This window comes from Dreissena polymorpha, chromosome 1, assembly GCF_020536995.1.
Source record: "Dreissena polymorpha isolate Duluth1 chromosome 1, UMN_Dpol_1.0, whole genome shotgun sequence".
In the NCBI taxonomy this organism is placed as follows: domain Eukaryota; kingdom Metazoa; phylum Mollusca; class Bivalvia; order Myida; family Dreissenidae; genus Dreissena; species Dreissena polymorpha.
This window is the reverse complement of record NC_068355.1, coordinates 162,022,299-162,094,387: the sequence shown is the minus strand read 5'-3', so window position 1 is coordinate 162,094,387 and position 72,089 is coordinate 162,022,299. Positions and strand designations below refer to the sequence as shown.

The following is a 72,089-nucleotide window of genomic DNA, read 5'->3' as shown; positions in this document are numbered from 1 at the left end:
AGCATACTTTGTTATCTAAAAGGCTGCTAAATCTGATATACAATGATAATGTGAATTTTCTCTCACATGATGTTCATCAGTCATATTATATAAAAACTCACAGCAGTAGTAAACGCATCTTTCATTTGTCTTTGACACTTTGATTTTGACATGGCCTGGATTTAAATATGTGACTGGACTTTACCAGCACTCTTGTAACAGAGCTAAAGTTTAAATGTACCATTGAAGATCACCTAAATCCAGATTTGCTATTATAGACGTGTGGAAAGTTTTAAGGGTGTGACAAGTAAGCAAAAATTGGTCATTACCCAGAGGCCACAACTGATCTATGACTGTATTGAAACAAGAAAAATCAGTGCCTGATTTAGATTTCCTTAGATAGTTCAATAAAAACTAATTTCATAAGCCTGGTAACAGTTTAACGGTAATGCTACCAATGTGTCACACCAGGGCCTTGAATTTGAAATCTAGGACATGCATGGTCATTTCTTCATGAAATCAGGACACACAATTGTATTTTAAGTCCTTAATTGACCTGGCTATAGTTCTCAGATTATTATAAGCTCAATCAATATATTTATATCATTATTTATGCTTTGTGTATTGTAAACATATACACAATCATGCAGTTACATGATAGCAATAAATAATATCAAAGCTACCCATACTATAAAGGTCATTGACAAAGCCTATGGTCAAAATGTGAACACATTGAGTGTAATCGCCCTCTCGTGCCAGCAAAAAACACGTTGACAGGTTGTCATTTTTGACAGTTCTACTTTCACTTTCATTTTGTGATATCAAACTATTAACAATTATATGGCTGAGAAAAATATCGCCATTGCTTTTTATGCCCCCGGTAGGGTGGCCTATATCAGTTGAACTGTCAGTCAGTCAGTCAGTGTGTCAGTCTGTCCGTCCGTCCGAAAACTTTAATGGACATAACTTTTTTAATATTGAACAAGTGTCTGTCTGTATGTCCAAAACTTTAACATTGGCCATAACTTTTTTCAATATTGGCGTGCATGCGTATCTCATAGAGCTGCACATATTGATTGGTAAAAGGTCATGGTCATCCTTTAAGGTCAAGGTCAAATTTTGCAATATTTAAGATAGCAACTCCATATTCGGCATGCATGTGTGTCATGGAGCTGCACATTTTGAGTGGTGAAAGGTCAAGGTCATCCTTCAAGGTCAAAGGTAAAATATATGGCTTCAAAGCTGCGCAGCAGGGGGCATTGTGTTTCACAAACACAGCTCTTGTTTAATATATTTTCTGCACATTTCTTCAAAAAACGTACATCAATACACGATTTTCTCCGTTAATTCAATCATTCCTGACAGACTTGTGAACATATTTCGCTTACATTTTGACGCGCGTAGGTAGGACCGCATTACCGCTTCCGAAATGTGTATTCATACTATTGCCTTCGAGGAACTTATCTGATGTTTGACGGAAAGGGCCGAAAATGTGCGAGTGTGGGTCAAGTTCCCCACAGGTACTTCTTTCCCGTTCACCTAATTTTTTTTCCGTACCTAAAATTTTTCGTACCCAATTTTTTGTTCGTACCCAATTTTTTTTTCATCCCCAATTTTTTGTTCGTACCGAAATTTTTTTGTCCCAATTTTTTGGTTCCCAAATATTTTTTCGTACCCAAATTTGTTTTCATACCCACATTTTTTTCGCCAAATTTTTTTTACCAAATTTTTTTTCGTACCAACATACACAATTGTGGTGATTGACTTTGTGGTGATGTAGATAAACTTAACTTGATGCTTTTATATCCATCCTCTCAAAAGCATCGTCACACCAGTACTGTCAGTACTTTGATCTATAATGCTATTCGTTATCAACATAATATTTGTACATTTCAACTTTACACTAATGATTAAAATAGCAATTACACTAGTAATTACACTAGTAATTCAACAAGACGAAAGCAATAAGCACTAAGCATGTTGCAAGTCATAACGCAACATGAAGTTAATCCAATGCGACATGACAATTTGTAATGTGAAATTTATATAAAGCGGAGAACCAAAAATATCGGGAATATTAAACTCAAAGCTATATATCGACTTATTAAATCACTGGCTATTTCTGTCGAAATGCCCCGTCTCTGCGAGTCTGTGAAAAAGCCAAAAGCCGGCTGGTATTGTTTACACAAGCAAATCGAAGTATGGTTAATAAGTTTGTTGGTCAGTACTTTTGTACATCCGTCTTTACCTGTCAGCCACAACTGAAACGCTGAAGATTTACACAGATGGGTTAATTGAAATCAAACGATATTTTGTCGATCTTATGCAGTTATTTAATTTCTTAGGATTTCGATATACTGACAATGACGCGGTGGCCGCACAGGCATTACAGTTTCAGTACGCAACTGTATCTCTTACTATTGCATGAGTTCGTCGGGATGGAGTAAGTTGCGTAACAACTGAAACGTATTAGATTGATTGGTGGATGGATAATTGAGTGGATGGATATTGATTGATAAATTGCTTGATTTGTTTTAGACTTTGTAAGCCTCATGTGGCTCACTGGCTAACAACCTGAAATCACCGTAGGTTAAGCGTACGCTTTAATCTTAAGCAGACCGCGGATTTGACTGACTTTGATGGACGTTAGTCTATCGTACGTAAGGTACTTTTCATACCACTTAATATTTTGACCAACACACGCATATGGAACAATAAGCGCAAGTGTTATCGAAACAAGTTAGCAGAGAACATTAATTGTTATAAACAATAATATGAACATTTGTATGCTCCGCTAAAAAAATTCATTGAACCATTATAGTCGCTGCTTTAGTCGTCCGTCCGCAGTGGTTGATACACGTGATTCTCACCTAGGCAACCCAGGCTGAATATCCACTCACTGAGCATGCGAGATTGGTTGGTGGTCGACATACCTCCCACAAAGCACAAAACCGCATCAAAACAGAAAGTAATTTAGTCAAAACTGAATAGCTAAAAATATCAGCTATAATTCATATGAATCCCAACTTTCGTGTGTCTAGTTCGTTAGTTAGGTATTGCTTGGACACACTCCGGATCCTCACATAATGCAGTCTCAGGCGCTGAAGAACCTCAAAAACTAGGTCATAAACTTGTTCATCAACAACTGGTCAGAATACACTAAATCTTCATGATGAAAGCACAGAACACGCACATAAAAACAAACACCACGCATACGCGAGCACACATATAAACGCACACATATACGCTAACGCACACATGCGCACACGCGTGTATCGTGGTCGTACGTCAAAGTACCGTATGTTTTGCAAGTTGCAAATAAATAATATTATTTATTTATTAACTAGTCTACACGAATACATCTCTTCACGAAGGTTATTATCAGCAAAACTAGTTTGGACGCAAATATTGTTTCGACAAAAGTAGTCCACACCCCGTAAATTATCATACACACGCCAGAGTTGTCTCCCTGTATAATAATTTGCGCTAGAATGCAAAATTTCTTATTCGTTCCCTGTAATGTTATAACGCATTTTTTGCATTGAAAGATTGAATAAATCAACAAGAAGATAGGATTAACATACATCGAGTAAACATTATAACGAACTATGCAAGCCATGTTAAAGAACTGATGGAAAAAAACTCGTCCCGTGTTTTCTTTCCTATGACTTTTGCAAAATGAAATTTAAAGTACTAATTCGATTGTAACATTTCAACACGTAAAGTACAGAGAGAATTTACATTACATTTTACTTTTTTACATAAGAAGAAGAACTAATAAATTATACAAAGGAGTATACACATGTCATTAAGACCCATGGATTCATTATAAACACTGTCACTCAAACGTATCATTTCAATTAATATCATAAATAGAAAAATGCAATTATAAATAGCAACATGGAAAATGAATTGCATGAAATACAATGCCATAAAGCATAATGCGAGAACTGGCGGATAAACCCTTCCATACAAACTATACCAGACGAGAAGTCCTTGGTCGTATCCACTACTTCATTTAGGACCAGGCACCACCTTGAGTAACAAACCTTAATGTTTGTAAAATGAAACAGAGCACTACAAACATACATTATATTGCTTTATTTTTTCCTTTGTTTTAAAACGCACGTGTTTGAAATTGTGTGTACTTTTTAATGTACTAGTAATGTATATGTACGAGCGTTGTTTACTTGCAGTGTGCCCATTAATAAGTTATTAATTTATCGATTCATAATTATTAAATAAGCCGAATATTCTGTTAAAGATAAATACTTCACAGGTATATGTTACAATACTTCACAGGTATATGTTACAATACTTCACAGGTATATGTTACACATACTTCATACTTCACAGGTATATGTTACACATACTTCATACTTCACAGGTATATGTTACACATACTTCACAGGTATATGTTACACATACTTCATACTGTTGTGTTGCTACTGTAAACAATACATAACGTAGATCTATATCTTACTCTATTATTATACATAACAATAGCACATAATGTGTAACTCACTTCAAAGTAATTATGGCCCTTGAACGGAAAACATTCTAACTAATATACCCACATATTCGTATATAAGTTATTTTTTTAATAATGTACGAAGCACATTGGTAAATGCTATTGTATGAGCATGGTTGATACACTTGGCCGCGAATATATTTAGTATGTTCATTATAATATTCTACCACAGTTATGATAATAAAGTTTCATTTTGATTGAAAGCGCAAATGCACGAATCTCGTGCGCTTGCAATCATGTTTGTTAACTCTAAATGTAGAGTTGAAAAGTTCACTACGCATGTTAATAAGGTAGAAAGATAAAACACATATCAAAAACGACATCGGCGCTTACCAAGATTTGATTTGTCCAAAGCAAAAACCATTAGCACGTTATAATGACAGATTCATTAACTGTATCTTATGTATGGTTATTTTGTATTATCTATTACCAGAGTACTTGTACAGAGAGACACAAAAAGACCCAATACGTAGACGCACTGATGTGTATTAAATAATAAGTTAAAACTAGAAAACTGTTCAGGACAGCCAGGCAGGATCAACGGTTTTCAAAGAGGTTTACACAGGGGCTGGAAAGAATGTAAACACCGTCAAGAACTTTATTTTAGCAAATATCTCAAGTTATTAAAATACATAAGTAAAACACTTAAGTGTATACAATACCGTTTCCGTTTGTCTTGCATTTTGTGCCGCTATCGTAAGATTTATGAATAAATTATTGATTACGTCTAAAATCGTTGCCAAAATTTCACTTTGCGTGCAGGTTAACCGTCAACATTAAGGCGTTTCACATAGACATTTTAGCCAAAAACACAGGCTTATTAAATAAAGTAATTCTGATGTATGTCGCATTGTAATAGGAGGCCTTAACAACTGTATTTTATGCACACGTTGAAATTATTAGGACAAAAATGTTTTAAAAAGTTTTTTGAAGAAAGGCATCACATACCGGTCTGTTTACATCCATTAACGTTAAAGTGTGAACCCCAAAAGGTTACGTGATCCTGCAACCTGATAGCTGTAGTAATCGCTAGCTTTAGCATGGCTGCTTATGTCTGAGCGACCTCTTTTTTGAAAAGGCATTAATAAACGATCAAATGTTGATACTTTCGATGATTTTCCTTCTTTATTAACCCGCATGTTAGAAGCAATAGAAAAGACAATTTTGTATTATTTCTAAAGCAAAACGCGTAACCTCCCTTTAACATAACTATGTCCCTTGAAAATTAAACTCTTATTATTTTATTACAAGTTTTCGTAGTAAATCTTTAATATAACACATTATGAGAAAAACGTTTATATTTCGTTGTGCGGGCAAATTTTACATTCAATAGATTGAATATAAATGTTTTCTAGAAATTCTTATTATGCTACATGTACACTTGCATATAAAGTTATAACATGTACGCGCAATAGCCGAACCTCGAGTTAATGCGTATAATTTTAAAAACTCTACTTGTAGAGTTCAACATTAAATGAATCAATACAATTAATAAGAAATCGCTAAAACCGACGATATTTTTTTATGTAAGGTTATGGAGATTACGCTATTGTTTTCATGGCTGGAATACAACATACCTAACAATGGTAAAACTTGGACATTTCGTTACTTCGATTGATTTTCAGAAATGAGATTTTTGTACTTACATTTTAGTTTGCATTTCAGTAATAATAATGTGGTTTGGCAATCTAAAAGGATCGTATTTGTATGGGTAAAAGTTGAAAATCTCTGAAAAACAGACAATTTGGCTGGGGGTCCTGGGAGCCGCTGGTTCAGCTCCACAAATTTAGCCAATTAGATACTATTTCAAGTAAAGTAAAAGTACTTGTCATGCTGCTTTAGAATACTACCCAATGATACCAAAATCACACACATTTTGAAACTTACTGATATTTTTTTAACAAAAATTGAAATTCCTTTTCTGTGGGAATGTCCTCTTTTGTCCTGATGTTTTCTTAAGTCTTTACATGCAGGTGTATTAAACTGAGTTTATAGAAAGAAATGAGTTAAGGCATGAACTATTATAGTATATGTTCTTGAATGTTCCCTTAATTAGTAGACTGACTTATCCCATTACTCGTTTTAAATATATATGTCTAGTCCAATTGGAAAGCATCAACAAGGGACAAAAATAAATTGCAAACATGCATTCTCTTTGAATAGGCCTAGTTGAACGCTATGAAAAAATATCCGTTGTTACTACGTTATTAAACGTTTCAAAATACAAATGTGTTTAGAGAAATGAGTTCAGGTATTAAATTTAAACAACCTCTTTATTGCAAAATTGTCTCCGTTGGTTACCACTACTATAATTGTATTATTGGCCCAAGCATCAGCAGAGGGTGAATGGTGATTCTACAAATTGGTAAAATAACAATTTCATTCATGACAATCGAATTAATAGGTTGTAACACAAAACTTTTCCTTTTGACAAATTAATTCTCAATTCCAATGCAGTAGAAATATATATATATGCATGTTGGAAGGGAATCAAACTTGTTTTACACATGCAGAAACGCGTGAAACAAGTTTGATTACATTCCATCTTCCTAGTTCAGTACCAGGCGCTGAATCCGTCTTTTTCCGTTTATTAGTATTTTTTTTCTGTGTCATTTTTATCAAATTCGACAGTCGCTTAGCTTTTTCAGCCTTTAAAATGTTTACAGATTTTTCGCGTGTTTGTCTCTGTTTTGCATCCTCATGTTCCTTCCTTTTCTTTCAAGTAACCCTGAAAAATAGCATATGCACAAATGCAGCTTTTGGTCATACTGTTTGTTACTTTAACTTCTAACTTTTTTCCTTTTAAACGCCGTCTTTACTATAGCCACAACCTCATTATGTTTCACTGTTCATTTTGTACGATCTTTTTCCACAATGTCATCCATCATATTGCCTGTGGATGCAATCAATTGCCCAGAAAATACAGTAAGAAGCGATGTCACAGGTTTTTTTCAGGAAAGGAAATTCTTTATCGAATTGTGTAAGTCCGAAAACTTTAGACCAATACCCACTATCAATTATGTAAGTCTTATTGAAATTATTGAAATTTTGTCCAATTTTTTGTATGTCTCTATCAACCAAGAACTGTCTATCAAAATAGTGTCCCAGCTCTTCTCCAGTGAATATGTTGGGATAATATAGTGCCAGTATTCATTGCTGAAGAAGTATAACTATGATTGGCCATTCCAGGATCAAGTAGTGAAAGGCGCCTTATTGTCTTATAATCCAGTGGCATTTTCCATTTGCTGTGCTGCCTTGATATAACCACTCCTCAAGTCTGAATACAATGCAGACACTCAGTGCGTGCAGGACTTATCCATTTTAGCTTTGCTTTCAGTGTATTCAAATGGTCCCACAGAAGGATCTTTATCTGTTTTATGAAGAGTCGTGCCTCTAACATCCAGTTGTGTAAGGGCAGTCACACTGTCAGGAATAGTTTCTGCTTTGATGAATATACCCAAAACTTCTGAGGTAAGATCCACCATACGCCTTTTCAGAGTATGTTTTAAGGGTTCTTCCGATTGAAACGATTTCACAAAGCCTTGGGATGTGCTTAATAGGCCTCTGAAATGATTTATCTTTGTGATGGTCTCCCTCCTGTGCTGGAAAAGCAGCTCCAGAATACGATCTTTTCGCTCAGTGCTTGTAACATATTTCTGCTCTTTTACTTGTGATTATAGAAGTAAGATTATAGCTGCCTGTGCTTCATCTGATACAGCATGTCCTTGAAAAACCTGACCGATCATTGTTCTGAAAAAATGTTAAGCATAAATTAAAATAGAGCCTTTAAAACAAAATGTTACTAACAAAAACCATGTCTCTATTGCATCAACTTCTCTGATCTGAATATATTTCACTTAATTGTGTAGATAATTTTATAAGTATTCTTCTCATTTGTTTAATGGAATTAATCATAATGACTTGAATTTTATTGGTAGGTAAATCATATCAAACGGATCTTAGGTAAACCATGACCTTTATCAGGCACATAAATGAAATATCATCTTTTTAAACCTGGAGCATTTAACGCTGTTGTAATGCTATCCAAATAACCCAGGACATCATGACAGGAAGCCATTTCATCCTTAAATTTCTTGTCTTTGGTATGAGATACCAGAGAAAATACATGTAACCTCCTAACCCGAAATGAATCCTTTACCACTGACCAATTATGACGGGAATCCAAGTTTACACACACATTTTATTATGAATAAAACAATTATGAAGAGACAGATAGCAATAGAAGGTTAATGCTACACAGATAGTAGAAAGAATGATATACATAAAGCAAAACATCTAAATACCCACCTTGAGTTTATTGTATCAACTAAAACAAAAGCAATTTGTATATTTTAAGGTAAGGTTGTAAGGAGTTATCCACCCAACCACTGGTTGTATAGTTATCAATACAATCATGTATATTTTTTAAAGTGATATTATGGGCAAATTTCACTGATGAATAGAGCTGAAAAGAATTAACAGGTCAAAAGAATAAGTTAAAATGTGGTAACTGACCAATTATCTACAACTCATCTTGCTACCAGTTGTTTATAAAAAATATAAATCATTTTCGATATTTTACACGACTCACCCAGTCCTCTATGCCAAAATGACCCGTAAAACAAAATTGTGTCTTTGTGTCGTATAAACGAATCTGCCTGAAAACTATATTTAGACTCACATCGTATATCGAATCATTCCTGTCGTCAGTTGTCAAAACGTGAGTACGGTTGATATTCAAATGGATTAATTTTTCTATCTCCGGGATATTGTTTTAGTATGTTGATGCTACATTAACAAATATAAGTGTATATGAAGTGAAAGCACTAAAAATAAACAACGGTTACGATACCTATGTACTGTTAGATGCCCATAATACCACTTTATATAAATACTCCATATATATTTTGTTTAGTAACCCTTGTAAAAAGAATCTGACACGATTAAATAATCATCAAATAACACAGATCTATTATGTTTGACAAATACATTAATTACCTCGTTGCCCCGTTCGTCCTCTGTCAAGAAGCCATAGAAGTAGACAGTGAGGACATCTACACATTCAATGAGTCGTGTCGCCACATCCAACATCTGAAGGAATCTACTGGGTATTGGACGAATCAAATGTCTTGGTACCTTGATGTTCATTAATGACTGGATTTTACCAAATATCTCCTGTACCTTTGGGGACTCTTCAATGTCATAGGAAACATCAGAAGCAAACACTGGTTATTCACTGTCAACACAACTCAGCAGTGTTGAAGCCACATTATTGACCATGTGTACAGTAACTCCACTAATATCCAACACATTTGGGTTTTTCCGTCGAATTAACGTCTCAACGCCACCTTTGTTTCCCCTTCATTGTGGAAAAATTGTCAATCAATACAATTGCTACTTGGCCCAACCAATATTGAGATGCGCTGGCCAAGTTCTGTTTCCTGGATCCAAAAATGTGTCAATTCGACTTATCCACTTTCCTCATCATAATACTGGGAAATAACATGTACAATCTTGTCATGGTTAATATTGTTGGCCTCGTCTCCGTTTAGTGACACTCTTTTTTTTCTTGCGTGTGTCCTTAATTTCATTCCTAAAGGCTTTGGCAACACCATGAGTATTAATGTAGGTAGCAGTTGTTTTTGAGATAGTGGTCTTATCTAATGCCTGCTCGTCTTCTTCTAGGCTGTTTTGCGTATTCCAAAGGAGCCAATTAATGTGGCAGATAATGTTCACTAAAAATGCGCGTAAAATGACCGTCTTGGATACAATAAATATGTGCTTCTTTCGTTTTTAAAACATCCAAGACATCTCTACGTTTTTTATTGTTATTTAGGCCCCTACAGTTGTATGAGATTAATTTCAGATTATCCATTTTTATACAGAGGACAAAAGTGCTTTAACATATGAATCATAAAACAGGTATTCTGGTACAATATATAAAATACAATAATCATAACTTTTTTTCTTCTGCATGTTAAGACACAAACAATTCAGCAAATTAAACACAAACATACACTATATTTACAAAAGAACAACATGTACAAAAGGAGGCTTAATGAAATATGAATGATTGTGGTTACAATCAAACATAGGGACTTATTTACATCAAAATACATAATTTTGCAACAAACGTAGAATTCTTAACGTGTTATTGTTTTGGTGGTGTATTCCTTTTGGTGAACATAAGAAAAAAGGAAAGAGCGACAGAGAAACCGAAAGTCTTCATGATTCACACAAAAAGTCAACAACAAAAAAATAACTGCAACATATTTTGGTGGTCAGTTTATTCTGCATGCTTTTTAGAAGTTTATTATTTTAATATTTAATACATTTTGCAATAATTTTTTAATGAATGCTTAAATTATCTTAACATATTTTTTTCATAAAATCTACATCTTTACATGTGTTTTACAACACAAACAAATGTGTTTAACGTATAATTATAGCAAGGCCCCTGGTGGAATAAGAATTTACATTAACGTTCATATTTCAAAACATTACGAAATAATTTTTGACAAGGGAAGTTTAATTTATCTAGACATGTTTTTTTTACAAAATCTACACATACACATGCTTATTACAAAAAAAACAAAACATATGTGTTAATCATGTAATTAAATCAAGGTACATAACATTCCTGGTAAATAAAGGATTGTCTTCAATTTTTATAATGAAAACTTATTTTATCTAAACATATTTTTTTATAACATCTACATCTACTCATGCTTTTTACAACAAAAGATTATGTGTTAATCATATAATTAAAGCAAGGTGCAGAACATCCCTGATTAATGAATGATCGTCTTCAATGTTCATGGGTTGCAGATATCAATTGTATTCATTTATATATAGACATAACTAAATTACGAAAGCGTATTTAAGCAGGCGAATGTTCGCGCATATTTAGAAGACATATACAGGAACAATATGCAAATTATGTTTTTACAATAAAAATTGTAACGACATGATTTATTTTCAATATAAAAAATATTGACAGCGTTGCAGCAAAAATGTAGATTGCACTCATGGTGGGCAAAAAGATTAAGTGTGCAAGGACATGAGAGTCCTATTAATTGACCTGCATAGGTCTATACTGGGAAGTCAATGATTTAGTCTATACGAACTGAGTTGTGAGATAGCAATAAGCTGGGTATAGGTGTATTATACTACTGTGTTGATTTTAAGATATAGTTTAAACAACAACTGATTAACTGTTATTACATTCTGTGATAGATTATTTAAATGGTCGAATATTGAAAAATCCTTAGTAATGATACTGTAATTCATATAAACATACACGCAGCTTAAAAAATTGTCAAGCAAATATAGAGGGCATATGCACATGTTTGGAGTTGATACATTGTTAGAATAACAGTATTGTCAATGTTTAATTTTGTCAGTACTGCAAAGACAGCTGCGAGATAATGTACCTTAATGTACCACAAATAATGCAACGGCAGTTCATTTTGAATAAATGGCCTATAATGTACATATAGGAAAAAACAAATATTCATCCTAAATATACTATAGTATAGGATAGAACTAAACAGATAATTTAAATTATGTACCACAAATTATGCAACAACAGTTAATTTTGAACAAATCACCTATTATGAACGTATAGGTAAAAACAAATATTCATCCTAAATATATTATAGTATAGGATAGAACTACAAAGATGATTTAACAAAATCTCCTCATATATAATGGGTCTAGTTACATTGAACAAAATAATATCATAGTATCATTAATTTATGGGTTTTTTAAGTAGATTTACAAGCAAATAAGTACTAATTAAATTTGATAAATACAACCATGCTTCCATGCTATTGCATCACCTGTGTATAAATTTATGATTTGTTGTGCTACTCAGGAAATAAAACTACCATACACTTAAAAAATTTGATAAGGACTATGATATTTTTAAGGTATAGATATATATAGATTTATGGGTATATTTTAAAATAGAAGGCAAAAATCTATAGTCAGTTTTTAGAGGTTTACCGATTATTATATAGTTTGTATCTTTGTTTACGTTTGCAAGTTTTCACTTTATCAACATATTTTTTTATGGATTGTAGTTTTCTAATTTATTTTTTTTAAATAAGTTTTATGATTATTACAAGGAATGTGTTTAAGTGTTAGAACAGTTATTTATAATTTGCGAGGAAAAAAACAACACACACACATACAAGCCGGTTCAACATATAATACACGCATTAATTTGTAATTTAAAAATGTATCAATTGTGCAAAGATAACTTGTGTTTATTTAGATGGGAGTGGAAGTATAAATACTATAGCAATATGTCTAGAAATGAACGCGATCATCGTAATATATCGTGATTATCGACACACTGGATACAAAGTTTAATCATTTACGTTCTTCTTTCCCACTCATTGTTTACTAAGTGGCCGTAGAACCAAAGAATATATGCTTCACGTATGTCATTTATGCACAAGAAGAAAGGTAACTGGTAGATATTTGATACATTAACGTTAAAAACGAATAAATTAAGCTACACGTCATTGTCGAGTAGCATTGCCCTTTTTTGAGATTCGTTCTATTGAATAATGTAATAAAAAAACTTGCCTGTTACGCAATGTATTTGGTATTTCAACCAGACCTTGTCACATGTAAGATTTTAAGTTCCTGGATGGTTATCCAGTCTATACAAATAACAAACCATTGATTGTCAAAACAGTTTAAAGGGACACTAACATTTTAAACGGCACTTAAACGACAACTGCTAAAACAATGTTAATTAAGAAAGCGTAATGATATGTAATAACGAAAACAACTTGCTAGATATTCTTAAAAACTAGTTCATGCATTCTAAGATAATAAATCACTTTATAATATGTGGCTTGTTTGCTCTTTTAAGATTACATGTTGACACCATTACTTTGTTTATTCAATATATCCATTTGTTGGACAGGGTTATTGACCAAGCTTGGTAGAGCAACTTGCTGAAGCGATGAACACTGTTTTAATGCCCGCGGATCGAAAGATCGGGGGTATATTGTTTTTGGCCTGTCTGTCATTGTATGTGTGCGTGTGTGTGTGTGTGCCCCAAAACTTTAACCAAAACTTTAACCTTGGTCATAACTTTTGCAATATTCAAGATAGCAACTTTTTATTTGACATGCATGTGTATTTCGTGGAGCTGCACATTTTGAGTGGTGAAAGGTCAAGTTCATCCTTCAAGGTCAAAGGTCAAAAAAACAAATTCAAAAACTTTAACCAAAACTTTAACCTTCTTCATAACCTTTTGCAATATTGAAGATAGCAACTTGATATTTGGCATGCATGTGTATCTCATGGAGCTGCAAATTTTGAGTGGTTAAAGGTCAAGGTCAAGGTCATCCTTCAAGGTCAAAGGTCAAATTTATGGCTTAAAAGCGGCACAATAGGGGGCATTGTGTTTCTGACAAACACATCTCTGGTTTCTTGTTATGTCTCCTTATTTACTACTTCGATACCCACTGATGATCGCGTTCTCTTGAACAAAAGACATGAACGTACCTATAAATATCATGTTAAATTTATTTAATGCATATGTATCGTCAATATTAAACTATAACTGTGAGGTTTGGGGATTTTTCAAAGCGGAAAACATTGAGCGCGTCCATCGCAAAATTTGTAAAATAATTTTAAATGTAAAGATGTCAACAAACTCATGATCGTTATATGCCGAGGTTGGTAAATTCCCCTGTATTTAGACAGATATGCCAGAATCGTTAAATATTTTTTGAAATTATATACTGTAAAGCAGGGTAATTGTATTCTAAAGCAAATTGTTATATCACAGAGATTATACATTGAACGCAAACATAACACAAACAAATGGTCATCAAAAGTACGGGACATTCTTAATCAAACCGGTTTTAACGACGTATGGCTATTCTCCGAATCTGTGAACTTTAATCAATTTATCCCGATACTTTAAAACAGACTACGAGACCAGTATATCACTAACTGGAATATAAGTGTAACATTATCTAGTTCAATGATTTTAAGGAATTGAAACCAGTTTTCGAAAGATCGGCTTATCTTGATATTGTTGAAAATAAAAACATAGGAACATTATTGCTAAATTACGTGTGTCGTCTCACAAAATATTTATTGAAACGGGTAGACACCAGAACGTTGTTAGCGATCAACGTAAATGTGTTTTATGCAATCTTAATGATATCGAGGATGAATATCCCTTTGTTCTTAAATGTCTTTACTATGCAGATCTTAGGAAAACGTTAATTCCAAAGTATTATAGATTTCGCCCATATATGTTTAAGTGTATCGAACTACTTAATAGTTCAAAGAAAAAAGTGTTAAGACAACTAGCCATGTTTTGTTTAAAAGGCTTTGAAATGCGAGAAAATGCCTTGTATATGTAGGATAAATTATATTTCACAAATACAATAAGCTTGATATAATGTTATACGTGTTGCAAATATTAAACTACATTTTTACATTATGTATTAACCTCATCCATGTGACATTCTCACTAAAACATGTATTTTATTCATTTTTTAAATTGATATTTCTTCGAAATGATGTATGGTTTGTATTTAATTGAAACGCATGCTGTTATTGCATATTTATGTTTATGACGATGAGCTATATATGTGCTCGAAGTCGAAAAAAACTATTCTGTTCTTTTCTGTGTTTTGTTTTTAGCTGACTTTGTTCCTTTCAATTTTTAATTTTTTGAAAATATAATATTTGATTAACTTAATGAATATGTTTTAGTGAAGTGCATATATGCAAACCCAAATATAATAAATGAGTGTAGTAGGACAACATTTTTTCCCTGCCACTATCCCTTTTTACGATTTACATGAGTCGTCTTTCATAGGTAAACGATACTATCTAAACATATGGGAATATAAGGGGATTTCTAAATTTCAAAATATTACATTACCATAAGTGATCGTCATGATTTGACATAACAATCAAAATGGGGAATACAATTTCATTAGTAAAAAATGTGAGATTATGACAATTTGATTGTTTTAATTAATTAGTCAAATATACATAGTTGGAATTAATTTGAATAGTTATTCACTACATTTTCTCACGAATTAGTAAACACGCTTGCGCAAATTTTTAATATTTTATAGATCTGTGCTTAACAATTTGTTGTTTCTTTTCAGAAATCAATACCAAGATACATTAAGAAGAGGAAATTTTACTACAATGACGTAAGTTTTTATATTATTGTAAAACATAGCCAATCAGTTGTCAAAAAAGTATATTTGGCAGCGAATGCATTTTTAACCGTCATTACTTAGACATAAACTTTTATGTTGGTCGGACATTCATTATTATTTTTTTACTCATTAAACTACATGTACATTGAATGTTTGTGCCTTAAAGGGGCTTGTTCACTAATTATTTATATTTTCGAAAGATTTCATAAAATGTGTTTACTAGAAAATGTATAATTGAATAGTATTGTTTAATTATAATAGAACTAAACATGTTTCGTTCATCGGGATTATTACCCAGGACCTCAGTAACCTGAAGCTAATGCGTTACCCCTGCGCTACGCTGGCTTTGGTTGCATTACCTAAACGAAATGCGTAATAAACGCAAGCCTTATTTTTTTACTAGTTTCGAATGACTATTCACCATTTTACCAGCGTAGTAGGAACCATTGGTATAGAAATACGTTTAAGTTAAATCGTGTAATAAAATGGACTGATAAACCTGCATCATTTCAGGCAAATATAAACTCTTTCGAAGTAGCAAATTTTATGAATTCCACGTGACTTAAGATGACAAATCGACCGCGGCTTTCGTAAAGTCATACGCCGCTTTATAATATGCAATCAAAGTATTTGGACGCAATACAAGCTCGATTTGGACACTGTGATCGACAGTGCGAACATATCCAACCAGGTGCAGCCGTCCTTTTAGACAAAACCTATAACTTACAACACAATGTCATATATCCAACCTATAACTTACAACGCAATGTCATATATCCATCGTTACATATAATGCGCACAAGTGCATTACCACTCTTTATTGTGTGCACATAAGATAAAGACGTATTCGTAAGCGCGAGTCATTATTTTCCTCATTGAAGCAGTATGCTATTGTCAACCGTTGTGCGTTTTTGTGATCGAAAGATTATGAAGCGGATGTTTTTTGCTATTTTTTACTGTGCATTCTTACCAGAGCGCATAAACGTATCACGCTAAGCAATAAGCGTTTAAAGGCGAGTTTAAGTTATTGTACTAAGTAAATTACATTCACGAAAAAATCGGCTGTGCCTTGTGTAAATATGTGTATGACGTTTGTAAATAGCAGACGGAAGTTTGAAGTTCCCAAAAGAATGTTAATGTGAGCGAAATGTCGTCTTTTTACTCAACCTCTGCGCTACACATAACTCTCTACCTGTATTAACCATTCTTGCCCTTATGTTATGTGCCGTATATTAACGGCTTTACCTGCGTTATACGAAAATGAGTATAAGGTCATATGTAATCGCGCAATCAGGTCAGGAGCTTCCCTGTTTCTTAAAACTTACGTAAACTTACGTAAGGTGCCTTGGTCTCATAATAAGACATTGTAGCTCCTGGCGAAACAGTGAAAATAAATTAAACCTATTTAAGCATGACTCAGTTCACTTTATGTAATAATATAACTAATTTAAAATAAGCCGTTGGCAAATTATCAAAGCCATGTTCTTTGTTTTGGATAACTTAATTTCGTCCATTAACACAAACAACGCAAACCTCACTGACTCTTGCGCGAGAATTTTTATTGAAGCTTAAAATGGTATGTTAGGAGTCCAAAGTGTCAAAAAAATTCAGTCGTTCTAGCTCGGAGTTTATGAGTAAACATAGGTAGACCGTGATAATGCGAAAGTATAGTGTTTATCATGATTACACAAATAGTTCATTTTCGAAGTTTTGCCGCTTTCACAGGGCACATTTAGTTCAGCAACGTGTCCCGACTCGTTACCATGCCAATCTTTTGTTCAAAACATGTTAACATCAGAAATGTGAGGTAACTGATGCTGAAGCATCGCCTCTTTCCCACGTAAGATAATTTTATAATAGCAAAACAGGTCAAACATTTGCACTTTTGCAAAAATAACCCTAGATCGCTCAGCTGTGTAAAGTGCGTAGCCAGTTTTGAAGCCAGTGGCATGATTTGAACATTTTTTGTAAATGACGACGATATGATGTCATATTCATATTACCAACGTTTATAGGAGTTGTGTGTGTTAGTTTGTAGGGTATTCAGATTTCTGCAAACTATTTAGGCCAATATGACCCTAAGGGCAGTTTTTCAATAGAAATACCTTATTACTTTTCAAGTATTCCTCTGTGCATCGTTGCTTCATAGCAAATATTTTAAAATGATATAATTAAAGAAGTCTTAAAAAAAATATATGACCCGTGGGGTGTGGCCATTATTAAATCTAAGGGCCCAAACGGTACATGACAATTATACGATGTCACACACAAAATACTAAACCTCTGACCTTTTCAGTTTCACAACAGGAGGTATTGTAAGTATTTTTGCTGTATACCTCTATACAAATACTGTCACCACGAGGCTGGAGCAGTGAAAAGTGTTCTTGACCTTGTGGTTGCAGTGAAGAACACTGTTTAAAGTCTTAACATGAAAACAAATAACAATTAGGGCGGGGCTAGGTTGGACCGCAGGAGCACTAATTGATTTTTTTGTAGAGAGGCACCATACTATATTGCATGCAAAAACTCAAGTCGCAGTGCCTTTCGGTTTCAGAAAAGAAGATTTAAAAACTGTTAATTAGATAACAATTCGGACAACAAATTAACCCCAGGCAGGGCCAATTTTTAGGGGATATGCTTTGAACACACTTGGTAGAGGATCACCATACGAAGTTACAAAATTTTTATTGAATCCCTGGCCATTTCGGTTTAAGAGACTATACTTTTTTAAATTAGGTAATATATTACTCAAAATGAATCACTTGACCCCCGAGGCGTAGCCAGTTTTTACCCAATGATCACATAAATTTAACAAACTTCTTACGATATTATATTCCAAAGGTTAAAAAATCTACCTTTCGGTATTTAAGAAGATTTTTCAAGATTATTTACTATATCAGTTTGAAACATTCAATTGAATCTGTGGGGGCAAGTGTTAACTACACTTTTTTATTTTCTTTTATTTATTACCGGTTAAGGTAGCGCACCTCTAATGGGTACATATCCAAATATAATCTAATTAATTATTTTTTTAATCAGCATCATTTCACTGATCTACATGCAAATTTGTAGGTAGGCTTTCCATGCTTTTTAAAAAAATATACCGATTTTTTCAAAACCACCCCCACGCTCGGCTTTTGTCCAGTTTATTTTCACCCCTGGGGTATATAAAAGTTCCATAATTCATTCAAATTTCCAAATATGGGCATGCAGTTGGTGTGTACAGATGCTGTAAAGGTGTTTAAAGTTTAAACAAGATGAAATAAGTATTCTTTTACAGACATTTATTTTTTACAAATTTTTATCTATGGAAGAGCGCCATGAAATGTAAGTGATTTCAGCCAAGTAAAAATTGGGTCGGTTAAAAACAAAGTGTCATAAAATTCAAAATAGTATCATTTAAGTCATATTTTAAACTTAGTTTTTATAGAAACACTATATACAGCAAAAATACCAAGAAGTAGACAGATTTACCGTTTACTTTTTGAAATAAAAATAAAAATGCAACATGCATGGTTCGTATTTTCAACAGTAAATCACCCAATTTCGCCATAACGTTGTTTTAATTTTAATAATTGAAGAATGTGCATAAAAATTGCATCATATTTAACAATAAATATAGCTTATATGCCATATTAAATCAAATTACGTTAGAAAATAAATAAAACGCGTCGAAAAAAAGTATACGTCGTCGACAGGATTCGAACCTGCGCGGGAATATCCCAAAAGATTACTAGTCTATCGCCTTAACCACTAGGCTACGGCACCTAATAGTAGGCTCTTCAACCTTCGAAGAAATCGCGGGAAATCATTAGAGGTGCACTACCTTAAGGTATGTAAAATGCGATAGAGGCAATCAATAGTACATTGACCGGGCATTATTTTGTCCATGGACCTCACGCGCTTTATATTTACATCGCGCGCTAAATATTGACGGATGACACCCTGTTTCACACGTCTAAATTGCACTGTGCAGTTGACTTTTACTGTAATACATTGTTGACACTGGTGCTGTTTAAAATTAAACTTATTTAAAAATAATATATATTTTTTATTACATAAATTAAAATGTTAAATTTACACACACATTTAACGTTGAAGTTGTTCTGGATAAGCACTTTCGATAATTTAATAAATTTTCGTCAAGTGATGTTAAACTCGTTTCGTGTACAGTTGTTGATACACATTAAACGTGTCACACTATTCGGTACAATTTACTAAATCGAACAACCACGTCGGGTCCAATGACATACTAAAGACCAGTCAGAAAGCACCAACTTTATATTGATCTCAGCCCTCGGCTTCGGTCCATTAATGATTTGGGGCTGCCTGGCTAGCCACGCTAATGCCTTTGGGTCCCCGGTTTCATTTTTTAGTTCCTAATTATGTTATTTTATCAAATGCATTATTGTTCTCTTTCCAGGATATTGTTTTAGTATGCTGATGCTGCATTTACACATATAAGTGTATATGAAGTGAAAACACAAAAAATAAACAACGGTTTTGATAGACACCTATAAACTGTTAGATGCCCATAATATCACTTTAAGTTGTGTATCTTTGAATTTGGTCCGCCAATTGTTATCTGTTTCGTGCGCTATTGTTGTGTCCTAGGTATTTTGTAGATGAATTATGCTTCATATTATGTATGATTTGCGCGCAATGTTTTATTTATTATTAGATGACTTGTATGAACGTGCTTGCTGGAATTTCTTTAAGTTACTATATCTTTAACACGCAGAATGTGCTTATTGACATTGGCATGCACATGCCAGTGTACATGCCACTGGTTGAGATGGACCAACCTTCTGTTGAGAAAGACAATGAAGACGTGTGGGTTCCAAGAGATGACAATGCGGGTGATATATATTTGGAACCCGAAAGTTCTACACGGCCATGTACAATTGTTAAAAAGGAAACAGTGTTGGATGGTTCCGGATGGGACACAATTTTAGATGAAACTGCAGATAGTGAATACGACATAATTGGAGGCATGTTGAAGTTAACATATAGAATATGTGTCTAAATTTTAAGCAATATAAATGTATAAGAATAATAATACTGTTTAGCACTCAACCTCACAAAGATTTATCCATTTGATTTAATGTTATTTATTTCAGATGTACCATATGGTTCGTTGGAAGAAGTGTTGGCATTAGAACGGTTTCACATGAAACTTACAGTTTTCAGAAAAGTAATAGTTGTGACCATTGATATTTACAAAATACTACCCCATTTGTCATTTGTGGGTAAGTGTTGATGTAAATAGATGTTGCATACATTGAGGCGACAGTTATCCCTAAATGTGTACATCGAAAAACATAACTCGCGAAGTGGTGTTGATATTGATCTTGCAGCGAACTTGGGGACCACGGAAACGGCTATTAATTAGTTTTGTATCATAATATCTTATTTAAGTGTACACAATAATGTGTTGAATGATACCGTTAATAAAGAAACTTGGTATTTAAATTGATAAAAGTATTTCTGGTTTGTATCGTTCTATATAACATTTATTGATTTGGTTATAAATGTAATTACTTGAAAGGTTATTGAATCCATTTCAATAATGGTTACCAACTAGCATTTTTGTTTATAATTTGAGAAACAAAGTTTAATAGTATTGTTATGTTTAGAAAGTATATTTTTCTTACATGCGGAACTTTATTTCAGAATATCCGTCAGTATTTAGACAAATCGCAACGCGGAACCACAGATCTGCTATAGAGTTGTTAATAGAACAACTTCTAGAGATAAAATGTTTAAATCATGGCAACATATTCAAAACGGGACTCCAAAGATGTGGTATATGGTTTATTTAATATATTTAATGAATATTACCATAAGGATATAGTATATTTAGAGGATATGTGTATATATCCGGTTAAAACCGACCATTATGTTCCCGGTACAAGGCGACAAATATTCCAATGAGAGCTTACGCGTGTGAAATTACGTACTGTCACACCTATATAAGTATGATTCGCAATTTTTGCGAAACCAACCCATCTTATTATATTTACTAATGTCGACTAGAGTTTTATGTCCGTTTATTTTCTGATTGACGAGTTGTTTTTAGAATCAAAATATACAGTCTACCGATATGCTGTATAACATTGAAAATATGCCGTGGGTTCAAACAGTACCTTTGTGTAGATACTGACCCTTCCACTTGGAATAACTACTAAAAACGTCGAAGGCGCCTTTGTCTTATTGGCCCACACAAATGCAAATATGAACAAGACATACATTTTAACTATGTTTCAAATGAAAGTAACATGCTAAGAAATTATTCCTAACTGTGTTAGAAGGGGAGATTATATTTCAAAATATGTTTAGTATATCTTCTGTAAGAATGATATACAATGCCCAAGTCATTGTAAATTATGCGTACGGGGTCATCTTCATAGATTATGGCATATTGAAGAAAGCTATAAAACGTTCACGGATATTGAGTTGAAAATACATCGTATTATAGAACTCAAAGGCTCTGCTTAATTTCAGGATATCAACACTTGGCTATGATTTTGGATGTTAAAGATAAGTTTGACAGCCGTTATACAAAAAAGTACATTGCAATAATGGCTGATACAATTAAGCCACTGATTGTACCATCAAAAGTTACACGTTATTTGTGGAGCACTGGAGTAATAAGTGAGGAAGAGGTACAGCTGATAAACAATGCCGAAATGATGCAAGGAATTGAAAAGGCTGTGGATACTCTGCTGGATAAAATGCAACAGAGGCATGTGTATTGGTATAGTCATTTTGTAGAAGCGCTGAGGCATGCAGAAATGTCTGAAGCCGTGGAACTCCTAGACATTCCTGAGCTACACACCGGTATAATGTTATATATATGTATTATACAAAATAACGTTTAGCAGATGCGGCACAAAATCAAAAAGAGAGCCCGCTATCCGCTAAATCGTGCTATATTTTCATTTTCGAAGCCTCACCGAATAAACGAATTATACCCGACACCAATAATGAAATTGTTTATCATCACACCAACTATACCATATAGTGTTATGTTATTTATGTCGATACTATAATGCCTATGCAGGGTCGATGATTTTTGTATGCATACAATGTTATATCAATTTCATAACAACAGAATGCGCTGGATTTCACCAACATGGAGATCAAATTACTTTCAATGCAACGCTTAATAATTTGCCTGCTGCGCCAGAACCACCGACAACACAATACGGAATTACCCAACTCCATTTAGTACAGAACACGACACATTTTACTGAGGAAGAGGACACAGATACAGATTTTGTTATGGTGTCAGACATTGATGCAGTACCCGCTTTAGATAATAGTATATATTCGAAGCAAATTTCCTAACAGTGAGATACATATTTCATACGCTTATCGGGTGTTTGGTATTGTATAATTACAGGTGAAATGACCAGGATTTTCTACGTACCTGAAGGACATAAACTGCCTCTTGGCTTTGAAGGCGAATCTGACGACACGGCCAACTACACTAACGAAAGCGCTGACAGTGACTTTGTTCATGTTTATGGATGCGACACACCAATTACAGAAATGGATGATAACTCATCAATTGGTTTTGTTAAAATAGACGGGATGAGAAACAATTCACTATTTGTGGCTGAGGCTCAAGTTTCACCCGGTTTGTAAAATTAAATATTTTACTTATATGATGTTGTTGCATTGCCCATGGATTATTAATATTTGGTGAGATAAATCTAAAAATCAGTATACTCTTCTTCAATTTCAACGTTAACCCCACTACCAAGCATTGCATATGGTGTTTATAAAGCTTAACCTTGCATTAAACGGATCCTTTTGATAACAATACTTACGATACTAAAAGAACATACCGGTTTTATATGTATGGTTTAAAGTTCTATATAAAGTCTGTTGGAATTCACATACACGCACTTGTATATCTAAAGCATATTTATGCAAGTTGTAAAACCCCACACTGTTATATAAATACAGATACACATGTACGCCGAATACTGTGACCTTTTCAGGCAAGAGATGTAATAAGCCGCCGTTGCCAAAGGTTCCAGCAGAAGTGTTCATAGAACCTCCCCCTCTTCCTCCCAGGATCCCGCTGAAGGGTGCGTTTATTCAAATACGTTTTACTGCATCTATTGCATGAATTGTATTAACGTTTATAAGAACACTATAGACATATAAACAAGTAAATATACCGTGTGCTCACATTATTACAAACATTGAATGCATGTGTTCATTGCATCGCTGTATAAACATAATATGTTGTCGGATTTTCTAAATGTGAAGCATTACGTGAAATCGATTTTTATTAATAAATAGGAAGAGTAATACCCTGTTGTTATGCGTTTTTAGTTATATATTTTCGCAAACTAACCGTCATAAATATATAAAAAAAACATTAAAAGACTAAATATCAGTTGTAAATGCAAACAATTGAATATGCACGCGATGACTTATTTCAGGAAAGCAGCCGTACCCTCTTCCGCGCGTATCGTTCGGAAAATATGATCTTGTTCCTTCAAGTAAGTTTAAAAATATTACTTACCAATGTTTTGTGCGTTTTATTTATCGTTTTCAATGTACTCTATTGCAGAACAAAAGAACCCGGCATACAATTCAAAAAGCCGAGCTATGATTAGCTTGATTATCAAATCGCATCTTTTAGTTCCTTAAATAAGAAACTTTCGGCAATGTTGTAGTATCATTTCTTTCAATACTGTTAGTCCATGAAAAAGTACTAATTTACAGACTAGTTGTATGTGTGTATATACTTTTAAGAAACTGTGAAAAAGCCACCATCCATATTGCGCTCAAAATACAAAATTCATTTACCATATGAAAAACGCTCTGAAAAAGAATTTGTAAAATGTACCAGATATAAGCATCTCAATTTAGACCATCTCTCAACATTTTTACATTATAATCAGAGTATTTCGTTGACGGTAATAACATGAATCCGGCGCATGGTTTTAGTACTGTTATGATTTCGTGTTTTGTTTTAAATTAAATTGCGGGCACCATAGGGTTTTAATATGAAAAAACAAACATGTTTCGTCTTGTCGTTACTACAATTATGTTAAGCCTATGGTAAAGTTTGTTTTAAACGATTTACATTACTCTACAACGGCGTTTTTTCAACTAAACGGACATTTAAAATAATATAATTTGAAAAAAACCTTCTATTTTAAAAATAAATTGTTAGCATTTTGTCCGCTTTACATGAAAATAATAATAATAGGTAACTGTTTCGGAGTCACTAAATAAATGTGGCAAGTTGTAATGTTTTGTATCTTAAACCGTATATGGGATAAACAAAACCAAAGATAAATAAAGTATTAAATTTTGTGCGCATATCTTGGTTTGCTAACATACAAGTTTTATCAATAGATAGCGACAGTTATTGTCAGCTAAACCATACACTAACGGAAAAGAAAAAAGATCAAATAGATGACGTGCATTACGAAGACGAGGAAAACCCTGATAAAGGCACAACGTCGGACAACACTGTCGAGAATATCCATAAGGTTAGAAGTCTCGATGTTTCAAATGTTGAAATGGCGACGGCAAAGCAGATTCAGAAACACCATACAAGCCTGGATGCGTTAGACATAACGTCCATTCATACAATGGACAAAGAGATGCTTGTAAAACGTATTGAACTGTTAATATACGAACAAACTGATGATATTGGGAAAACGGAATTGCTTAATACAATGGCAGTGGAGATTACCAATTTAAGCTCTTGCAAGGTTGATAAAATAGAAGCCTTAAAAAATGTCCTAAGAGCAGATAAAATATTGAAAATACAACAAGCCGAACTCACAAGTAAGTATCGCGCTTGTTATAGTTTGAGTTGTTTTTAAACGCAAACAAATTGCAAATTTCTTATGAATATTGTAATATGTTGTGTATGTTTACCATATTGTGTAATAGTGATTGTAGTATATAAACAACGTATTGTTACAGGAATAGTTACACATCATGACAATTCTGCCATCAATGATGAGTATCCATGCGAAGGCGTGTATTCTGCCAGACAGCTTGAAACAGAGAGAAACGATGCTGCAAACATCATGGGCACTCTTTTCATGGCTGCCATCCTGCACAACACCCAAAGAAACGAAATGCCGACGCGGTCTTTTAGACCATTACAGAGGAACAGTTTTAGGAACCGATCATTTTGTCCACTGTCAAAGGCAAGGCGATCATCCTTCAAAGATTCGGCCGTTTACAGCTGCTCAAATATTTACACTATTTACGAGGAGCCTGTGCTGGATTAAATATATATATATATATATATATATATATATATATATATATATATATATATATATATATATATATATATATATATACATAGTATAAGTGTTTTACATTGAATCATATGGTCGCCTTTCATTCGCGAATAAATACTTCGCGGTAAAACAAAGTAGTACCTCCAACGTGTTGAATTTAGTAAACAAGCGCAATATCTTGACATATTTGTGTTTATGTGCATGACATCATGTGATTATTAAGGGGCTTTTTATTAAAACATATTATTTTGTTTAATTTCATATTGAAGCTAGTTATTTGCTTAAATGATGTGATAAATAGAATACCAGGACAATGTTAAATTTATTTGGTTTGCATAAACACCTGGACTATTTATCTGGTTGAGGTTTTCAAAGCCTCGACAAACCAACTGACTGCATTCAACTCAATCTTTGTATTAATTGAATTTCTTCTGAGGTTTTCTATGTGGATGAAATACACGTGATATGTACAATGCATACTAAGGAATATCTACGAATCTTAATCTTCATTGATAAAAAGGTGAATTGATAATTCAAACAATGTACTTGTATAACATTTATATGATGTATAATCTATTACATATATTGATATATTGTACGTAATTTTTAAAAAGAAAATTGCGAAAGTTATTTATATTCACGCACTTTTTAAATCTTCATTATTGTATTAAAAATAGTTTGAGTGTTTCCCTTTCTTTTCCATATGTCTCTTAGTATTATAAAACGATTATTATTTATTGTGTTTGTCTTATTGTGAAAATGCAGTATTAATAAATGAGATTTCACTTTATTTGATTTAAAACATAATAACCTACAATGGAACAAATATACGAAAACGATCGCTTCAGGCTCTATGAAGAGTAGTACTAAAACGAATATATCAAAATCCTGAGATGTCGATTGCGAACATGGTTGTACTAAAAATGTTTTTCGCCGGTTAATGTAAACCAGTAATAGTCGAATACAATTGTAAGTTATGAAAAAATGACGTAAACATCATTTTTTCTTTGTCGCTTTCTTGCCGTGCAAATACAAACTCTCAATCAATTGCGCATGCGCACACATTTTTACAATATACTCACTATTTGGCGTAATTTTTGGAAATTAGATATGGAAGAAATAACGATTACAATCACTGAGTTATATATCTGTCTGTAATATATGCATGTGTGATATTGTTATTGAAATAAATATATTACCAAAAATATATACACTTAGACCTGAAGGTTTTAACTTCTGATAAATAATAACAATAATAAAACTTTGTTTATTTGTTAAGGAATCGTTGAGTATTCGATTGTGTTAAATCGTATAACGTCATTTTCAAATTGTTCATCCTATGTACTTCTGTATATATTTTTTTTTTGTAAATATTCATGTTTGTTGAAACTTGTTTTCTGCGCATATACATGTTGACATATATCAATACCAACCACATGTGATGTTGACTATGTACATTGTGCAAGTAAAATAAAATGTCTGTCTGTCTGTCTGGCTGTCTGTCTGTCTGTCTGTCTGTCTGTCTGCCTGCCTGCCTGCCTGCCTGCCTGCCTGCCTGCCTGCCTGTCTGTCTGTCTGTCTGTCTGTCTGTCTGTCTGACTGTCTGTTGTCCGCCCACCCGCCCGCCGGCCCTCCGGCCCGCCGGCCCGCCGAACCGCCGACCCGCCGGCCCGCCAGCCCGCCCGCCCGCTTGCCTGTCAACAGTCAAATATATGTACTGCGGGAAACCTTGAGAACACATACACCAGCAAAATTGTCAGCTTATAATGACAATTACAAGTTAGGTTTTTCCCGTATCAGAGGCAGCTGAAGAGGTTTTAGCTGTCCCCAGTATTGACACTATAATTTGAAACTTTCTCATAAAAAGATATGGACAGAAAACTGTTGTCAAATCTCAGTTTTTATGTTCTCAGCCATTTAAAGACTTGGAGAAAATAGATTACCAATGCAAGCTTGCTTCTAGAATGGGCATTGTAATTTATGTTTACATTCAACAAGCCCTTGGAAATTTATTGTCAAAAATGTCGGAGAAACAACCCAATATTGACAGTGCTATTCAGTGTGTCTGAGACATTTTCGCGATGAACACTAAATCTTTAGATCAAATGGCAAGAGCAGGTGCATTAAATCACATGGTGCATAGAAAGGCAGCTATGGCTGACTCTGGATTCAATGACTCGAAAGACTTAAGACATAATTTCTGGAATTAGCCATTGTCACATTATGGAATTATTGGCACCGGTCTGGAACAGAATTTGAAAGAAAGACAGGAAATTAACAAACATATATCTGATCGACTACCTGAATTTGGCAGATGTCCAAACAGCACAATTCAAGGCCCTTCTGATCAGGCATGTACGAGGCCACGCTATCAAGAGTATGATAGAACACACGGTGCATAAAGGCAGACACGGTCATATGGTCCCCGGTCTTGTAAACCAACTGGCAGACCACAGACGCAGTCATATACTGGCCCCAGATTTCCTAAGGCCACAGCTACCAGAATGGGAATTACCCTTGGTTGTGTCTATGCTAGAGAAAAGCCTTTCTGAACCATTAGGCAAGACAAGTTTGAAATATGTAACATATAAAGCTGTTTTTCTTACAGCCATCACAACCTTTCGGATAGCGGGGGATCTACAGGTTCTGAGGTTGGGCGAAGGATCTGTCTCCGTGCAAGCAAAAGGACTTACATTTTTGAGACACGGTTTGAGTTAACAAGAAGGCCAAATAATTCAGCTGCGAAAATATTTGTTCCATGTTTCAAAGACAACAAGTTTCTTGACCCCAAGAAAGCATTTTATTGTTTATTGAAAAAGACAGAACAATATAGAAACAATGTAAAAGATAGAGAAAACAGTCGTTTTATTTTAATAAATAGTCCGCATAAAAAGAATCCAGACAGACTATTAGTAAATGGATAGTGAAAGTCATTCAGATGGCATATGATGATAAAGCAAAAAGAGTGAAGGCACACTCAACATGATCTGTAGGACCTTTGTGGTCCCTTTTGAAGGATCTTCGTTACAATCTGTTTAAGATGCTGCAGAGAGACCACTTTTGTTAAGTTCTACTTAAAGAATGTGGAACCAGCAGTTTTAAATCATTAACTTTTGTATAAATGGTATTTAAGTTTTCATTTCCGACGGATTGATAATATGCAATTAACTTGTATATAACTTGTGTACATTGAAATTTTAACAACCAGGTATGTTATAGAATGAAGTACGTCTTTGTTGATAAGAAGAGAAATATATGTGTGCACAGTGTTACATGATGAAATGAGAGAAGAAATAACAATGAAAATAATACCGCATCCATAAGTTGAGCACTGCTTTGTAATCATACTTAGCGATATTTCATCAGGCAAGTATAAATCATGAATTAATTTTTTAAAATTTTGAAGAAAATACCAATTTTATGAATGGATTTATACTTGCCTGATCAAGGTCCTCCCACCTCCCCTAGTATTTTTGATGTTACTATGCCAGAAATAAAACTGTTAACAGATAATACGACTCGTTCATGCGTTTAGCCACTTGATGATTGTAACCACATGAGTGCTATTTTTAGATTGTTCATGCTTAACGGAGATATAATCCTTATGCATATTTCATCAGGCAAGTATAAATCCATTCATAAAATTAATATTTTCTTCAAAATTGTAAAATTGTTGATTTGGTTTGATAATTCGTTCACACATAGACATTATAATCGTATATGGTGTGTGTGCGTGTGTGTTTGTGTGTGTGCCTGTATTTCTGGACGATTCATTCCGAAAACATCAAACGCAATGTTTCCTTTAAAAAGAGACACTGCATAACTGATGGCTGTCGTTAACGGACAATCGTTAGGAAAAGTCTAGAGCGTTGGAATGACGTCATTTTCTCGCGCTGTTCTTAATAAACAACTTAAACAAGTTATATAAATGGATAAAAAAAACTACTAAAACGACACTATTTCTTTCATTTTTTTAACAAGCAGGTTCTTGCGTTGTAATTATGTTTGAGATACTTCATAATTTATATTTATACTTATGAAACTAGTTGGTCTAATAAAATAAATTGTATATACTCCTCCGTACCTTCAAACATTATATTTCCCTTTCAGTCAGTTCTCGGGCGTATATGCGGAACTGACAATCGGCTTCGGGAAATATTTTTAGGTAACTGGTTAGGCTGTTTTAATACGAAGGTACCGTAACTACAATGTCTAAAATAGTGAACCTCGCCAACATAAGTCCTTGTTTAACTATATAAGCTATAAAGTCAACCCATATCTCGTGGTCTCATTGGCGGTCATAATGGCTCCTTACCAGACTATGAAGTTGAACGCTGGTCTAGAGCTACGCTGGCCACATATGGCATAAAATCTATTTTAGCATGACGAGCGTAATTTCTCATTTCTCAGAACCTAATCAATGTATCAACGAATCTTTCATACAGTATGGGTAGCTAGAAGAAAGATAGGTCCACATTACAGAACAACAACTCAGGCGGAACTACTGATTTATGCTTTACGTAGCTTTTTCCCTTTGTTTTGTTTTTCATTGAAATTGCCACGTCCAATATATATAACTTCCAAAGAATAAACACATTTATACAAAGCAAACAAACGTTAAACATTAAAAGACAGAAAACGTACGACCTAATTTTGCATAATAATAGAACAATATGCCGATTGTTATATATTGAAATAAGTTGAAGGGAAGTATTATAAAACAGAAGACTTATGATGCTAAATATGAGACCAACCATGATTGCTTTAACCCGTTTAACACAAGCCTATTAATATTTTTCAGGACTATAATTAAACTCCGTATTATAATAATTCATACAAAATAAACGGATTAGGGCCAAAGCTACACGGACATCTTAATGGACCATATTCAGTTTGTCAACTCATATTATATGCCAAATAGACTCAATTCAACACCCGAATGCATCGACGAATATAAAAAAAAATTAAAGGAGATAAAAACTAAAAGAGGGTTTAAGCAATGAAAACATGTTTTCTTATTTCAGTTTTGTCGACGTTTTCAATGACGTATTTGTCGCGCGTCATACGAAATTGGTTTTCAAAAGGAGTAACTAACTACATTCTTAAACATGAGCGGTGTGTTATTCATGTTTAAAGACAAATTTAAACAACTTTAAACTTTCGATTCACCTTCAGTAGATAAACATTTTAATAGTATGTGGTCGTTTATTGTTTTGAATTATGGAAAGAGTTTCAGTAAATGTCTTAGGCTTAAAGATTTAACCATGTTAATTTAGAGCTCCATTGAAACAATACGAGTATTTAAGAAAAATGTAAGAAAACAATATGTCCCAAACAAGTATGCAATCTGCGTCCTCGTATTAAATTATATTTCTTAAAACACTTTGCCATAAGGAAAGTTTTACAATTTTAACATTTTATATTTGATATATGATCCACGGGATAAAAACAATAACACGAAAATAATATAATTATTTTAAATAAATAAATAGTAACGCTTTATAATTTAACCAAATTCAAATTATGATAATTAATAAACGAACCTATTTTTTGGTTAATATAAGTATACGTCATTGGTGATACTTTGCTCCCTGGTTTATAGTTTTCTTTTTATGTTTTGAATCTGTTGACAAAATGTTAGAATGATTGTCGTTTCGACTATAGAAATGTGCGATTTTTATTAACGTTTTATCACAAATATATAAATACGCCAACGGTAGTCATGTGTCTTTTTAATACAGATACGATAAGTATATCCAACAAAAAGTGCAAAGTAATTAAATTGATACAATTCACGCAAATATTCGAAAATTTGATAGAATGAAAATGCGAGTATGAGAAAAGCAATTTTAGCTATAATTGATGTCATCCCTGAAGTTTTTTCTTCAGATATATTTTGTAATGCTTTATTTTCGACGATACATATTATTATCATTAGTGCCTGACACGGAGTTTGAGTGATCTTTGCAACATGACATTTAAGAACGCTGAACAACTGGAAGATAATGTGAAATTATCGTAGGGCTACGTATATCCTTAACATGTTCCTAAGCTACACCTGAAAGACACTATCACATACTAAAATCTTATTAAAGTAACATTACTACTCAAAATCAACGAAATTTTCGTACAATATTTCGTAAAATAAAGCTTAACAATTAAAAATCATTGTTCCTTATGGCCATTGTCGAAATTTCAACGCCAGATGTGGTCTGGTAAAATAGATGTTTGTGGATAAAGAATGCTCGTTTTTATTATGGTTTTAACATGGTACCATTTTAGTGTTCGTGTGTCGTATCAATAGATATATTCGCAGGAAATTAACATGGAATTTATTGTGGTCACAAATAAACTAAAACGAGCATTTTGTATCTACAAAAATCTATGTAATCATATCACATCTAGCGTTGAAATTGTGGCTATTGCTATAAGGCACACTGATTGTTTAGGTGTTAACTTTATTTTACGAAATACTTTATACAAAATTTTCGTTGATTTTGAGCGTTATAAAGACTTTAAGATTAATATACAATTTTTTACTGAGGGCCAGTAAAAATGGTACAAACTGGCATAATAACATATTCACAAAATCCCTGGTTCTCCATTCAATTTTACCTTATCAATAATATTTTTTAAATAACATATTATGAAACGGACGTCTTTACTTTCGCATATTTATTGGATTGTTTAATTAAAACAATGTTTACTTCATTTTTTTGTTTAAGATTGTTTATTTTAGGAAAACGTGTTTATTTTAAGAAAAGCAGTATAACATTTGTCGTAAATTGAATCTAAAAGGAACACGAATGGATCAATAAGATTCAACATCAATCATTAATGGCATTTACAAATGTCTTACTCTCGTTATTATTTAACGTCTAATGAATACATTCGTTAATGGTTATTTATAACATTATCATGAAAAGGATATGTACATAACACTGTTATGGCATTATTCTATCGTGACACCATCAACATTAATAGCCAATGGATGATGAAATGGTGAAATACGTTACATTCATCATCACAATGTCGGTATAAGTTTTGGTTTAACGTCATCGTGCGATATTTTAAGACCTAATCTACACATGGGACTTTGGTGTGAAAGGAAAACATAAACGATCTAGGAGAATGTATAGACACATAAACACGCGCGTTGAAAAGAATAAACAACGTGTCATTTAGGCAATAAAAAATGAGTGTTTCTGTTTGTATTATGCAATGATAAAATAAACTTAGTCGAGCAGATTACCACAACTTAGTCGGTTTTATAAATGTTAAGTTTTTATAAATGTAAAGTTTGTTCATATTCGACATGTGCCTTTTTTGTATGTTTCAATAAACTGTTTGATCCATGTTGTAATCCCATGCCCGGATTATGAGCTGCAGCAGAAGAAGAAGTTTTTTATTTTATTTATCATAACAGAAGCAATAACAATACACTCCTTAGTATATAATGTATGTTATTTATCAGTTTTGCAACATGGACAGCTAAAAGGGTTTCACGACACTGAGCACTTGACATTCAAAATCACAATTTTATCTAAAGATCAACAAACGTAAACTGACATTAACCCATTTATGCCTAGCGTCTAGAAAAAAAGGCCTTGGCAAACAGCATAGACCCAGATGAGACGCCGCATGATGCGGCGTCTCATCAGGGTCTGCGCTGTTTGCTTAAAGGAATTTCTGTGAGAAATATTATAAATATAGAAATGAATATACTAGACATCCCTAATTTGGAAATAAATTGATCCAATTTAGAAGGATGGGAGAGTCCATTATTTGCATAAATGGGTTAACATAGTTGAGGTTTGCGGTAACTTTCCTGTCTGGTCAGTTGGCTTCAGTGTTGAAGCCCATATTTCTTTGTACAGGGTATTTTGCGAATCTAAAAGAAGTCACTGTTACATGTAAGTTGTGTTGTCCGGCAGTAAATAACCCTTAACCATACTGTTTTTAAGTAGTACATGCTAAACTGGCATTTACAGGAAAATGTGATATTAGTTGTCTAAATAAAAATTGTGTGAGGCAGGGTGAGGGCGGGTTTGTAACAAGGGTTCATATTACATAGACACTCAGTTGTGTGTGTGGGGTTGTTTCTTTCATAACACAAAACCACAATGGAGTTAACTAGGAATTATTGAACTTATCATCGTCGTATTTTCCCATTTTCCCTGAAATAAAAAGTTCAAATATATTTTATAATAAAAAGTTTTCTAGTCAATGAAAATTGTGTCCATTTTTGTAAATAGGTTATTTTGTTAAGTTTAATTCTAAATGCTGTGTGTAAGTTTATAATCTGTATTATTGAACTATACTTATGTTGCCATGCTGCACACTAACATCATGATTGCATATAGGGTGAACCGCTGGGCTAATTTCCAATGTGAATGATCAATATTACATAGCTTACGAACGTATATATTAAATGTTTATCCGCCACAAAATAAACTTTCTTATTCAACTTAACTTAAAGCATCTGTTTGGCAGTGAATCTCCATAAATATGTGTTACACCCCTTTTGTCTGCATCGTAATTCATTTTTAATCAATAATAATTTGACAAATCCTTTAAATACTTGTTTCTTGGAAGAAGGCTTACTTGCATGATTTGAAGTACGACAATCCCTTACGATTGCGGTATTTCGGTTTGTTCAGTACTGGAGCTCTAATTTTCAATTAGTTCATTCGACATATGCATTCGTGTTGTCTTGTGAATACTTTATTGATAGGTGTCTTGCGAAGATGTTTCTTAAAGCAGGAATTGTTAATTGAAAAACCTTGCATGGTCCTATAATTCTGCTTGCATCCAAAACGTTACACAAAATTTTGTCCGTTTATCCTAGTTGTGTTTTTTAAACTAATAGTCTATTATTTTGCATAAAATTTATAAGTTGAACACAGATAAACAATTGCTTTGTGAAACATTGAACAAGCCGCTGTATCTGGCTATTTGTGAAGGGCGTTGGTAGATAGGTTATCGGGACTTTGCTACAACTTAGTTTTAATTAAGGGAACACAAGTTGTCAGTTATAATGTTATTGGTGAATACTCGTAGGAAATTAATACAATTACAAATAAATTAAAAGAGCAGAACACGATATGACTAAGTAGTCAGTTGAAACCCTTGATAAGTTTAAATTCGATTTGCATCGAAATCCAAAGGGTTAGGGTTAGGCTTACTGGGCCTGCTCCTTGGTAGAACCAGTATGTGGTATTTTTCAACATTCTGAGAACGCCCCCAGTGTACCAATCGAACCTGGTTACCCAAGTGGGTATACATCAATGGGTTCGTAAATATTAGAGGCATATATTTCACTGATTTATCACTTGAAATCCTTCTTCAATCGTAGTTAGTAAACAAAGAAACTCAAACGCTTGTTATAATATACTCTATGCACACTGAGATATATATCGGCAATGGTGGAAGCCATATTTCTAAGGTGAAGATCACACTATTAAAATCTGGAAACGATCATACATTATTCAAGACGCTTATTGTTGCTAGTTTATAGTAACTTCATGTCATCCCGTATTACGCTATCTGTAATAATCAGTTTGGAAAAACACATTATCTTCTCACATTTTCCCCGCAATTAAGCAAGTGACCAATTGAGAAAATTGGACCTAAACACAAAACTTAAGTGACCAATTGATAATAAAACTCGACGAACACAGAAGATTTAACGTCGCTGCAATAAAACGAATATTCTGACATCACTGTGTATGTATCCTTAGGATTCACTTGCCTTATTTGTTAAGGATTTAATATCATTGTTAACAAATTGATCGTTGGGAATAATAGATTCGGAAGATACGCGCTATGTCAAGTCTTGGTCATGGCTCACGTGTGTTAACCCATTTATGCCTAGTGGACTCTCCCATCCTTCTAAATTGGATCAATTTATTTCCAAAATTAGGGATGTCTAGTATATTTATTTCTATATTTAAAATATTTCTTACAGAAATTCCTTCAAGCAAACAACGCAGACCCAGATGAGACGCGGCGTCTCATCTGGGTCAACGCTGTTTGCCAAGGCCTTTTTTTCTCGACGCTAGGCATAAATGGGTTAATTGCCGCATTTGGCGGAACGTCATTTCCCTTCGGCAGTGGACCGTTTTGACATATTTCTCTTATCACACGTCCCGTCGGTCTAGGGCGACACACGTATTTCATTTTAAAATTTCAGGCCAGTTGTTTGTGTTTTACTCGTTTAATAATTGTATTTTATGCCAGGAAATATAATGATTAATAATCCGTTTTTAATAATTCCGTGCAATTATAACAATATAATATATATTATTAAAAACATCGTTTAGGTCACGACATGATGATGATGGTTTGTTCAATGAAACAATTTATGATTCTTTTGTATCTTGTAATAAATCTGTTTTATTGAATTGGTTACGAATAAACGTTTTATGTTTTTAATGTACCAAACAACTTAGGGATGACATTTCCGGGAACTTAATAATTTTTAGCTAAAATTGTATTATTATATTATATAAAGGTTACCAGGGGGTAATAAAACGTACATATTCAATTTAGTAGAGATTCACCTATGAATCATTAAAACGTTTTACAATCCTTTTAAAATTCATCATTAATCCCCAAAGCAAACCATTAAACGCTAAATTATGTTCAATGCCGCATGTGGTTCATTCTAACCTGATCGTTTAATGAACAAATACTTACGATACTATTGCTTCTATAAAGCGAACTTTCACCGCGTTAAATACATGCAAGACTAATTAGAAGTTTATACCGTTTATATAGAAATTTGACGAAAATGTCAATCAGTTTAAGGTAGCGCACCTCTAATGGGCACATATCCAAATATAATCTAATTAATTATTTTCTTAATCAGCATCATTTCACTGAACTACATGCAAATTTGTAGGTAGGCTTTCCATGCTTTTTAAAAAAATATACCGATTTTTTCAAAACCACCCCCACGCTCGGCTTTTGTCCAGTTTATTTTCACCCCTGGGGTATATAAAAGTTCCATAATTCATTCAAATTTCCAAATATGGGCATGCAGTTGGTATGTACAGATGCTGTAAAGGTGTTTGAAGTTTAAACAAGATGAAATAAGTATTCTTTTACAGACATTTATTTTTTACAAATTTTTATCTATGGAAGAGCGCCATGAAATGTAAGTGATTTCAGCCAAGTAAAAATTGGGTCGGTTAAAAACAAAGTGTCATAAAATTCAAAATAGTATCATTTAAGTCATATTTTAAACTTAGTTTTTATAGAAACACTATATACAGCAAAAATACCAAGAACAAGACAGATTTACCGTTTACTTTTTAAAATAAAAATAAAAATGCAACATGCATGGTTCGTATCTTCAACAGTAAATCACCCAATTTCGCCATAACGTTGTTTTAATTTTAATAATTGAAGAATGTGCATAAAAATTGCAACATATTTAACAATAAATATAGCTTATATGCCATATTAAATCAAATTACGTTAGAAAATAAATAAAACGCGTCGCAAAAAAAGTATACGTCGTCGGCAGAATTCGAACCTGCGCGGGAATATCCCAAAAGATTTCTAGTCTATCGCCTTAACCACTAGGCTACGGCACCTAATAGTAGGCTCTTCAACCTTCGAAGAAATCGCGGGAAATCATTAGAGGTGCGCTACCTTAAATGTGTAAAATCACTTGTGTTAAATTTTACTCTTTGCTGAGAACACATTTCATGGTTTTACCATTTAAAGCAAACGAATTGCATACTAGTGATGCTTTTTATAATTGTTTTGATATCATTTGTAAATAACTCCCGGTTTTATAGGTCACAAACATCAACTCATGTTTAAATCGAAACAACAAATTCATAGTGCAGCGTAACCTCCCGCCTAAAGGTAGACAATGCATGCACAAGTAAAATATTTCCTGACCTGGAAGGATTCCTTGTTTGCAACTATATCGTATTGTATGCACATCGACAGGAAGTTTTACATTACTGAACTTTGTATATATGGTTAATATTTAAAGAATTTAATACAAATGAAAAATGAAGATTTTATATCATATAAAATACGTTGTGTAAAGCGGTGGTAGATACAAGATAAAGCTTAGATCGGAACCATTCATATATCATAGAGGAGGCTTCCGAATCAACCGAGGTTGCGCAGATTCCAAAAAGGCTCTTCTTAATACGAAGATGTATACTTGGCGAGCGGATGAATCAATCATTAATTTGTACAGCTTGTAAATAAGCTCAAAGTGTTGTGAACTTACTGTTTCAATTCGCATTCCTTTCTCTGTAATTCTTTCATCATACATCAAATTAAACAATGTTCCACCTTAGTGGAAAATGTGATTTTCGTTTCAGTCGCAAGTGTTCTTTCCGTGATTTAGATGTGCGGTTAATTCATCATGAAGTTAGTAACACGTCTTTGTCACTAAATGAATGAGTGTTCAGGCCCAGTCCGTCAAAGAATGATAGGGACATTTCGTAATTGTGCAACAACTATTCCCTGAATATATTTCCTAATGTAATAAATTATATAAAATACTATAAAATTAAGTAACATATAAAGATAAAGGTTGAATATGCCTAAGCTTTCATGTGGATTAAATTTCGTGACATTTGGGAACAAAATAATTCATTCTTAAGAACGTCTAATCATATTTAAAACGATATACAAGTGACATTCCTATACATGATTGGACACTTTATATACACGCAAGTTTCCAATCAAACGGTCCATAACTTTGTTCGTACGTGTATGTTTGAATTTATTATCATATGTCAAATATGTGAATATTCTGTCTTGCATGCCAATGTGGAGTAACTTTGCACTCGTTAATTCATGCGTCATGTCGAATATTACTGAAAAATGTCTGTTTCAATTTTAAATGTCAGAAACGAGCGTCAGTTACGTGTATAACGCAGAGCAATGTAATGGAATTAAGTTAATTGATGTAAAAAAATAAATGATCAAACAGTGTGCATGCGATACTGCAATGGTTAATCATTATAAATGATTTCTACCGGTTAATATTATTAAATTGGCCATACTGGTCTACTAACAAAGTACGACATTTTGTATTAAATAAATTGATGTCTACAGATTGCTTATTAATTAACACATACACGCAAGGTCTATTTTTTTGCAAATAAAATTACATTTCATTTGACACAGACTGTATATTAAGCGTTGGGTTACATGTCTACTTTTTGATGAAAGAAAGTTCCAACATTTGAGATAATCATTGAGAATAACTGATTCTACGGTCATGTCTTTTCGGATTTTTGTGTTGGTAGGAAAGTCGTTAACAAGTTAGCAAAAGCATATGGGAACGAGGTTTTCGAATCGTTCATAAATGAAGGACTTTATGATTTCATCAGTTCCTACGAGATGCTTCAACATATACGTCATAGCTTAAAATACGTCATGCACCTGAAATATTTTGCTATTGCTTCACATTACAATTTTATTTATATTAACAACATACATAGTTTTTTTAAGTCCGTGCTAATCTTCAAGATTTGAAAACAGAATACCACCAAAAACACCATAGAGCTTAATTCGTGTGTATTTAATAAAACAAAAAATATATAAAGCAAGTTGTTTATGTGGCAAAATATCCTTCCTCTTCATGGGTGAAAATCCCTTGGTATACGGTATAAGCATTTACAATAATACAGTGTAGGGTAATTGTTTGTATATGCACTGCAATCTCCTCATTGATATCTATACACCCACAATGTTTCATGATGAAATCTTGTAGCGTATCTTAGATATAGCTTTGAAAAGTTACATCATACACAAACAAGAAAGGGCAATAACTCTCTCTAAGAAAGTGTAAGATTATTGTTATTGTGCATGGCATTGCTTCCAATTGAACACGCCCATGATGTTGCATTTGGACATGTTGTATCTTATAGGAAATATAGCCCTTATTCCCAACATACAAAGAAAGGACAATAGCTATTATTTAACAAAGTGAATGGTTATGTATTTGTATCAAATAAAAAACAAAAAGCAATAACTCTTATAAAAGAAAGTGTGGGGTTATGGTTCTTGTGCACGGCACTTCTCCTAACCCTATACACTTTTGAAGTTTTATGTTAATATCTTGTATAGTCTTAAAACGTTTTGTGACGGACTGACGGACGGACGGACAATGTTAATTCATAACCCTCCGCCTTTGGCATAGGATAACAAACTAAAACGACGCAATTAATGCAGTCAAAACTTCTTCACTTAACTCATTTATGCCTATCGTCTAGAAAAAGGGCCTTGGCAAACAGCGTAGACCCTGATGAGGCGCCGCATCATGCGGCGTCTCATCAGGGTCTGCGCTGTTTGCTTTGAGGAATTTCTGTAAGAAATATTCTAAATATAGAAATAAATATACTAGACATCCCTAATTTTGGAAATAAATTGATCCAATTTAGAATGATGGGAAAGTCCACTAGGCATGAAACGCAGTCAGCAACGTATAGGTTTACCATACACCACATCCACCACTTAAATTGTGTCACAGGTATCACTTTAATTCAGTTGTATTTACACTACCAGAAGTACAAAATACGACATGATTTGAAAGCTCATTACTGCTATGTTCATTTACGCTATAGAACGGATCTGGGATTGGCCAAGATAAATTTCAACTACGCCCCATGTTAATGTTAAAAGACTTATTTTGATTCATCCATAATAAAAAAAACTTCAAAGCGATATTTGTCAAATGACAAACAAGAATCAAGTGCGCTGGTGTTTAAAATTTTCGCCTACAAAATCAAGAGCCAAATGATGTATTCACCAGACTGTATGTCTCCTCCAAAATCTAGAGAAGTAAGGAAAATGAATTGATATAATGTATACTAAAAATTTTTTGCACGTTACCGTCATAGAAAACATGTGATGGTTTTAAAGGGATCTTTTCACGGTTTGGTAAATTGACAAAATTGTAAAAAGTTGTTTCAAATTCGCAAATTTTCGGTTAAGTTATAATATTTGTGAGGAAACAGTATTACTGAACATTTGCCATGGTCTTATATAGCCATTATATGCATCTTTTGACGATTTAAAAACCTAAAAATTATAAAGCGTTGCAACGCGGAACGATTGCTGCGGGCTACTTTTTTTTCCTTTTCTAAATTTTATTTTTGATTTTTTTACTGGAGCTTTTAGAATTTAATGTTTGCATTTATCAAATATAAAGCATTTAATTACAAACTTCAAAACATGCCAAAATCTGTGAAAAGGCCCCTTTAATAAAAATCGAATATTCTATTCATGTTTCTGAAAGGTAGTTATTAAGTATCATTGTAATCCATTCCGAATGAATTCTTTGATTAACATCACCTCGCGAACTCAACGTTTTTTTGAAGAGATTTGTTTACAGTTTTCCAAAACAACTAAATCATTTTCTCAATTTCGAAAAGACCATGGGAGCGTTCTTTAGATCTCCCCACAAAGACACCAAGTACTGGTTCTAGGCAAAGGAAACGGACTCGAAAGCGTTGATATAAGCATTAGGCTTTCGATGACATCGAGCTAAAATAAATAGGTTTAAACTGAAATTAGTACAAAAATAAAGATTTACAAGGCTTTTCATCGATAACTGGCGTAATATGAGTAATACTAAGCATAGCTTTTAAAATACCTAGAAACTTTGAAAAAACCTGAACAGTCAGGTTGTTACGGGCTTGGTTTTGGCTTTCGTGTATGTCTGGTTCGAATACCGGTCTGATAATATTTTTATTAATTTTGTTTTTTGAAACACATGTTATTGTAAACTTAATTTGAATACGCATATGAAAGTGTACGCACTGAGAGACGTATTTATCAAAATAATTTAGTAAAAAATATAAAAGTTATCTTATTTAACTAATTCTAAAACAAATTAAGACGCACACGCCTACTAAGTGACGTTGCATTTGTATTAGTATACATACATACAGGTACACATAAAAAGCTCGTACGTGTCATTACCAAAATAACATTTTGCTCAGAAATACTTTCTATTGATTATATGACAATACAGCTGCAGAATATTAACCATGAGCAGATTGTGATAAAAGTGTATCGCATATATTCTGTTCCCGTTTATTTGGGTTAATCTGCATGTATATTTACGAAACGCAGTAACTCAGTGTAAAACATGATTGCGTAATAGCCTAATTAAGAATCCGCATTTACTTTCAGTGGAATATCGTATGATTTCTATGTATGGATTTCTAATGTATTGCCAGTGATCCATATGTTATCACAGTACACTTACCAAGAGGGTCTTGAATCATAAATGTTCCCGGCGTCTTGGATGAGGGAATGATATCGAATGTAACAAAAACGCATCGGTTGTCTTTCCTGCACATGAAAGCAATAGCGTACGTGCTACAAAGACATGTACATGTACATATACATCTCGCAGTGTGCTGCAAGGTGTGCACATATCTGTCAGTAGTTTGAAACAACGATGAATTAACTAAATTAACTTTTTAAAAGTTACTGTTTGACTTTAAGCTATTTTGTGTCACATTTATCACTTTCCCGTATTTTGATATTTCTAACTCGGGCGGTGGGCGGCCACCTGTTGTCCTGCATTTGATATTCAGATTTCCGTTGATATGTTCTGATATTAATTGCGGAGTCGATGATTCCTCTGGAAACAATACACATACATTTTTTTAACGTATGGCATACCAAAGTCATTGATAGTTTAACTACATAATTCAGATGATTTTAATAGTTTAAACCATTACATAGTGGAATTGAAAAAAAAACAAATATTAATAGTAAAATGCGTTTATTCCCTTTGACAATCAAAATAATGCACGTTCTCACTGGTAATGTATAGTGTTGCTTCAGAATAGGTTTAAGTAGGCTTTCCTGGTAGTCCGACTTTGCATCTAATAGTGGATAAATGATCGTCCTCTCTTACTGTGTAGCCACGTGCCTGAAAAATGTCATCGCTTCCCATTCTCTGGGCTTGTATTTGAATATTCGTTCCGATGTGGGAGGTGACATTACTGTTGTCTAACATCCCTCGGATTCGGCAGCTTGCCATCAGAAGAACGTTGGCTTCAGAAAATACACATGGGTGAGTGCATTCTGGTAGTTCCGCGGTGCCCTCAAACATCGTGTTTTTTTTAAACCTTGATTCGGAACAGAAACACGAGCCTATATTATGATATTATAGTATGAAAAAAAATTGTTTTGTTTAACATTAACTGAACAGACATATTATATCATTTAATGTGCTTATACATAAACTGAAAGAAAACTCATACAGAACAATAACACAAATGTATACAGATGTATAGAGATAGCAAAAAAAAATGCATTCGCTTACTCTACAGTTCATTTAACTGTTTGCAGTTAACAGTTTTGGATCCACCTAAATAAAACGCATCTTTTCTAACTAAGACTGTGCTAAAAAAATATTCGACACACTTAGCGTCTGTGAATCTATATTTATATGCCGAAACAATAGGCTAGAAATTAATAAATGATATTTGCTTACATGTCCTTATTATTTTAATCAAAGTACTGACAGTACTGGTGTGACGATGCTTTTGAAGAGGATGGATATAAACGCATCAATTAAAGTTTATCTTAAATCACCACAATTGTGTATGTGGGTACGAACATTACGAAAAAAAATTGGGTACGAAAATTTTGGGTACGAAAAAAAAATTGGGTACGAAACAAATTTGGGTACGAAACATTTTGGGTACGAAAAAAAATGTGGGGGTATGGGGAAGTAGTACCCGTGGGGAACTTGACCCATTCAGCGAAACTGGGAGGCGGGTTACATTCTCGATCAAATCTAACAAGCTGGGAGGCGGGTTACATTCTCGATCAAATCTAACAAGAAATATCTTTAAAAAGATAATCAGTGTGTATTTTTCTGTACCGCTTTTCGTAAAAACTTTCTATTACAATAAAATGTTTGTGGGTTATTAAAATAACGTTTCAGCTGATATATACAAAACATGACATGATCGTTAATAACACATGTACATCATACCCTATCTTTATTTCATTGTTTACGTTCTTAATTTAATAATGTTATATGTACGGACGTGATTTCACATATGGCGTACCATGAGGATCTAAAGTCAGGAATTCTTCCTAAGGAAGATATAAATCTTTCTAATGAAGATTTAAATCTTCCTTAGGAATAATTAATTCTTCCTTAGGAATAATTAATTCTTCCTAAGGAAGATATAAATCTTCCTTAGGAAGATTTAAATCTTTCTTAGGAAGAATTCGTGACTTATGACCCTTTTTATGACGTACCATGAGGATCTAAAGTCACGAATTCTTCCTAAGGAAGATTTAATTATTCCTTAGGAAGATTTAAATCTTCCTTAGGAAGAATTAATTATTCCTAAGGAAGAATTCGTGACTTATGACCCTTTTAGCCGCCTCATCGAAATCTTCCTAAGGAAGAATTAATTGTTCCTACGCATGTTATCACTAATCAGGGTTCTGCTAAAAATAACAACCAATCAAAATACGCGTTACATTTCACGCGCGCTATATCTCCCTTGAATTTTGAATTCTTCCTAAGGCAGATTTAATTGTTCCTGCGAATATTATAGCCAATGAAAATAATGAACGAAGTTAAACGCTTAATTATGCAATTTTGTATTTAGTTAAATGAGTATATAATTCAAGTTGTATTTTAATGATTTTTATTTCTAATTATGCAGTTATTCGTTCAATTATCGAATTTACTTTAAAAAGCAGCGGTATTTGTATCTTGATCCAATAACAACATAGATTCTAGATCTATATACAACTAGACTTAAGTAGTTTAAACTGTGAATTGTTTATAATCTTTTATAAATTAATAAATGACGTCGTAATTTACAACATGGACTGATATATATATATATATGAAATCATGTATGCATAGTTTTAAAACATTTTACATATTATTAATGTTTTATTATGCATACGACATTTATCATCATTATATGCAATTATTATACAGAACAGAGCATAATATAACACCGTGGCAAGGCACGCTTTAGTCTGCAAAGTGGAACGCTTCGGCAATTGTACGCTAACGCCGACATTCTGTTTTATTAGAATCGCGTTGTTGTTCATTGTTGTTGATATTTACCCTCGGATATCCGAACCGTTTGCTGCACGTTTAACTTATTCCGAGTTAAAAAAATGACCAAAATCACTTATTCCACATTGCACTGTACACTGTCTTCATTCAGACTTCTAATTGAGCTGTTTAAAGCCATTAATTAACAACTATAAGAACGAAATCTGTTACGCGCCGTTATATAATAAGATCTTATCTTGCAGATTTTGTATTCATTTGTATAAGTAATTTCCCGGACAGAACAAAGTGTTATCAATTGGCAAACATTCTCAAACGACATCGATTTATTCTATTATTTTCATGATAATTAGCAACTGAGATAATTTCTAACAACTGCCGCCTTATTGAACAGATCAAAACATAATGGCGGGTATTCAATTTTAATCAATAAATTCAAATAAAGACATTACAAACCTCGATCGAGAGAAAATCAATTATAATTGTTACCCTTTACAGGCATCTAGCAATGTTTGCCTTTTTTCACCGTTTTTTGTACTTTTAAAATATACAATTTTCTCGTGGATACAGCTGAACATAAATATTTTATTATTCATTTTTTTATCAATTTCTCTCAATGAAGGAATATATTGATATAATGATACACATTGCGTATTCGGTGTTTTCGGTTGTTTTCGGTGGCAAAAAACGCTGGTATTACGCACATTTATTCAAATCCAGCTCCATAGAATAAAGTCAAGCAAACTGTCTTACTATACCACGGAAATAGTACCTTACATATGAATAGTTATATCTCAATTTGTTACATAATATAAAAAATGTCTACCGGTATTACAAATCTGTAAAGATTGGCCATGCATGTTTATCACATTACATTGTATCTATTTATAATGTCATGGATTAGACAATAAACTTGTTAACTATGATAATATAACGTCTATGTAAACATATGTCTGCACAAAGATAAATAGGGGGTCTCAAACTCTGATTATTTTCAAATGGGGCCCTTCCTAGCCCCATCCTCGCCTCTAAGTCTACACTTCGTTGACATGTGACAATACCCGGACCCAAAGCCCCTATAATTCAAGTATTGCGTAGGGCCATTACGGATTAACCAATTAGCGTCAGGTGTTAATGACTCGATACTCATGGTCATGGTCGCAACATATATTTATATACAAATTCAAATCCAGCTGGAATTTTTGTTTGAAAACAACAACAACATTGAATACCATAGGAAACGAGGTATCTTCATTTAAAGCAGGAGACAAGTATTTAAGCTAAATTCAGTAATATCAAATTTATTTTTGCAACATCCTATTATTATACAGAAATTCTCATTTGAAGTGGGAAGAAACAAGTAAAGAATTTGAATAGAGTTACATACACTAAAAAATGTACTTTTTATTTGAGCATATATGCAAATATCACCCCTTATCTGTTGCCCTTAATAACATATTTTATATTTCAAATCTTGTTTTTAGTACTTAAGGTGTTTTTTTTATCCATTTAATAAATGTATAGTACATGCATAACCGAACAGATTGACAAACCTAATACTAACCCAATATGTTCATGTGTCAAACCAAACATATTCACTAATTGAATACATAACATGTATCAACAAAAGCTGTTTGTAAAACACGCAGGCCCCCCAGGGCTGTACGTAGTCATTGTGTGAGTGCGTTAGAAGCCATTTCACTGCTTCAGGTCACTGTGACCTTGACTTTTGACCTAGTTACCTGAAAATAAATAGGAATCAGCTGCCAGTCACCATCAATGTACCTATGAAGTTTCATGATCCTAGGCCTAAGCATTCTAGAGTTATCATCCGGAAACCATTTTACTGATTTGAGTCACTGTGACCTTGACCTTCGACCTATTGATCTGAAAATCAATACATGTTTTATGCCAGTCATGATATATATACCTATGAAGATTCATGATTCTAGGCCTAAGCGTCCTTGAGTTATCATCTGGAAACCATTTGGTGGACAGATCCCACCGACAGACAAACAGACCGACATGTGCTAAAATATTCACCCCCTCTTCTTCAAAGGGGGACATAATAATAAAAGTAAAACCAAGCAAAGGGGAAAATGGTGTTTAAGGGAAAGTGTGAAGCACAACTGACAATGAAAAACAACTACAGTTCACATTAGCTGATAAAGGAAGTGAAACATATTTCAAATAATAGTCTGTGATGCATGGACTAATATTCACAAACTAATAACTCTCCTAATTATTTCTATTCTACTATCTCGTTGCAAAAATCTACAGTTCTTCTGTACAAATCAACTCCGAAGCCATCTTCTGAGTGTCCAAGAGGATCAATGGTTCTCTTCAGCTGAAGTAGGCGTTCATTACTCACTGGACAAGGCAATCCTGACACCTCAACTTCTCCATCTTCTTGTGGAACTGGACCATCCCAATCAACACCATAGTACTCTGTCATGTCTGGTTCATGAAGTATTTCGCTGACACCAGTTTGGTTTGATCCTCTATTCTGGATAACCCCCTGCACAAACAACTGATTGGGAGTTTTGCCACGCTCACTGCTCAGCCTGTGGTTGTTCCAACCCTGAACAAACTGGTCCAGAGATCTGTTAATTCGTGGCAAGAATATATAGTGCAAACTCCACAAGTGAACACCGCTGTTCAAATCCAACACTCCCTCTTCTTCTAGCTTGTGAAACAAGTCCTTGAAACGGAAAGAACACCCTGTGTAGAGGTCACGCCAGAATCTCTCTATGCGCTGATTGTGGACTGATTTCCCTGTAATGCAGCTTCCCCTTGACTCACCATGATGAGAGTTCATAAACAAAGCTACATCCTTGTTTTCTCCACCATGGTCACATCTGACACGAGAAGGTATTCCATAATTTGCAGTTGCCTCAGTAAAGCAGTCCATGACAGTCTCTGCCCGATTGTTGGTGGACATTCTTAGGAACACTACCAAACGGCTAAATCCATCTATGCCACCATGTATGACCATGCCCCACCTGTAAAGTCATATTGGGAATTAAATGATCATTATCAACTAAAATATTCTGTCAACACAGTATGGCCATGTCAAAGAACTAAATTATTTGGCAATTACCCCTAATGTGTTCCCTGGCTATTACAAAGACATATATAAAGAATAGAGGTCTCCATCCATGTTTGGGGTACCAGTACTTGTATCCTCAGGTGGGAGAAATTATGGCAAGTCTCATTTTTTCCAAATAGAGGGATTTAAACCAGAACATAAGAAATGATAAAATACATAAATCCTTTTTAGTTTTTTCCCACTATCTAATAACACTAGCAGGAATATAGATGTTCAAAACAAGTTAAATTTTGGTCTCATTTTTTCTTTGAAAACGCCTTATCTCGAACTTTCAATATTTTTTCTTGTTCACGCCAACTAAAAGAGATAACGAGAGTAGGCTGTATCTCAAGGATATACTCTGGACACACAATTGTAGATATTCTTACAGACCCACAGACAGTTCAAGAACTAAATGCCTCTTTGAGTCCTATATGCACAAAAAAAGAATTAATTTCAAAATTGCCCAAAACGTACCTTATAAATTTGTGGTTGCCATCAATGTGCCACAATGCATTTGGCCCAGGCACACTGTATGATCGTCGCTGAATCGTTCTACTCCACCTCATGGCCACAGCTGCTCCATCAACCCTTGTTAGGGATTCTGCAACTCTGCTGCGCTGCACCACCAGTCCTTCAGATGAAAGCAATCCCTGCACATTCCGTTGGCCCAGAAGTGGATTGCCATGTGTCAATCTGAGAACATGCGTGTCCAAGTCCTCGTTGGATATAGTGGTATACTGATTTTGACGACCCAGACCATATTCTCTGAAAACGAAAACAAAATAATCAAAATGCATGAACTGATCAACTATCATGATACACTACAGAATAATTTATATTATGCTGGCTGTAATAATATTAGACTACAAGACATTTAAGCAAACAAATTTTATTTCAGCACTGTCCATAAAGTCTGACCACACAATAGCAATTAAACAATCATAAGTGGACGGTGATTTTTTTTTAATGTTACAATGAAGGACACAGTTATGGCCCAGACAAGCTCATTTATGGAAATTTTTGACCTTTGAACTCAAAGTGTGACCTTGACCTTGTAGATATCGACATAATTCTTTGAATTTCGCATTAAACACCGTCCAATGATCGTGAACAAAAGTGCCAATTGATTTTAAAATCTCACAATGAATAACATAGTTATTGTCCGGACAAGCATTCGGTACAGACCGACAAAGTGACTCCTATATATACATGTAATCTATACATGAACATGTATGAATACATGTAATAAATATCAGTTCCTTTATACACTTAAAATTTTATAACTTTTAAAACACAGCATATCTATTTGGGAATCTGTTACTGGAATTGAAAAAAAGTTTTCCAATTGGAAACATGATGGAACAAGCCAATTTGTTGAATTGATATCCCCCGCCAAATAAAATTTTGTTTATGGATGGGTGTAGAACTTGAGTATGGTATAATCCTTACCATATAAGGCATACTTATAATCAAAATTCGAACATGACCCTGGCAACCTGCATCTTAAATTTGCAGGGTTTTTTTTGAAAAAGGGGAAGACGCTGGACGCTGGGTGAAAGGCAAAAATAGAGTGCTAAAGAGACATATTTGGGGAAAAAATAAAAACTATTTTAATCAATGTCTATAACACAGGTACTTGAAAAAAAATGTTTGGTCCGTATAATGAGAGTCTTTTTATATATATAATGACCAAAACTATTTGTTCAAGTACCTGTGGTCTAAAACTCATCTACTCTGATTTTAGGGTTTTTCACCACTGTTTGCGCCTCCGGTAAAAGGAGGCATTCCAAAAGCAAAAAAACGGCCCCATTCCCAATAAAATCAAGATGACATTTTCCCAATTACATTAAAGAAGTTTTCTTTCAAAATCATGAAAAACGTTAACAAACACTAATGACACAGGCTTCCTGAAAAGTCCCAAAAAGTGCCTGTCAACCAGACAGGCTGATGGAAAAGTTAGCCTGTCCGGACAAAAATTCATCTGACCGCAGGCGTGATATTATAACGGAAGAATTAAGTAAAAAACAACAAAGGAAGAGCACTCTTAAGAACTAGTGTTTCTAATGACAAAAAGGTTCGAAATTGACAAAAAGAGATATTCTAATGGGATGTATAAACAGATGGTGTACAATCCATTTGGCTACATCATCCTCTTATCCATATATATACTCATACCAAATTTAATGAAATCCCCCAAAGCAATTCCAAGATATGGCTTCGGACGTACGAACAACGGCAAAACATCATCCCTCTGCCTATGGCGGGGGATAATAACAGCTATAAATCAGCTGAGAAAAGCCCTGAAAGGGTTCTTTTTATAGCTCAAACACTGATAAAACAAACAAATATTACACGTACCTACAACTACATGAAATGACTTATGCTGGTTCATTCCCACAAGATAAAAACAAGAGATGTGTTTGTCTGACTTTGTCAGAAACACAATGACTCTTATTTCGCCGCTTTGAAATATGATTTCACTTGGCAGGTTTAGAAATTATCTCCCTTTTAAAGCTTATTACTTCCCTGGATTGTTTATACTATTTTTTGAATTTTGACCTTGAAGGATGACCTTGACCTTTCACCACTCAAAACGTGCAGCTTTATTAGATACACATGCATGCCAAATTTCAAGTTGCTGTCTTCAATATTGCTAAATTTATGGCCAATGTTAAAGTTTTCGGATGGACGGACTGACCGATAGACGGACACTTCAACTGCTATATGCCACCCTAACAGGGGCATAAAAAGCACACCTTTATAATCTGAATTGGACAAAAATTAAAATTCGCCATACCTTAAACGACGTTTGATGACTGAAATGCTAACACCAATCATATTAGCAATATCAGCATCAGTAAATCTGAGTTCAAGTAGAAGCTCCAGCTGTTCCTTGGGAATATGGAAACGAGGTCGACCCATTCTCTGACTGCCATCGTAAGAAGGTCTCATTGTTACATTCTGCTCCTGTTGTTCCCTGTAAACATCATCGCGTATGTTTATTAATTTAGTAACAAAAACTGACATTAAAACCCGTACTATGGAATTTTCTATATACTAGACTGGTACATGAATATTAAATTTGGCTTAGCGGTAGTCGGGAAATACCTGAACTGAACTAAACTGGTTGTGAAAACATTGATTCCAGACAACAGCTACGCTAAATAAACCCTCATAATTGTCATTCTCTTGTGAAAGCTTTCAATGATATTACAAACGTCTACAACACCAGTAAAACTGTACCAAATAGTAACTCGGCTACAAATGACTTTTTTTTTTCTGAGGAATTTCAATCTGTTTTGGGGATTTTGTTCAGCCTGAATTGTGGAAAAATAAGTTTTTTTCAGAACTGGTAAGTAGTCGAATATATGCCTCTGTTATATACGGATGAAAAACCCTCATAAAATAAGCAATGTATAAACATGTTACAAGTGCAATGTTATAACAAGTGTAAGTTTTCTAATCATTCCAGGCCCATCAGAAATTTGCAAAATGCATATGTGCAAATATACATGCTTTTATAACAATGGGGTACATCCATTAAACTAAATCAAATCTCAAATCACATAGTACTTACTACTGACAACTGTACACAAATACAAGAATAGCACAAATTTACTTTAACAAAACAGAATTTGAAAGCTTTTGAATCATTTGTCTTTGCAATGCATTGTTACATACAATTTGAGGAATCTCAGCAAAACACAAATTCAGAGAGAAAGATTTAGCATCCCAAAAGGTAAAGGGTTCTGCTTAACAGGAGCAGGGTAGAAATTTCGACCCGAAAATGACATATGATAGTATTGCTATGTCCAAGGTATTAATAAGCCAAATGCACATAATTAGGCACTGAGGCTTTATTTCTTATTGACCAAATAACAGACTTTGGCAATTGAATTGAAATGTTAAACATTCATATCTTTTTGACAGTCACAACGAACCAAAAAGGAGCAGGCTTCAGCACCGTCCTGTTTCGCTTTACACCTTTCCCTACAATTTTTATAGCACATTTAATAACAATTTTAATTAAAGATTCAGGCATGGTGTTGCTCTGCTGCTTTAGGACCCAGGGAATATGCGTGCATCCATGAGTGACAAACATGTCAGTTTATTTCAATGCACTAACCTTTCATTACAGTTTAAAATCATGTGATTTTCCTTCCATTAAGCGTATTGTTAGACATGAAATATTTGAATAAAAGTTAAAAAAGGACTTATTTCATTTTCAAGTACCTTTTCATGGAACCAATAATATCTTGAATTTCAATGACATCGTTTAGAAGACTGCTGCACTCTGGAAACTGGGCAGACATCCTGCAAAGTTCAATATTGTTGTACTTTAATAATTATTGCTTTACACATATACAACACACACTCATAAGTCTATCCGCTCAGAAGTTGGGGGTAAAAAATTGTAACCAAAAGGAAGAAATTGAGTGGGTCGACTCATTAAGACAGGTAATTCTTTTAAATAAAATCTTTGTTGGAAATGTATCGCTTCTTAAAATACAGAAAGTGTCTGGTCAGTTGCTGTTGTGTTAGTTTTATTATTACAATACTGTAATTTATGGGGGGTGGAGAACTTTTAAGTTGACAAAGTTAATAAAATTGTCAAGATCATGCATACACACTTACTTTTTACAGAAAACATACACATTATGAAAATTTTTTTAAACTTGTAAACCTAAAATATGTCACAATTAGATTATATGAGTTTTGACATAAAAATATTAAAAGGAGTAAAAAACTAAAATGTTTATGAGTCACAAAACAGTTATGCTTCTAGGCATTATTGAATAATTGACTTGAAAAATATTATATCAGCTTTTATCGCATTTCTAACGTCTATTAATTCCTCGATAAATTACTAATTAATTTGATTTTATATTTTCTAGCCTTAAACTTAAAGTACGAATATTAAAACTCAACTTCACATACATGTATATTTCTTGTAAGACAAAGTTTGGAGTGTGTTTAATAGAATAGATATCAAGTTATATCTGTTTCGATGCGCTGTACCTGGATAATTTGAAGAAAAAAAACAAGGCGTAAAAATAAAATGTACTTTTTATAGAAAATAACCTCGAAGTTTAAACTTTAACAAGTTTGAACATCGTTTTGCCTACCTGTTGATATTTCTACAAAGAGCATCTAAACGAATGCTCGACGAATTCAGGGTATCCACTGATGGAGATGTTGATAAAGAGCGCGTGACGTCCCTCATCACTCGTTGCGAATTACGTAAAAACTCTTCAAGATTCATTTTTGTGACTTCATTGCATGTTACTTCGATGTTTAAAGATGGCGGTTGTTTTTTCGTCGGATGTTGAAAACGAGAGTAAAATGTAACACGTATTTTGATTGGTTGTTATTTTTAGCAGATCCCTGATTGGTTATAACATGTGTAGGAACAATTAAATCTTCCTTAGGAAGAATTCGATGACGCGGCTAAAAGGGTCATAAGTCACGAATTCTTCCTTAGGAAGATTTAAATCTTCCTAAGGAAGATTTAATTATTCCTCAGGAAGATTTAAATCTTCCTAAGGAAGAATTAATACTTCCTTAGGAAGATTTAAATCTTCCTAAGGAAGATTTAAATCTTCCTAAGGAATAATTAATTCTTCCTAAGGAAGAATTCGTGACTTTAGATCCTAATGGTACGTCATACCTTTTAGCCGCGTAATCTTAATTCTTCCTGTGAATTTCGAATTCTTCCTAAGGAAGATTTAATTGTTCCTACACATGTTATAACCAATCAATGTTCTGCTAAAAATAACAACCAATCAAAATACGCGTTACATTTCACGCGCGCTATATGTTCCTACGAATTTTGAATTCTTCCTAAGGAAGATTTAATTGTTTCTGCGAATATTATAGCCAATGAAAATATGAACGAAGTTCGGCGCTAAATTATGCAATTGTGTCAGGAATGGATCGATATTCGCCACAGCTCGATATTCGGGACCAGTGCCGAATGTCGATGTCAGAACTGGCTCGATATTCGGTCCAGCTCGGTATTTGGGACTAGTGCCGAATGTTGATTTCAGAGCTAGCTCGACATTCTCCCCAGCTCGGTATTCGGGACTAGTGCCGAATGTCGATGTCAAGGCTGGCTCTATATTCGTCCCAGCTTAATCTTCGGGACTAGTGTCGAATGTCGATGTCAGAACTGGCTCGATATTCGTCCCAGCTCGATATTCGGGACTAGTGTCGAATGTCGATATCAAAGCTGGCTCGATATTCGCCCTAGCTCGATATTCGGGACTAGTGCCGAATGTCGATGTCAGAGCCAGCTCGATAGTAGTCCCAGCTCGATATTCAAATGTCGATTGTCGATGTCAGCGCCAGCTTATACGCACCTATATCACGCTGGAATAATTCGATGTAAAACACAAAGACGAATATTGCAATCAAACTCGATGTTTTGTATATCGTGTTTAAAACATACTGTGAATAAGACAGATAGCATTTGACTAATTGGTTTTGCAAGTCACAGTTATAACAATGCAGTTATATTCGATAATTACATTTTAAATAAAATCAATATATTTATGCGATTAAAAAATAATTATATCACAATTGAGTGTATGAATACTGCTCATACATACTTAACCCATTTATGCTTAGCGTCTAGAAAAAAGGCATTGACAAACAGCGTAGACCCAGATGAGACGCCGCATGATGCGGCGACTCATCAGGGTCTGCGCTGTTTGCTTAAAGGAATTTCTGTTGGAAATATATTAAATATAGAAATAAATATACTAGACATCCCTAATTTTGGAAATAAATTGATCCAATTAAGAATAATGAGAGAGTCCACTAGAAATAAATGGGTTAACTGCCAAAAAGCAGCATAGCATAATCTGCGCATCACATCAATATGTTGTACCACATGTTCTAACGCAAGATGGAGTTTAGTTACAATTACGTTAATTCATATTCAACATTTCGCAATGCATGTAACGATGCCTGGTTAGCAAGATCAAAGACTGCATCAAAAACAAAGTTAATTATGTTAATTACAGGAAAAGAGAAAATGGTTTCTGTGGTATTTAAATTAATGTTTTGCTACGTTGAATGCTTTTTTGCATGTCGAGTTTGCTATTTAAATCAATCAATGGAACATTGGAGATGAATGTTTACCTATTAACAATTAACCATTTTTAAAAGGTAAACGCTAATTTTTTCTGTTGTTATTCTGTTTGATTTAAAGAAAAGATGGATTTGGAAAAGACGTTGCTTTTTGCAATTTTGCATATTGCCTATTGCATAAAAAGCGGTTTGCTAAGAAGAGACTTTCTTTAAAGGGGCATTTCACAGATTTTGGCATGTATTGAAGTTTGTTTTTAAAGGCTTTATATTGATAAATGTTAACATTTGACTTAAAAAAACTCCAGTAAAATATCAAGAATACAATAAAAAGAAAAAGAAAAAAGTAAACCTCAACAGAGCTCGAACCACCGACCCCTAGAGTCCTGGAGTAAACGTCTACCCACTTCGACCACTCGGCTTGAAGTGCTCATATTATGAACAATTAATTTTATACTTTATATAAGCAATCCTCGTAGTTTCACAAAATGTAACGACAACAAAAGAACTCTCCAAATTATTCAATCGTTTCGCATTGCAGGGCTTTATAATTTTCAGGTTTTTAAATCGTCAAAAGATGCATATAATGGCTATTAAAGAGTATGGTTAATGTTCAGTATTACTGTTTCCTCGCATATATCATAGCTAAAACAAAAATTTGCGAATCTGAAACTACTTTTTTAATTTTGTCAATTAACAAAAACGTGAAAAGGCTCCTTTAAACGAAAATTTTCATAAAAGTGGAAAGTGTCGTCCCTAGTTAGCCTGAGCGGACTGCACACGCCATCTGTGACGACACTTTACGCACATGTATTAAACCCCCTTTTTCACCCAAATATACCCGAAAGAGCTAAACAAATGGCGACAAAGGTCATGCATATCGCAAAAGCGCCGTCGTTTTGGCGGGAACATTTGTTGTTATTTCATGTGTGAATGATTGCGCCCGCCTTCATACACAAACACGCATGAACGATATGGTAGAAATCAGCCTCCAACAACATGAATATAAATAAAACATTTTAACCCATGTATGCCTAGCGTCTAGAAAAAGGCCTTGGCAAACAGCGTAGACCCAGATGAGACGCCGCATGATGCGGCGTCTCATCAGGGTCTGCGCTGTTTGCTTAAAGGAATTTCTGTAAGAAACATTCTAAATATAGAAATAAATATATAAGACATCCCTAATTTTGGAAATAAATTGATCCAATTTAGAAGGATGGGAGAGTCCACCAGGCTTAAATGGGTTATTTGTAAACCACGATGTGATTGGTTGCCGTTCTCTTGCCACGCACTGAAACGTGAATGATGTAGTGAAAGATGTCCTCTTTAAAGGACAACGCGGTCCCGTACACGTCATTATGAGAGTACAAGTGTTACGTGTTGTCTATCCCAAGGTAAAATTATCTTTATTTGATAAATAAACACATACATATATTGTAAAATATAGAAAAGAACTGTGTTTGAATAGTTTACGTTCAATATTTTACTAAATGCTGTTCCTGAATAAAAAGTTTGCATTATGTGCGACCATAAATGATCAGTGTAGTAACATAACTTATCAATGTTCATACTGCTGTACCGAAATGAGAATTGCACTTAATTTCCGATTTTTCGACTATTTCATTGATTGTCACGAGTTAAAAAAAATCTTCTCGTGCACGTTCATTGGTGTAAAGCGCCTGGTTCGATCACACTCTTTGACTCTAGGACGCGCATTCGTGTCTGTTCTAAGCAATCATGGAAACTATTGTTAAACACAGACTTTACAATGGTCATCAAAGGATACGTACTTGCGCATACTATCTTTGTGTTCTGAACGTATGTCAAATGTACCATTGCGATGTTCTCACTTTTCTCATCGTTTTAAATTCTGTATTTTTTCTCATTGGCTTTTTTGTAATATTTGATTCTATAAAAATTGTAAACGTGTTTCAATAAAACAAGGGTTGCAATAGTTTACCTAGTTTAATATATGAGATTACACAAAAACTGACCAGAAACGACTTTCTGGGGATTTAATGTATTATTTTCAAAATGAATGATTCATTTCGTTTGTGACTGATTATTTTGAAAATTTACAGTGAAATATTGCAATTTATCACATGCTATACCGTGTTTCCTATGTAATACAACCATTACATATTTATTTGTTTATTACACATGTGTAATACAACATTTTAAAGCGTTTGCATTGGCTTAGTTTTCGTTCATTGACCAATCGCATTGTGTTATTTTGCTGAAATAACGTTGCAACGTCAAATGACGTCACGAAATAACGTTCTGAACAGGTTTTTGGCAAACTAATGAAAAACGCAGCGGTGCGTGGTCACTCCATTCATTAAATGGTTCAATAGTAAAATCATTGATCAATGAAAAGTGACGTTCATTCATTATTAGTTAGTCGATGTTCAACCGTTACAGGTTACCTGTTACAGGTGATCTAATTTAATCCAAATAATAGAGTCATGGTAATTTTTAACTATCTTAATGTCATCTTTCATCATACAATTTCTTTCTTGAGTGTGCTTTCTTAACAACACCACTTCCTTATAAAAAACGTGTTTTTTTATTATATTTTCTTATAATCTGAACTTGCTGATTATACTTCTCTATGGGTATAATGTCTATTTATTGACCACTATTTCAGATTGATTGCCACCCTCCTTTAAATAGTGTTTTAAAACTGCTGACATTAAAACTAATTCACAAATAACGCTTTACACTATAATTACCCTGCATACTGCAAAGACTAAGCGATCTCAGCATACAATTGAGTCGCGTTCTGAGAAAACTGGGCATAATGCATGTGCGTAAAGTGTCGTCCCAGATTAGCCTGTGCAGTTCGCATAGGCTAATCAGGGACGACACTTTCCGCCTACTTGATGATCGGTTAGGAGGGATTTCCTTGAAACTTCAAATACCATACAAGCGGAAAGTGTCGTCCCTGATTAGCCTGTGCGGACGGCACATGCTAATCTGGGACGACACTTCACGCACATGCATTATGCCCAGTTTTCTTGGAACGCGACACAATTCATAAGTTGTGGAATAAACACAATCGGCCGTATCCACACTCACACAACACGTGAAATGCTGATTTTTCAGACTGTCTTAAGTATGCTTTCATCAATAGTCCTAAATCAGGCATAATGTAGAATAATTTAGATTGTATCTAAGTGTTGAATCGAAAAATACACGATTTAAAGAAAAAAAGTAATTAGTCATTATAAAATATATATGTTTTTTAAGGACGAGCATGCCATGACAATAACATTTTCCAATATTTGAAAGTCATTTAACTGTCCCTTCTTTTCAGAATGTTTGGCCTTGTCGTAGTTGCAGTTTTCTGTGTGTGTCACTCAAGTGCTCTATCTAACACCTGGCAGAATAGAATCAAGCAAAGACCGGCGCCCGTTGTACCGTTCAAGCTGGAATGGGTACGTTTCTTTTCGACTGTTATGACTTATGATATTGAATAGACTAAACGGTAACAATAAATACAAAAAGTAATACGTTCAATGGTGTATATGAAATTAAAAATCAAAGCGATTATACAAATACTAACAAGAAAAAAGAGAACAAAACAGTCAAATCGGTCAAAATATTGGTGTAGATGACGTCGTATTTTATTCGGTAAAGTATTATCGTAATAAATTTATACTAACAGGATTAAATCATGTTAAAACTTAATTGTATATTAAATGCATGACGTTTCTGACGATAACGCTGGAGAAATAGCTTGCATGATACATTCAGTTCGATAAATGCGTTTCTGAATAAAAACATTTAAAGTGCCGATAAAAAAATTTCATAACTAATTGAACCCATGTCAGACGTATTTAGTTTAAACCCATTTATTTTAGCTCGATTGCATCGAAAGCCTAACGCTTAGAAACGCTCTCGAGTCCGTTTCCTGTGCTAGAACAAGTACTTGGTGTCTTTGGGAGAGATCTAAAGAACGCTCCCTCGGTGGGGATCGAACCCGTGAACTCCTCTCGCTAGGCGGACACCCTATCCATTACACTACAATTTTTATAATTTCCGGATTGAATATTAAAAACAATTTTTAAATGTTTTAATTTATTATCCCCACGATCCGAATTGGAGCGGGGGGATCATGTGGTTATCTCTGCCGTCCGTCCGTCCGTCCGTTATGGCCACTATCTCCTCCTACACTATAGGCACTAGACCATTGCAACTTAAACACATTGTAGCTATGAGCATATGTGCGACAGTGCACTATTTGGAATTTTGATCTGCCCCCTGGGTCAAAAGCTGCGGCGTGGGAATACGCGTCGGCCGCGGCCGCGCCATTTCTAGTTTTAGTATGTGTTTGTGAATTACGTTTGATGAAATAAACTGTTCCCTATTGGCAAAACCGGCCTTGATTTCCATTGAGTCCAATATCATTTTTAATCTCTTTTTATAAAAATACATCACTGGTACAGCCTCTTTTAGACCGCATTCCACTTGTTATGTTCAAACTGACAAACTCAAGCAAAAAGATGAACTTGTCATGTGTACTTGTTGGATCTTTTTTTCCAAAAAATATTCCCTTCCAAATTGCATCGTTTTTTTTCAGTACCTTGGAAAATGGTTCACACAATCTAGACAAGAATCCTGCATTTGGAAGGGGTCTTCTGACTTTGAAAACATGGAGCTTAACTTTGTACTGGACCCTAAGAAAAATCTTCTTTACGATCACTCCATATGGTAGTAAGTTGAATGTAAAAGAACCATATATTGATAATTGATTTGCTTCAAAAAGTCTTCAAATTGCATTAAAATAGTAATTTAATACTTATATATAGCGTGAAAATTAGTTTGGTTGGATAATATTACAATAGCTAATTTATCATACAATGCGTTTTATTGCTAAATACGTTTTGCTGAGCTGCACTTTGTATTTAACGCTAAGAAAATCTTTACGATCGCTCAATATGGAAGTAAGTTGAATATGCAACATTACCGGATATTGTTAATTGATTTAGAATGAAAATAACATTAAAGAAGTACTCATATACTGAGTTATAGCGTGGACATACGTTTGGATACTATTACATAAACTTATTTATCGCAAAATGCGTTTAATTCTTGTAAGACGTCTTCATGAAAATCCAATGACACACACCAAGTTATTTTATACGATTTTTTATGTTTGGGTGGAGGGCGATGCCTGACCAAGTTAAGAAAATAACATATGGTATCAAAACAACTGAACACTACAAGATGAAGAACATGTCATAAGAAGGAAACATATACAAAACACATCGTAGTAAAACATTTATTCCGTGATAAATTCATTATTTACTATTTCAACATTACTGTTTCTTGCCATTAGGGCATATATTGTAGTCGAGACTTGCTTTTAAACCTCTTCATCTATGCAAGTAAAGTTTCGTGACACGAACATCTCATATTTAAATGTCTTATGTGATTGACAGAAAATGTATATATGATGAACAATATGGGTATGAAAACATTATCATAGTTTTGACGTAACTACTTGATTGTCACTCAACGTGTTCGTTATTTTGCATTTGTAGACTGTATTAACTTTGTTGTGTTTGCAGTGACGGCACTGATAACAACCTTTCGAAACGTAAACACATACATACACTAAACATAATAAGAAAAAATAAACAACAAAATAGCTTGAAGTCAAACAGATACTTTTAAAAAGTTAATTTAGTTAATTCATCGTTGTTTCAAACTACTGACAGATATGTGCACACCTTGCAGCACACTGCGAGATGTATATGTACATGTACATGTCTTTGTAGCACGTACGCTATTGCTTTCATGTGCAGGAAAGACGACCGATGCGTTTTTGTTACATTCGATATCATTCCCTCATCCAAGACGCCGGGAACATTTATGGTTCAAGACCCTCTTGGTAAGTGTACTGTGATAACATTTGGATCACTGGCAATACATTAGAAATCCATACATAGAAATTATACGATATTCCACTGAAAGTAAATGCGGATTCTTAATTAGGCCATTACGCAATCATGTTTTACACTGAGTTACTGCGTTTAGTAAATATACATGCAGATTAACCCAAATAAACGGGAACAGAATATATGCGATACACTTTTATCACAATCTGCTCATGCTTAATATTCTGTAGCTGTATTGTCATATAATCAATAGAAAGTATTTCTGAGCAAAATGTTATTTTGGTAATGACACGTACGAGCTTTTTATGTGCACATGTATGTATACAAATATAAATGCAACGTCACTTAGTAGGCGTGTGCGTCTTAATTTGTTTTAGAATTAGTTAAATAAGATAACTTTTATATTTTTTACTAAATTATTTTGATAAATACGTCTCTCAGTGCGTACACTTTCATATGCGTATTCAAATTAAGTTTACAATAACATGTGTTTCTAAAAACAAAATTAATAAAAATATTATCAGACCGGTATTCAACCCAGACATACACGAAAGCCAAAACCAAGCCCGTAACAACCTGACTGTTCAGGTTTTTTCAAAGTTTCTAGGTATTTTAAAAGCTATGCTTAGTATTACTCATATTACGCCAGTTATCGATGAAAAGCCTTGTAAATCTTTATTATTTTACTAATTTCAGTTTAAACCTATTTATTTGAGCTCGATGTCATCGACAGCCTAAGGCTTATATAAACGCTTTCGAGTCAGTTTCCTTTGCCTAGAACCAGTACTTGGTGTCTTTGTGGGGAGATCTAAAGAACGCTCCCATGGTCTTTTCGAAATTGAAAGAATGATTTAGTTGTTTTGGAAAACTGTAAACAAATCTTTTCAAAAAAACGTTGTGTTCGCGGGGTGATGTTAATCAAAGAATTCATTCGAAATGGATTACAATGATACTTAATAACTACCTTTCAGAAACATGAATAGAATATTCGAATTTTATTAAAGGGGCCTTTTCACAGATTTTGGCATGTTTTGAAGTTTGTAATTAAATGCTTTATATTTGATAAATGTAAACATTAAATTCTAAAAGCTCCAGTAAAAAATCAAAAATACAATTTAAAAAAGGAAAAAAAGTACCCCGCAGCAATCGTTTCGCGTTGCAACGCTTTATAATTTTTAGGTTTTTAAATCGTCAAAAGATGCATATGATGGCTATATAAGACCATGGCAAATGTTCAGTTATACTGTTTCCTCACAAATATTATAACTTAACCGAAAAATTGTATTTGAAACAACTTTTTACAATTTTGTCAATTTACCAAGCCATGAAAAGATCCCTTTAAAACCATCACATGTTTTCTATGACGGTAACGTGCAAAAGAATTTTAGTATACATTATATCAATTCATTTTCCTTACTTCTCTAGATTTTGGAGGAGACATACAGTCTGGTGAATACAGCATATGGCTCTTGATTTTGTAGGCGACATACAGTCTGGTGAATACATCACTTGGCTATTGTTTTTGTAGGTGACGTACAATGTGGTGAAAACGTCGTTTGGCTCTTGCTTTTGTAGATGACGTACAGTCTGGTGAATACGTCATTTGGCTCTTAATTATGTTGGTAACGTTCAGTCTGGTGAATATGTCATTTGGCCCTTGCTATTGTAGGTGACGTACAGTCTGGTGAAAATGTAGTTTGGCTCTTGCTTTTGTAGATGACGTACAGTCTGGTGAATACGTCATTTGGCTCTTGATTTTGGAGGCGACAAACAGTCGGATGAATACATCATTTTGCTCTTGATTTTGTAGGTGACGTACAGTCTGGTGAATACGTCATTTTGTTCATGCTTTTGTAGGCGACACACAGTCTTGTGAATGCGTCATTTCGCTCTTGCTTTTGTAGGTGACGTTAAGTCTGGTGAAAACGTCATTTGGCTCTTGATTTTGTAGGCGCGTACAGTCTGGTGAATACGTCATTTTGCTCTTGCTTTTGTAGGCGACACGCAGTCTTGCGAAAACGTCATTTAGCTCTTGCTTTTGTAGGTGACGTTAAGTCTGGTGAAAACGTCATTTGGATCTTGTTTTTGTAGGCGACATACAGTCTGGTGAATACGTCATTTGGCTCTTGTTTTTGTAGGCGACATACAGTCTGGTGAAAACGTCATTTGGCTCTTGATTTTGGAGGCGACATACAGTATGGTGAATATGTCATTTGGATCTTGATTTTGTAGGTGACGTACAGTCTGGTGAATATGTCATTTTGGCCATCGACCCGAATAAATTCGTCGTCGAATGGGGCTGTACAAAAGTGTCCTCCGTTGGACAGAGATGTGACGACCCATGGGTATCTGTGCATACTCGTGAGCGATTTCCGTCGCCTAAAGTGTTGGCCAAAATTGATCTGGCGCTTATGAGGACCGTCGGCGTCCGTCTGGCGGAACTCCCTCGGTTGAGTCATGCCAACATGCGTAAGTTCATCTTCTATTACTTGTTTAAATTTTATCAAACAGTCAAAATATATAAAGAGTGAAAAAACATCAGTTGATATATGAACATCATATCTAGGTTATAAGCCCGCAACAAGGCGTGATGCTGTTCTATTTACAAATTTAACAAGGTATTATTCTAAGATGACATTTTTTTCCGAATGCCGATGGGTTGAAAACAATCGTAAACGCTAAAATAAAGATTTCTTTTTTAAGTGACACACGTTCGTGTTTCGAAAACGTTTGAAGTGTTAACATTAATGTTGCTCTGTATGTATACACTTTTATTAATAAAAGATTTCATATTATTCCTTATCCAAACTCATCTCGACATGTTTCATTTTCGTTATTATAAAATTGGTTTCGACTTTGGTTGATATTTAGTTTGCAGCTTTGTATTTTGTGTATGTGTTGTTTCTTCTTAGCTTGCGTTCTTGGCCAAGGGAAATTCGCAGCATCTGACTTCCTGTAAGGATCTGTATACACCACGTGACTTCCTCTTAAGTTTCTGTCGGAACTTGAATAGGCAAACGATATGTATAAAGTCTTAAGTAATAATAATAAACAAATGCAACGGTTTCTTAAATTACACAGAAAACATATTACTTTTACCAAGACAATTTGTATGATATTGTTTATTACGCATTAAACGTTTACGATTAATGAGCTTGCACGAGTATAGCAGTAATAAATACGGCGTTCCTCGGTTACTTGTTCATTTTCAGTATTTTATTGTATATGCACATATTTATAAGTGAAGTTCTGTTGTAAGAGACACATTATACATTCAAAGTACAAATCGCACAATTTCGTTTAAATGACAATGATTACTGCTACAGCTGCCACTCTGCTCCTTTTAAATTAACTGTGCCTCATTATTAATTGTGTGTTGACAATCCCTATTGTTTATCAGGTATACCTACTTATCTTGTACACAGTACTCAGGATATAATTCTTGTGCAAGAACGTGTGTTCTATACGTTTCGAAGTTGTATTAGGTTCAGTTACACTCGCTATTCCATTGAACATGTAGGTACAGTAGTACATGTATTTCACTTCCTGTTTTGCACATAAAGAAATCAATAATAAATCGCCAATCAGATGTTTAAAAATATGATGAATTATTGGTACACAAAAGCAAATAACATGTGTTCGTAAAATATATCGTCTAAAAGATAATAAGTTCAGCAATGCGGACGTTTAATGCTCACCGTGCAGTTCGTATGAATGATCGTGTGAGTATTTTATTCTCCTCGAATGTAAAGAATACGACAATAATCTATCAGAATTGTTAAATTTTATATATCGAAGTATTCCGACCAATCCAATTGCTTTCCAAATTTAAGTAATGGAATGATAATTAATCAACGAGCTGATTAATTATCATTCCATTACTTAAATTTGGAAAGCAATTGGATTGGTCGGAATACTTCGATATATAAAATTTAACAATTCTGATAGATTATTGTCGTATTCTTTACATTTAGAGATTGTGAAGATTTCTGCACGTCATTGCGTATTTTTATTTAATTAGAAATCCTTACGAAATTTTCATGACTCAGAAAATTCAGCAAGCCTGTTGACCTATTTTTGTGGCGATAAATAACAACAAATAAAAGCGTTGGCTTGAATTGATTTTTTTATCAAAAGCGGTATACAATGTTACATTTTAAACACGAAAGATCATGACCTTGTGAGTTCGAAGAAGATTTGCATAATTTTGACATCTACTTTGCTGCATTAAACTAACGCAGATTACAACGCTTTGAATACCTTTAATGGAACGTCATCAATAATTCATTTGAAGATCGGGAGCTGACGTCGTTTGAGTGAAGTTTACAACGCACATGCGCCTTAGCATTCGACGAACAAATATCGTATATTATTATTACTTATCATTAGCACAGTGTGTTCTGGCGATCTTTATAAACACCTTGTTAACATTATACTACACACGGAAACGAGATCTAAATCTCAATAATCGCAATATGCGCTAAATCTATTCATATGTGCTCAAGTAATTTTGAGAGTAAATATAGTCCATGTTAATGTCTTACAAAATAATGTTCTTGATTCGGTAGGTCGCAAGTTATTGAGGTTTCAATCGCATCGTTTTATGTTGTATCATAATTAGCTGAACAAATTCATAAGCATTTTTAAATTGAACCATTAAACTTATTTTGAGAACAGTACTAATTTCATGTAAAAGGTTAATCTTTAAATCCCTGATTTAAACGAGTGAGTTTATGCTTTGTTTCATATGAAAATCTATAGCTTTTCTCATCCTTCAACCTAAATGCTAGAATTTGATCTAGTTTCGAACAATTGTATTCTTCGAATCCCGGCAAAGTATTAATACTAACAGTAACCTATTTTAACAAAATGTTGACAAAAAGCGTTTAGTTGCTCAGATAATACCGTCACACTTTAATGACCCGCGATATGCGAAAATGGATCTTATACGATATTTTTCCAGCCTTGCTTATTTTTTGAAAACCTGCGCATATTAAAAATAAAGTTCAATAAATATTTATTATTTTTTATTATCATAACGATAATCACATTAACGACACATATTAAATACATATTACATGCATATATTGAAATTTATATATTTAAATGGTATAATCCCCAATCTAAATTTACCCATTTTATCGAAATACGTAACATTAATCGAAATGTGTCTGAATTCAACTAAATGACCTTATTGGCGAATGAACGCGATTGTATATAAGTATAGAACGCGCTTGTATATTAGTATAAAACGCGCTTGTATATAAGTATAGAACGCGCTTGTATATATAGGATCTGGCACGAGTTGTCATATCATACCATATTTTATTTAACGAGTTCAGGAATTTTGTTAGTAAGCGAGCCTTTGGCGAGCTAACTAACGAATTTCCTGGACGAGTTTAATAAAATTTGGTATGATATGACAACGAGTGTCAGATCTTTTTTATCACATGCTTTTAAATGAGCAAATTAAATAAATATTTACGCAAACATAATGATAAATCCCGAATGTTGTTTACATTTCGTGACGTCATTTGACGCATTGCAGCTAAATAACAATATGCGATTGGTCAATAAACGAAAACTAAGCCAATGAAAACGCTTAAAAATGCTGTATTACACATGTGTAAAAATTATGTAATGGTTGTATTACATGGGAATCAGGGTATAGCATGTGATAAATATGTATAGAACCTACTTTGGCAGCTGGGTGTTAGACCCGTCAACCGCCCAGTAGGAGAGCAAGTATGCGTGAGATCACCAAACGCGCGTGTGTGGCCTCACATGTGTACGTCACGTGACCACCGACCGACGTGGATGAGACGCTCTCAGTAGCGTGGATGACGTTAACTGGCATAGGACATGACATATCTGAAACATAAAATAAATATGTTTTTATGTTTTTAGTTTGCCATTCTCATATAAACGGCACATGTTGTTCTATTTATAAGGAAAACGTATAGTTGTTAAAATTAACATTTAACAACGAAAAATGTGCGCTTAAAAAGTATTGTAACCGTTTTTCGTTTCAAACCTTAAACGCAATAATGTTTATTTCCTTTATTAAAAAAATAGGGACTAGTGTCGAATGTCGATGTCAGAACTAGCTCGATATTCGACCCAGCTCGATAATCGGGACTAGTGCCGTATGTCGATGTCAGAGCTGTCTCGACATTTACCCAGCTCGATATTCGGGGGTAGTGTCGAATGTCGATGTCAGAGCTGTCTCGACATTCGCCCCAGCTTGAAATTGGGGACTAGTGCCGAATGTCGATGTCAGAGCTGGCTCGACATTCGCCCCATGTCGATGCCAGAGCTTGCACGATATTCGTCCCACTCGATATTCGGGACTAGTATCGAATGTCGATGTCAGATCTGGCTCGATATTCGTCCAAGCTCGTTATTCGGGACTAGTGCCGAATGTCGATGTCAGAGCTGGCTCGACATTCGCCCAAGCTCGATATTCGGGACTTGTGTCGAATGTCGATGTCAACGCTGGCTCGACATTCGCCCCAGCTCGATATTCGAGACTAGTGCCGAATGTCGATGTCAGAGATAGCTCGATATTCGTCCCAGCTCGATATTCGAATGTCCATTGTCGATGTCAGTACCAACTTCACGCACCTTATAATATCTTCCTGTGATTTCAGAGTTGAACGTTTCATCACAGTACTCTTTTGATCTGCTCTTGGTTGTTGGCAATACGAGCGTTAAGTACGTTACATAGTTGAATGTGTATATATTTTCCTTCAGCTATGAATTAAACTTTAAACTTAAAAAATGGCTCGCACAGGGAGTCAAGAAGAAATTTCAACAATCTTTTTTGAGCTTCTTCTTAACGCAATCGAAGATTTCATTGAACGTAACTGTACTCAGAATCGCATGGCTAAATATCTGTTATCACCCACTGAAGCATTAACGTATGTTCATTTATTTTCAGAAATAAAGATTATAGCATAAGTCTTACTTTTATAAACACCTAGACACATCCATAATGCAAAACACTAGCATACTTATATACATATAATAAAGTTTAGAACTTATGATAGAAGTTCATATTGTGATGTGTTGATCATCAAAAGAGTGCCGATTGATAATTAAATAAAATCGGTTACACATATGTTCGTGAATTTTAAATGCTGATTTGCATTACTTTTTTTTTTATTTGGCAATACCTTAAGTAAAATAATTGCGTTCGCCAGCCAGTTTTCAAATGTCGACCTTCATACGCACTTGCACTGATTCAGGCTATTTTCAAGAGAAATGTCCGGAAAAAAAAATTGAGCGATCCTTTTAAGGCAAAAAATTACTGACATTTTAACAATAAACAATGAGGATGACTACTAGACGAATGAGAAATTATGCATAGCGGAAGATAATAACATAGACAAAAATCTGCTCTTTTCAGTCATTCTTTAATAACTTAGAAGTTCGCTAGTTGTTTCGTCTATATCACGAAACGAAAGTCGGATATTTAGTACATGGCGCGATTGGTTTGAAATTTATAAGCGATATACTCAGTTGTATTCGGAAACCATCAAACTTTGTTACGGACTATCCATGACAAATCTCGGATATGTTTAATATTTTTGTTCTTGCTGTATTGTGGGATTATCATGTGTACGCTAGTGGGCAAGGTTTGTTACAAAACATAATACGTGCGCCATGTCGTAATTGATGTGTCCGCTTAGCCATACATTGATAGGTCTTTGTTATAGACCCAGGAAACGGACTCGAGGGCATTTCTATAAGCCTGATGCTTTCGATGCAATCGAGCTAAAATAAATAAGTTTTAACAAAAACATAATACTTTTTATTAGCCTGAGGCTTTCGATGCAATCGAGCTAAAATAAATAGGTTTAAACTAAAACAGAATAAGTTAAACGTATGACATTCCTTTAATATAGTAAGATTCCACATTTTTATATCTATTATATTTTCTATCTACTATACTTTCTTGTTCATACAGTGTTTGTCTTGAAATAGAAGGGATAGAATATTGTACGAAAGAAAAAGAAAGAAAATTGCAAAATATTCGCGGAATTTGAGAAACACAAATGTAATATTTAACATTATTGACGATGCTGCGAAGCAGCTCGTCTAAGTTATCATACCATGAACAAATTCTTCACAATGGCGACCTATGTAAAAGACCGAGCCATTCCGATTGAGATAGCTCGATTTTTCTAATCGGCATACCTCGCCGATTATCATTGATAAAGGTAAATATTAATATAACAGCATATTCTGGGGAAACAGATTCAATAAGTGTATCAAACCGTCAATTTTAAATTGGTAATTTTACATCCATTTTATCTTTATTGACCAATGAAACAACTATTTATTTTCTTTATTGTGTTTTATATTTGTTCTCGATTAAGTAAATAAATTGCGAACGAAAACATGTAAAATTAACTTTTTACGCGATCACAAATATAAGGAATACGAATAATTTCGAACCTGCAAATTGTAAACGCTGCATTGCTATGATATATATAGATAAAAAAAAAACACCTCGTTGCGTAGTTGTCCGTCCCGCTAGCGCAGTGGTCAGTACGTACGCTTTTTCACCTCTACGACATCGGTTCGATTCCCGCTCCCGGCGCAATGTCGTTTTGTTTTGTTTTGTGGTCACCATACCGGACAGGTGGGGTTTTCTCCGGATAATCCTATCCCCCCGCAGCACAAGACCATATCAAACATTAAAAGGTATTTCAGTAAAAAAAAAATAGCTGGAAATTGCAGCTATCATTCAAAATTCGTCCCAACTGTCGTCAGTCTAAGCTAATTAGGTAGGAATGCTGGACACACTCCGGGTCCCAACATTATGCAGCCTCAGGCGCGGAGGTAACTCTTAACCTTGGAAATTGACAAATACACACTGGTGGCAGCCTAGGCGCGTATAGACTTAAAAAAGGAAACAAACTCACGTGCGAGCACACTCATTTTAAATTTACATATTTTATACGATATTCTAACAGAAATTACACAACCCCCTAAGTGTACATAACATGTTTGATAATTCGTTCGTTTGTTAGATTTCAGCATATAAATGTATAAGGTCATATCGCTTTGGTTAGTTAACTTATCCATATGTTCCTGGGCGAACTCGGGTAGTCAAGTTCGTGCTCTTACGATTGAGCTCACCTGGTCCGGCTATGTGCTCATACCTACTTTCGAGAATAATCATGAAAGTATTGCCAAACTTAATGAACAAACATGCCTATGCGTATTGAACTTAAATTAACAAACAATATTCAACAGGAAAAAAGCATATATCCATGTCCATGGGCATGTGAATATGACGTACCACGAGGATCTAAAGTCACGAATTCTTCCTTAGGAAGATATAAATCTTCCTAATGAAGATATAAATCTTTCTTAGGAAGATTTAATTGTTCCTAAGGAAGAATTCGTGACTTTTGACCCTTGTAGCCGCGTCATGTTAATTTTTCCTGTGAATTTCGAATTCTTCCTTAGGAAGATTTAATTGTTCCTACAAATGTTATCGCCAATCAAGGCTCTTCTAAAAATAACAACCAATCAAAATACGCGTTATATTTCACGCGCGTTATTCAACATCTGAAGCGTAAAGAATGAAAACGGATTAGGTCATTTGTCGCGATGGTGGCCATTATTTATGTTAAATAATGAAATATACAAGAATTATACGCGTTGAATCCTTTAAAGAATTGTTATGTTGATTGTATTTATTTGAATTAATGATATTAGAAAATTTTACTACGGTTAACAAAACAGTTGGAATAGAATCTTGTTACCGGAGTGTTTTTACGCATAAATTTATAATATAATATATAAATACACAAGAATATAAAGTTTTCGTAAATGTATAAACATTTTTTTTTGCTTTCAACATATTAAGATTTTACTGTGAATGTATGCGTAAGTGTGAAGGCAGCTGCTAGCGCAACGAATATAGACATATAGAAAACACGCAGCTTTAACGCAGCCAATATAGACATGTTTCGAGATGATGGTCATTTTTATTTAATAAAAAGCATTTTACGTGTAGAGCTTATGAAAGAGTTATATGTCGATTGTATTTATTTGAATTTAGAAACATAGAACAATTTTAAACGGCATCTTACAAGTCAGCTGATAGCGCAGCCAATAAAGACATATAGGGAAAACGCAGCTTTTAGCGCAGCCTATATAGATATAGAAGGAAAACAGATTTCGGTCTCGCGAAGGTGGCCATTATTTATATTAAATGATGAAATATAAAAGCATTAAACGTGTCGAACTCATTAAAGAATTGGATTGTACATTGTCGTGTGTTATCATCCATATATAAATCCTCATCATATGAAAAAATTAAACCAACATATTTAAGACACGTAACCAATTTGTAATTTTGCCATGCTAACTTGTTAGAAATGAAGAACGATTTCCATGTTAAACCAGGGGTCTGTAACAGGGGTTTTCCGAATATCCTTTATTTTGGAAAAGCGCGTTCTAAAAAGGTGTGAAATATGTCAACTAAATATACAAATATATTTTAAGGTGGCACCTGTTGACTAACTTCTCAATATTCGACATTTGTAGACGTTCGAAGGGCGCCAATTAACGGGATTTCAACTTCATTGAAGTTGTATGAATGCTTCTGTCACTTTTTTCGTAGATAAGTTCGTGTGTTAATAGATTTGTAAGCCTCACACATTTATGTGCGTTTGTTAATACAATTGTAGGCCTCACGAATTTAATAAATTATTAATTCATTTGCACGTAATATACTCGTCTGTGTAACTCAACAAACACAATCAAAATATAAACAAAGCAAATTTCTTTAAGTTTCTTTCTATTTCCATTATTCTATCAGCAACAACAATAATAGTGAAACAATTAAACAGCAATCACCAAAACACTAACAAGTATAATCATAATATATACAAAGCATTTTCTTTGTACTT

At 34.0% G+C, this 72,089-nt stretch overlaps 2 protein-coding genes across 2 annotated transcripts; one reads left to right on the top strand and one right to left on the bottom strand.

Moving 5' to 3' along the window:
* Positions 1 to 15,412: 15,412 nt before the first annotated feature.
* LOC127862991 (uncharacterized) lies at positions 15,413 to 26,003 on the top strand. Its single transcript, XM_052402340.1, has 11 exons — positions 15,413 to 15,503; positions 15,670 to 15,717; positions 20,468 to 20,717; positions 20,847 to 20,975; positions 21,400 to 21,531; positions 22,231 to 22,566; positions 23,132 to 23,368; positions 23,736 to 23,825; positions 24,186 to 24,245; positions 25,111 to 25,548; positions 25,690 to 26,003. The coding sequence occupies exons 1-11, from the start codon at positions 15,474 to 15,476 to the stop codon at positions 26,001 to 26,003; spliced, it is 2,064 nt and encodes a 687-aa protein (XP_052258300.1). The 5' UTR covers positions 15,413 to 15,473.
* A 20,446-nt stretch (positions 26,004 to 46,449) lies between these two features.
* LOC127862912 (uncharacterized) lies at positions 46,450 to 52,479 on the bottom strand. Its single transcript, XM_052402211.1, has 4 exons — positions 52,400 to 52,479; positions 50,964 to 51,143; positions 48,641 to 48,931; positions 46,450 to 48,077 (listed from the first exon to the last, which is right to left on the bottom strand). Exons 1-4 carry the CDS (start codon positions 52,477 to 52,479, stop codon positions 47,324 to 47,326), a joined length of 1,305 nt encoding a protein of 434 aa, XP_052258171.1. The 3' UTR covers positions 46,450 to 47,323.
* Positions 52,480 to 72,089: the final 19,610 nt, after the last annotated feature.

What these genes read in the sequence shown, in the direction of transcription:
- LOC127862991 (XM_052402340.1), top strand. Translation starts at nt 15,474, where the DNA reads ATGGGGAATACAATTTCATTAGTAAAAAAT. An exon ending in AACGGGACTCCAAAGATGTG is followed by an intron (nt 21,532 to 22,230) that starts GTATATGGTTTA and finishes GCTTAATTTCAG; the next exon opens with GATATCAACACTTGGCTATG. An exon ending in TGAGGCTCAAGTTTCACCCG is followed by an intron (nt 23,369 to 23,735) that starts GTTTGTAAAATT and finishes TGACCTTTTCAG; the next exon opens with GCAAGAGATGTAATAAGCCG.
- LOC127862912 (XM_052402211.1), bottom strand. Translation starts at nt 52,479, where the DNA reads ATGTCTGCCCAGTTTCCAGAGTGCAGCAGTCTTCTAAACGATGTCATT. An exon ending in ATTATTGGTTCCATGAAAAG is followed by an intron (nt 51,144 to 52,399) that starts GTACTTGAAAAT and finishes TGATGTTTACAG; the next exon opens with GGAACAACAGGAGCAGAATG. An exon ending in GTCATCAAACGTCGTTTAAG is followed by an intron (nt 48,932 to 50,963) that starts GTATGGCGAATT and finishes TTTCGTTTTCAG; the next exon opens with AGAATATGGTCTGGGTCGTC.